Source organism: Argopecten irradians, chromosome 6 (genome assembly GCF_041381155.1).
Source record: "Argopecten irradians isolate NY chromosome 6, Ai_NY, whole genome shotgun sequence".
NCBI lineage: Eukaryota > Metazoa > Mollusca > Bivalvia > Pectinida > Pectinidae > Argopecten > Argopecten irradians.
This window is the reverse complement of record NC_091139.1, coordinates 842,292-914,380: the sequence shown is the minus strand read 5'-3', so window position 1 is coordinate 914,380 and position 72,089 is coordinate 842,292. Positions and strand designations below refer to the sequence as shown.

At 33.9% G+C, this 72,089-nt stretch overlaps 3 protein-coding genes across 3 annotated transcripts in view; all 3 read left to right on the top strand.

Annotated features, from left to right (window-relative positions):
* Positions 1-2,399, top strand: part of LOC138326142 (uncharacterized) — an 11,832-nt gene extending 9,433 nt beyond the window's left edge. Inside the window, exon 6 of the mRNA XM_069272272.1 lies at positions 2,371-2,399. Coding sequence (XP_069128373.1) covers positions 2,371-2,399 — 29 coding nt within the window. The remainder of the gene's footprint in view (positions 1-2,370) is intronic.
* Positions 2,400-2,576: 177 nt separating this feature from the next.
* On the top strand, positions 2,577-12,973 carry LOC138326141 (cell death abnormality protein 1-like). Its single transcript, XM_069272271.1, has 12 exons — positions 2,577-2,616; positions 3,102-3,140; positions 4,708-4,797; positions 4,922-5,014; positions 5,369-5,461; positions 5,582-5,674; positions 7,141-7,233; positions 8,615-8,704; positions 9,028-9,123; positions 10,589-10,690; positions 11,387-11,413; positions 12,868-12,973. The coding sequence occupies exons 1-10, from the start codon at positions 2,577-2,579 to the stop codon at positions 10,609-10,611; spliced, it is 750 nt and encodes a 249-aa protein (XP_069128372.1). The 3' UTR covers positions 10,612-10,690; positions 11,387-11,413; positions 12,868-12,973.
* Positions 12,974-19,073: 6,100 nt separating this feature from the next.
* On the top strand, positions 19,074-69,244 carry LOC138324659 (receptor-type tyrosine-protein phosphatase alpha-like). The gene is made up of 32 exons (XM_069269692.1): positions 19,074-19,347; positions 36,950-37,159; positions 38,310-38,555; positions 38,711-38,809; positions 45,169-45,264; positions 45,886-45,981; positions 46,592-46,687; positions 47,310-47,402; positions 47,967-48,059; positions 50,205-50,297; positions 50,858-50,950; positions 52,788-52,883; positions 53,166-53,255; positions 53,893-54,027; positions 54,277-54,385; positions 56,216-56,340; positions 57,078-57,265; positions 57,466-57,553; positions 58,260-58,336; positions 59,378-59,414; positions 60,049-60,146; positions 60,616-60,744; positions 61,085-61,230; positions 61,569-61,704; positions 62,052-62,198; positions 62,581-62,680; positions 63,146-63,219; positions 64,668-64,793; positions 65,581-65,697; positions 65,960-66,117; positions 66,509-66,644; positions 66,856-69,244. Exons 1-32 carry the CDS (start codon positions 19,269-19,271, stop codon positions 66,922-66,924), a joined length of 3,675 nt encoding a protein of 1,224 aa, XP_069125793.1. The 5' UTR covers positions 19,074-19,268; the 3' UTR covers positions 66,925-69,244.
* The last annotated feature ends 2,845 nt before the right edge of the window (positions 69,245-72,089 follow it).

Here is a 72,089-nt window from a genome sequence, read left to right as displayed (position 1 = left end):
CTATTGAATATTTAATAGGTAATCGGTTAGCCATCACCTCATGTATTAATCTAAATACTAAATAGAGGCACATTATATGCACAACTATTGCTATCGTACTGTTATATCAGCCGAGACGACCATATCAGCCCCGGGCCGAGGAGACTTATATTCATTGCCGTTTTATTCACACATTTGGAAAAATAAACATATACATAATTTCAGCGGTTTACAATGGAATGCATTATAAAATGTACAATTTAAAGAAACGTTAAACAAGATCCTAGTGACAGGCCAAACTAAATCCCTTGCTCAACGATGTATCCAATCCACAATTCTGGCGAAGTGAGTTCGTTTCAAAATGGTAAAGCTTTACAACGGACATGAATTAATATCCGATGACAAATAAACTATTAAGGGCCAAAACTGTCCAAATATGTTCCGGTATTCTCTATCTTGTTTGATTTTTATTCATAGCCAAATGTTTTCTTTTGTGTTATAGATATTCTCACGAATCACAATTCTTCTTTTTCCGTCATTGTGGATAAAATTTCTTCTAGTGATGACCAAACTGATGCAACCAATAATCATCATGAATAAGAACTATTTGTTAGTTGAATTGAAATTTTTCAACTCGTTTATATACCCATGGTATAGACGAGCTCTTTTGAAATTGAAACTTGTATCTGTTGTTCATCTTATTCGTCTGGCGTTCGGAAATCCGGATGACGTTTTATCAGCCCAAATTTGAATTCGATATTTGATATCAGTTCATATTATTTCAATAAGAGTTTATCATCCCAGGGAGATATGAGATATCGGGCCCGGGCCTGATCTAGCCTCAATCTGAATTTTTCACTCCCACACATTTTTGTAGTTGCCTCTACCAATTCGTTTTCAATTTTATGAATGAGGCTCCGGTACTACCGTGGTGTCACAATATCCAATATACCACTAAACCTAGTCTGTTTTTCAATAGTTCTATGTTTCCCCATCGGATTACTTGAATTCCGTTCTAAAACTTAATATTTGTCAAGACATTGATGCTAGATCAACTTCTTTTATAATCAAAGTAATAGATAGGATTAGTGTTCAATAAAATTTTCCTTGAAATTTCTTCTTGCCATCGTAATTTCACGATTTCACTTGGGTATATTAATCACTCAGGGCTAAAGTAACACAACTGTCTTTTACGCTGTTTACGCTCGTGGAAAACGCTTCTTTTACACAGAAACATGTTGTCTAGAGGAGCGTTTTTCGTGATAAATATTTACTCTGTGTTCAACTTGCGGCCAAAAAATCCAAATATACAAGTTACCCACGGCGGAACAGTAGAGTGGTTTCACCAATGCGTAGAAGCAAAATTAATGTTTTATTATATTATAATTTGGACTATATATTCGTGTACAGTATAGCGGGTATTGCATCAAAAATTTTATTACTTTTTTTTAAACGAGAAGTACATTGGGCTAACATAGGATTTTTTTCTAAAGAAACAAAAAAAAATATCTTGCGGCCGGCAAATTAACATTTTGGTGACGGAAATGACTATTTAATGACTGTTTACCGATGCGTCTATAAACCATATATTGTTTTTCCCCCAAACTTGTTCAAGTTAACACAATCATTTTGATGCCGTTAATGTATCTCCCCCAAAGACATCATACCATTTTTTCAACACACACTTGGAGTGCCATGACTGTATATATATGTGAGTGTGTGTTTCTCTCTTCTCGATAAAGACATAAAGTGAGTAAGTATGAAAGGCATATAAAATTATATTGTGCTATTAGAAGACCATGACATACAATAGCATTTTAGCCTACTACTTAATCCAACCCAGACAGTACTGTGTTATATCGGACATGTCTATCCAACAGTAGTTTCTGATGCTTGCAATACTTTCGACAAGTTACACACTGTGTACTAAACATATCATAATTGGTATTTTTCAACCACTACGAGCAATCAATGCCCACTGTCTATTACCACAATGGATACAAGTCTAGCAGCGACATTGTCAGGGTACATGTGTGAAATAAGATTGTACAACATTCTGTAACATCTGTTGAATTAATGTTATTAATGTGTTTATCCCTTTTTGTTTTTTTATTGTTTGTGTTTGTACATTAGAATGTTGTTTGTACGAAATGTCGAGAGGTAGCTTATTAGAGTTGAAACTTAGAGCCAGTCTTGACAACTCAACACTATATTATAATATAAATTGGGCATATCCGCCAGGGCACTCTAAAATGGTATGTATTATTCTCCAGATCGAACAGATTCCTTTCACCATTATCAAAATAACCATCCAATACTTCCAAACGTTATCCTAGAATGATCATTAACCCATCCCAAATATCTCGTTTAAGTTTGTGTTTGCTTTTGCAGAATGCACTGATGGAAAGCGCCGGTACTAAACGTGACATTGGATTGCCCTGCGACATGCACACAAATGTGCTACCCTCGATGCAAACTGTTATTCGGAAGTATCAATTAATTTACTGTTTTTGTTGTTACAATTGATATATCTAAGAAGAAAATCAAGTGCACAATTTGCGATGTTTATCCAATACACTCTTTTATGTAATTTACAAATGCCAGAATGTATCATTGGAAAGATACTGGAGCGCCAATGTGAACTGGACAGATCCCTGTACATTGTAACGGACACGTGCGGCACCAAAAACCACCGGAAACTGACAGGGTGAGAAATGCCTTTTTACATGGAAAATTATAAAATCCTGTTTGTTATACCCGTCTGCATACGACGTCCAACAACCTGTAATACTCCGTGAATGATGTAATTCTTTATCTTATTGAAAAAAAAGAAACACCTGTTTTTTAAAATAAAAGTTTTACTCTAGACGCAAGTTTGATTTAGGACTCATGCAGAATGGACTAGTGGTCCCTATGGATATTACCGTAACTTTCCATATTTAGACAATATCAAAATGCACGGAACCCTCGGACTTAAACACAAAAATCAAAACTCCACTTATGCACCTATTTGCAATTCCTTAAGAAAGATTAAGCTGTTTTATTTGAATTTGCATTGTAGACATGCCATTGATAGGAAGCTGGTAATCAATGGTGAAATGGATTGCCCTGCGAACTGTAAGGGAATTTTGTGATCAGGTCACTAGATGGAAACTGTCTTGGTAAGTTGAATGATTTTTTATTTTAATTTGAGATGTTTTTTAGATATAATATTTAAGAATATAACCAACCAAATATATGCAATGTGAATTGGACTGCCCTGTGAATTGTAAGGAAAGGTGGCGACAAAAGTCAATATGAAGCTGTCAAGCTTGAGTGATTTTTTATTACCATGCAGGTCTTAGTATTAATCCATGCCCCTTGTAATAAATATCGCGAATTTCGGTGGTTACGCTGTATGTCAGCCTACGACGTTAATAATTCTGAAATACTCCGAAATAAAGTTGAAAATGATGAGTGGTTTTCATCATCGCATTAAAGGGAAAAAAATACATTACCAAATGTCCATTAAAGAACAAAATCTGTAGGGTAAATACAGTCGGACTAGCTATCTATTGGAATACTTATGTGAATTTTTAGAAAATAAATAAAAATGGATCAATTTCCTACACATTCAAACATTTAGAATACCAAAATGCCTTACCATTCTAAGAAGAAACTCAGTGCAAATTTGTTGTTTTCATAACTCTAATATGTATTTACATGCCAGAATGTATCATTGGAAAGTATGGAGCGCAATGTGAAACTGGACTGTCCTGTACATTGTAAGGACACGTGCGACAAAACACACCCGGAAACTGCCAGGGTGTGAGAAATGTTTTACCATGGAAATTTTAATTCCTGTTTGTTTATAACCGTATGCCATACGACGTCAACAACCCAGTAATACTCGAAATGAAGTATTCTTTATCTTATTGAAATAAAAAAAACATGTTTTAAAATAAAAGTTTACTCTTTACGCAAGTTTTAGGACACTGAAGTAGGACTAGTGGTCCTATTGATATACAGTAAATTTAATATTTAGAAAATACAATAGCACGGCAACCTAGACTTAAAAAAAAATAAAACAAATACACCTCTATCCATTCCTTTGAAGAATATGTAGCTGTTTTATTTGAATTTGCATTGTAGAATGCATTGATAGGAAGCATGGTAATAAATGTGAACTGGATTGCCCTGCGAACTGTAAGGGAATTTGTGATCAGGTCACTGGAAACTGTCCTTGGTAAGTTTGAATGATTTTTTTTAAATTTGAATGTTTTTTAGGATATAATATTTAAGAATATAACCAACAAATATATGCAATGTGAATTGGACTGCCCTGTGAATTGTAAGGAAAGGTGCGACAAAGTCATATGAAGCTGTCAAGTTGAGTGATTTTATTACCATGCAGGTCTTAGTATTAATCCATGCCCCCTTTAATAAATATCGAATTTCGGTGGTTACGCTGTATGTCATACGACGTTAATAATTCTGAAATACTCGAAATAAAGTTAAAATGATTTTTTCATCTCGCTTAAAGGGAAAAAAATACATTACAAAATTCCATTAAGAACAAAATCTGTAGGGTAAATACAGTCGGACTAGCTATCTTATTGGAATACTTATGTGAATTTTAGAAAATAAATAAAAATGGATCAATTTCCTACACATTCAAACATTTAGAATACCAAAATGCCTTACCATTCATTTGAGAACTATTTAGTTCTGTTCGTATTTACATTTCAGAATGCAATGATGGAAAACATGGTTATAAGTGTGATTTGGATTGCTCTGAGACCTGCACAAAATGTGATCAAATTACTGCATACTGTCGTGGTAAGTCTATCTGAATTTAGTTTTTGTTTTTGTCATCCAACATTAAAAACTGTTATCAACAAATGTTTGACAAATAGATGCAAATTTGTTGATTTTATAATTCTGATATTTGTTTACATGTAAGAATGCATCATTGGAAAGTATGGAGCGCAATGTGAACTGGACTGCTCTGTATACTGTAAGGATAAGTGCGACAAAGTTACAGGAAACTGTCAGGGTGAGCAATGTTTTACCATGGAAATATCAATTAATACGTATTTGTGATACGTAGCGAATCTGCGCTTCGGCGGTGACGCAGTCTGACATACGATGTGAACAATTTAGAAATATTCGATATGAAGTTGTTTTGATTGTTCAACTCGCTAAATGAAATTTTAATCAGAACAATTTAATTTTACGACAATTTATTAATATAATTGCAACATTGGTGTAATTGATATATACTTATGCAAATAATCAGAATATCCAAGGAATCGACCATCTAGACTTTCAAACATTTATAATAACGAACCAAATAAACCTATAACCATTCCTTTGAGAAAAGTTTTTACCTGTTTTCCTTACATTCTAGAATGCATTCATGGGAGGCATGGTTATAAATGTGAACTGGATTGTCCTGCTAACTGTCACGGGAACTGTGATCAGGTTACAGGAAACTGTCTTGGTCGGTTAATAATATTAATGTTTTTGTGATATAATATTTTAGGATATAACGAATAGATATTTCAAAACAATTAGTGCGCATTTGTTGTTTTCACAATTCTGATATTGTTTTACTTGCAAGAATGTATCACTGGAAACTATGGAGCGCAATGTGAACTGAACTGCTCTGTACATTGTAAGGATAACTGCAACAAAATCACAGGAAACTGCCAGAGTGAGTAATGAGTAATATTTTATCATCATGGAAATATTAGTTCTTGCTTATTTGTATCGAATCTCCTCTTCGCTTCGGCGGTGTGCACTGGTACTGACAAACGGCGTCCAGACATACTCAAAACAGAGCTGGTATTATTCTCCAATAGGCTTAAAGAGAACGATAACATTTTGAATGAATGTTTACTTGAATAACGCTGTAGGGTATATTTTGTACTTTCTACATCGTGTAAGGAGGTTCCCGATAACTCCAAAAATAAAGAGATGTAACGTTTTGTTCAAACACCAATACATTATTGACGTTCTTTGGCGTTAAGGATATATTTACATAAACATGATCTGTGATTTCTTTAACAAATAATGACATATCACATATCCATCTGGACACCATTACACACATTATCCACATACGTTTTCTTAGCTTTTTATCGATCATATTTTTTTTCTAAATTGTCAATTAAACAGGCATGAAAATGATAGCGGAAAGTTCAATTGTGAGGGAATAAATGGTTGTGTTTTTCCTAGTATTGAAGTTATGCTTTTTCTAAACCCATAATGTAAACTTTGTACACATGCTTATTGACTGACACGGTGAACTTTGACCGAAGTACTTCTTTCTTAGTGTCACGTCATTATTATCAACGTCATCAATGACGTCATAATGTGTTGTGACTTGACGTCCAAAACTGCTGTTGGAAAGCATTTGCATCGTGGTCGTTGTGTCAAAATACATGACATTTTAATACATGTTAAATTGAACTTACGTGCTAATAACGGATAAGAATTTCACAGATGAGTTTCGTATATTTAACGTGTATGAAACTAACTTGATCTTGATGGTAATGGCTTGATGATATTCTGTGCCATGTCGTGCGGATACTTTTATATGTAAACATGAAGTCCTACATTGAATTTTACTTTATGGAAGCAACAATGAAGATTTGAACTCAATAAGACCTTAAATGAGTATTATTTAACCTAAATATATACCCAATTAAAATAATTTGATATCGTTGGATTCTTTATCAAACGATAACATTTGAGTACTAATTAGTGTCTTTTTGCTGATGAAAATACTACTACACCTTATTTTCATATTTCGGTAAATGCACGTTAACGTATCCTTGTCGTATTTCTATCGAATAAAAACGAATATGATTGTGGTAGAAACAGGTCACACTGCTCGAGGTTGTTGAATATGAATTTATTCCACACTCGTAGGTTAAAGCTAAAGCTCGTGTCTTTTGTAACTATTAAAAAATAACTCACTCGTGTGGAATAAATTCAATATTAAACAACCACTCATTGTGTAACCTCTATATCATATAAGACTAAACAGCTGTGATATTGCCCTCTGCCTTTACCACAAAATAAATGTATATACATTGCCACATTATGGAATTAATAAGTTTGTATATTTCAGTTACATGTTTTTTAATTATATTCTATATTTTTTTCGTAAATTAGAATGTGTTGCTGGAATGTATGGTCCTACATGTTGTATGAACTGTGATGACAGTTGTAAAGATAAGTGTGAAAAGGTCACGGGGGACTGTATCGGTGAGCAAATATGGTTATGAGAGGTAACTGCTGTATGTCAGAGCTGAACAAGCGTTCTGTTTGGTTTGCATTATTGGATGCAATGTTGAAGGTATGGACCGACAGAAACCGTGCATATTGTGATTGTGATACTAGTATGCAATTTGACTGTGATACTAATATGCAATTTGACACGTTGATACTATGACTTAATACAGGCTATATCAGAGCAGGATTGTTGTATAGTATTATATACAAATATTAGGGTTACCGAATGAATATTGAACAATCATTTAGTGATAGATAAAAGCTGTTGGATTTTGTTTTCAAAATGGCCGACGTAGATATGTTTGAATTGTAATATTTTGTATAGAAAGTCACTTTACTATTTCTTTAGAAAATTAACTTGTGCTATGTAAAACAACAATACAGAAACATGAATGATATCCAGACTTGATTTGTTTGGTGAAAATACTGGTGATAAAGAGCCGAGTTGAATTTGTGTTTGAAGACTAATTATTTATCCCTATTTTTCATGTTTGATTCCATATTATTTCTGGCAGTCACAGTACAATCATGATAAACATGTGTATAGCATACCTGATTCAAATCAATGATATCTCTGATTTCACATAATAACTTCGTATCAGTAGCTAAACACGTACGATATCTGACAGTCTTTATGACAAAGAAAGACTGTCAATTCATGGAAAGGCTCTTACCATGCTCCTGTTTTACATGACAAGAAAAAAATAGGTATTTCAAACATCGAACAAATAATTTCAATTTTTACAAAATCGAAATAAATATTTTATCGGACTTTTATCAATACAAAGTAATTATATAGTATTATTGTTTTGTTAGCATTTAACGCTCATCATTTACATCAAAAACAACTCAATAACTAAAATTGATTAAAATGTCGTCAATGTGAATTAAAGCATAACACAATGATTATCAATGAAGAAATTTTGTTTTAATGTTAATCTCGTGCTATATTTAATTTATTTACCAAAAAAAAAAAAAAAAAAAAAAAAAAAATTAATTGTTGAGAATTGAACTCACCAATTATTATCACGTGTGGATTTGTGAAATGTAAACTTTGAAAACACACTCACATATTGTTTTTTGTAGTTCCAATTTACATTTCCATGTATTTGGTAGGAAAAATGGTAAATACCAATACGATTGTACACCAGAAGCTGTCAAAATCAAACCCTTTTATAAAATGTTAAATGTCTATAGACATTATTTGGCCAGAATAAAAGAAATGAATAAAAAAGTGCATACATATGTAGCAGTAAGAGGACATCTGGGGAGTTATTTGTTGTTTCCACTGATGATGAAATTGGTCGCTAGTTTTTTTTCTCATATATTAACATTCGATTTCTCGTGTTTTTAGAGTGCATCGATGGAAGGTACGGTATACTTTGTGGGCAGAATTGCCCTATAAATTGTAAGATGTGTGAAAAGGAGACAGGCGCGTGCATAGGTAAGTTACATGTTATGTCTATATAGGTCTAAAGCCTCAAATATGTTCTCCAACATTTACAATGTCATCTTACTTCCGGTATATTTGATGATCAATTCTAACGTTTTAAAAGATATATTCAAGACAGGACCTTTTCCGATATATTTGAAGATCAATTTAAACATGTTTAAAAAATATGTCTATGCAAGAAATAATTAATCAAAAAGATGCGATAATCTGTAATTTACCTTTTTTTCTATTATTCAACGATGACTTAATGTATAGATGAATTCCTTCAAATATCTGAATTTGAAATTATCACAATTATACATGTTTTAATCTAGTATGCATTCCTGGAAAATTTGATACATTGTGTTCCTCGGCGTGTGCTGTCACGTGCAAAGATTTTGAGTGCGATCAACGAACTGGAAAATGTTTAGGTAAGCTGTATTCAATAATGATTATATCATATATTTACTCCAATGGTAAGGTAACGTCAGCGGAAAATAAATATGTTATCATGTTATTTTAAAATTCGGTTGAAACGTCTATTATAGTGAACATGTGCTAGTACAGTATATCTTTAAATCAAATTACAATTTTGTTTAAACTGTTGAAGATATATGGCGTATAAATATGAACTTTGTTGTGTGTAATAAAGAAACTTGGCACTAGTTAGGTATATTACCAGACAAATAGAAGATCACACACGAGTGAATTATTAATATGAACTCTGTTAAATTATTTGTTATTTCGGGACGTATCAAATTTAAAGCCCCATTATGTTTTTAATATTTTTAATCGTAGAAAATACCATATTTTGCCAAATGATGGGGTTGATACCCTTATGGCGATATTTCTTAATTAAACATGCTATAGTTAATTAGGATTGTAGTAAGGACGGTAAAATGCCATGGATTCCGTTATTTGCGCTCTGTTGGTAGCACAGTCTACACGTGGGTAAAATCACACATCAGTACCGCTTTGTATAACCTTTGACCCCGGTATATGTTTGCCAACTAATAGATGTTGACAGACGACGCTAATTCATTGTCATCTAATTTTTGTCGTTTTCATTAATGAGTCTCTATAAACATTTACTAAAATCCTACTTAAAATCTGCAAATCCTTTCAACTATTATCAGAGATAGTTCAAATGAAAACACTGAGGGAGTTAACCATGGAAAGTCAATCGAACAATCGGTTTTGCACGAGACCATAGAATGTTCTTTACACAGGTAAGGGCTAAGCAAGTACATGCGCACGATTAAGAAGCAACTGGGGGTAGTCTCTACTTAGAAACTTCGCTCTTTAATTTGTAGTTTTTGCGTACAAGTGCGTGTTTCAATTCGTAGGAATCGATTATATAGTTCTACTGAAGGATTGTGATTTTAGAAAGAAGAACCATTTTTATAAGGATGAACGTTCCAAAACATTGAATAAATCTTAACACGTTCTAAATTTCCCCATGGTGTCGCGGAGATTTACTTGGTGATCATCCGGATACGTACAGGCATATAGGCTATTTTCAGGCAACACATTTACGTGTTCTATTTACATATATTTATAATATGCATTTTTGTCGAAACTGTACATCATCTTTGAACCAAATTACGTAAAGATAAATTCATAAGGATCATCGATGTTTAGTTTGTAGAACAATCATAAAAACATAATGGTACTTTAATTAATTTCATATTCCGCAGTCACACGTTTCAGACAACCAGTATTGACATACATTCCATAATTATGGCTTTATTTTATAGGATACATTCGATATTGATTCCTATAAAATGGTTTAGTCATGATTTAGTCGTAATATGCTACATAATGATAAATATGGTTACTAACAAATAATTTTATGTATGGATGAGCTTAATCATGTCATAATCTGTTTCTATGTAGAATGTTATCCTGGGAAGTATTGAATAGTGTGTGGAGCCGATTGTCCGGAATCCTGTAAGGAGGGTATTTGTAATAAAGAAGATGGACACTGTCTCACCACGGGTATGCATACCTCATCATCTCTTTGTATATTAAGTGAATTAAAAGATGTCTTCGGATTATTAAATTATTTTACAGATCCCATCAAATATATATTGTATGTTCATTGATATTTTACTTTTAATTCATATAATTACTACATATACCATTTCAGTAACATGCATACATATACATGATTTGATAGAACTAGAAAGAATATCACATACAATATAACCAGCTTGTCATTTATATACAATTGTACGGTTATATCAGATTCAAAATGGGAGTCGGCCGTCAGACCTTCTCAATGCTATTGATGGAACAGTCAGGGCATTAACACGGGGTATCATAAAAGACATATTGTGAGTGTCATTGTTCTCATGATATCCATGATACCCCATTGCAAAACACTGTTATACATTAAGCTATACAACACAAATCGTTTTAACATGTAGCATAGGGATTATGTGCGTACGTTTATAACGTATTCATCAGCAGCATGATGTATGCAACAAGTACGACCTGTACACTTGGCACGGCTTACATGCGTTTATAATGAATACAGTCATAAATCATATGTTTACGTCGAAATAAGAAGCAGAATAATAAGCACCTATGTTTTATATCCATCAATACTTTCAATTGACCTGATAAACAAGAGTGAATGAAATTAACTCATACTTATATGTTCATTCATTAACTTCATTTGTTTCGTTTTAGATGCACCTATCGCTGAACACTCATCAGGTAAAAAACTTTTCTATTATGCGTAATTATGTTTCATTTTCTGTATTCAATGAGGTTGTATAAGACCGAGTGCCTTTGTTCCCAAGGGATTGCTTCCTTCTGCCCAAAGGTCCATTCTTGTAACCAATATTTTTTAGAAGAGAAATAGAGGTGTCTTAACAAGTGACTGTTGTTTATCATGTTTATCAAACTCGAGTTAGTTAATTTTCCATTTTTAAAAGACACGAGCTTTAGCGGGTGTCTTTTTAAAATTTGAAAATTAACTATCGAGAGTTTAGATAAACATGATAAACAACAGTCACGCGTTGGAGAGCTTATTTATCTCATAACTTTAACTCTATATTTATACCGTGGTGACCATTTTCTCGTCTTCATTAAAGGAAACTTATCACCATACAATGTGTAATGATATCTTTCCGCCATAAAATATAGTGCCTCATTAGTGAACTACTATTCTATTGTTTAATACTTTGAATACACTTCTACTTGTTATACAGTTAATAAAATGCTATTATAAAGAAAATGTGTTATGAAAAGTAGCCTGAAGTTGAAAGCTTATCGGAATCAAGAGCTCTTGGCATAGACCAATCAGAGGCGCCGTAGGTGTTTACACACTGGAGTGTGTAAACATGAACAATAACCAACTGCTATGGAATTTATCACATGGTTTTTCCATTGTGAAACATGCTTAGTTGTGGGATAAAACAATTTTGGTGTTTCCCTTTTCGTTGTGTCCATATATATTTTAAGAATTCTACATTACCTTTGTGTAGAAGTGACTGATGCTCGCATCAAAATCTAAATAGACACATAATAATTTCATTAACAGCTTGGTATTTCCTAATGTATTAGATGTGCGTTTCGGACTGATGCAAGAAAGCAATATGTCGATCCCAAAATGTTCTCTTAGTCCAATAAGTGTTTCTTGTAAATTCTTCCTTTCATGTTTTTATTTCTACATTCGCCTATCGCTGAAGACACATCATGTAAGAATCTTATGTACATGAAAGGTATTTGCGTTTTCCCACTCCCCGTTTATATCACTCGTATGTTTGGAGTTGTATAAGTTTCAGTTCGCTTAATACTCAGTATAAATTATTTATAAGATATATAAGCAGTATTGTTCTGCACATGATTTATGAATTTCCTGTTCACAAGTTTACATTACATTAACATTCACAATGAAATGAAATAAATTCATGGTTGATGAAATGGAGCGCAAATTCGAAGGAACCCATCGTTTAGATCCCACGTCGATGTTAAATATGTTTCCAATAAAATCCCAAGTTGTTCCTTGTTTTTGTTTTAACAGAATAACATTTAAACTTTTCTTTCTCTCTTTCGTTCTAAAGCAAGTTTAAATGTAAACAGAAATGTGAAGTTTGGGTTTGCGTAGCATTAAATTGTTTTTCGTATGTAAGCATTTACCGTTTTCTCGATCGTGTGTTTTACAGGCGACGCTAAAGACACCACAATAACTGTGTTGGCTGTTGTTTGTGGACTTTTGATTGTTGCGATGATCATTGTTGGGATAATCGTCGTAGTAATATATCTGCGATTGTAAGTATTTACAACATCGACCAGGCCCTAATTCGAACCCGAGACCCTCTGAACATTAGCATCAGTGCACTACCATGTCATAAACCAGTCGTTCGGTTTTTGGTTTTTACATCGATGGACCAAATTATGATCGTATTCAATCCTTAAACATGATATTTAGGAAGAAAGAGAAGCCATCAATTATCCATGTATAATTTCGACTGTGTTACATTTTGTTGTCAACATAAAAATGTTATTTTGTTATCAGCATTATTTTTTGAGGAAACGTGTATTTTACTTGCAGATATTGTTAGAGTTGTGATAATACTTATGCTTAAATAAGCGGTACTTTTCAGTTCCCAAAATCAAAATACATTTTGTATTAATTCTGCAACCTTTACAAAAGCGTCGTGAATATCAAATTTAAAAAAAGGTTGACATTATGTTAAAGCACAATGGTTGAGTTTGTTTATTATTAAATTTCTTCATTAATGATTTTTTCCGATTTACAGAAAAAAAGAAAAACAAAAGGATTCAACTGATAAGGGTAAGGTAAACGCTTTGACAAAAACAAGAAACAGTTTCACTTGTAACCACATGATAGCGTGAGCTTAATGTTTAGCGCTGCATGTCGATCTGACATGATCTGATTAAGATGATGACATTCTCACATTGTTTCAATCATTGGTATTGTCACCCAGATCATGTAACGCAAAGGATGTGATTTTCGTAAGCAGGTCATGTCAAGATCCAAATGCAGTTCTCAATTTCAATTTCATCATATGATTGCGAAAGAAAGTTTTCAGCAAATTCATTTAAATTTTTATACTAAAATAGAACCAATGTTTAACTGTGTCACTGTTTTCTGAATAGACATTACAAACTAATTACGAGCAGGCAAAAAATACAAAAACTATCATTTCTACTCTGCTATTTAAATTGAAAGCACTGATCGAAATTTTAATTTCAATTCTTAAAACGTATAATTCTTTTTAAAAAAATCCATTCTATTGACATGTATGATTCTTCATAGTTTTTACGATCATTGATATCTGATGACTCGTATACCCTATCTTTCGAGATATTAATCGGGTTCCTGTTGTCTGCGTTAAACAAGTTTTGCTATAAACGTGATATGATTTACATCCAAAACGTGATCATCATGACGTCACTAAATGTTGACATGAACACGTCAACCAATCACTGGCACAGCTGTTTCATTTTGTGGATTACACACTCACTTTCGCACTTGGAAGAGGTACTCGTACCTTCCGATCAATACAGGCATTCGAACGTCAGTATATATTTCAGTTTGTTGTGTTTTCTTTTTATATATGTATATATAATTATTCATAATAACATTAACACTATCCGGTATTATGATGTAATAATTAGTTAGTGTCTACATTGAATATATTAGTTTGAGGTTGCTCGATACCACTTGTGTAATAAAAGTACTACGATATATAGTCACATGGTAGTTTAGCTTCATTTGTACTCACTGATCTTCATATAACATCATTGGTGATAAACGTTTTTCTTAGTCTTACTTTAACAAAATTTACGTATTGACCCTTAAACTGAGTAAATAATGTAATATACAATTATGAACTGGTTGTCTGTAAATACCTGACAGCTAATAACATATAGACTATGGATTTCATAAAAAAAGATAGATTAATGCATTATCAACTTCACCATATTACCATTCATTAAAATATAAGCTATCTAGCAAGCTTTTTATAAAAGACAGTTATGTTTAGGCCGTTGGTTATCGTTATATGTATCTCTTACTTATATCCGGTACGTTACTTTTCAGACCAATCTGACCAAGACACCGGTTATACGTCCATTGACCAGCGCCAGGTCGATCCTCCACATATATACGAGATGGCCGTTACACCACACGAATGACATTTGGATTCCAAAAGAAAATGCAATAAATTTGTGTAAGCTTTACGAATTCCAAAAAAGGCAACAAATCCTATTGTTGTAAGGGTAAATAAACATGAACGGAAAACCGGACCAAGAATGGACATTTTGATAACAATGCAAACAAGATATTATAAGTTATAATTTAAAATGAGATTATAGTTTATGATGATTTGTATACATTCTGTTAGTATAAAATGGCTGTACATTTGATGCATGATCAATGAGGTTACCAAGAGACCGCAGAACCAAACGATTTCCCATGGTCGATAATGTTAACGTTTGCCACTGTCTATGTCAAATAAAATGTTCAAGTCCGGTCATTCATTACTAGTTTTGAAGAAGTTCATCTCACACTACTTTGAATAAATTGTTAAAGAAGTACCATTTTGTTAAACTTTCAGAGTCCCATCCTGTATGGAATTCCGGACTTAACATTTACCAGAATTTTCATAAATTTGCAATCTTTGTTATTCCCCTTATCAGAAACAGACTTAAAATATTTTTTATGTTTTTTTTACTCATTTTCACATCTACATGTATTGCCCAAACCACTCATTAAACAATTGAAACTGAAATACCCTGGATACCCTATCAGCAGGCTCCGAAACATTCACCTCTATATGAAATATTTTGCCCATAAGGCGATTTCCAGAAATGTATTTTCGGTTTGACTCTGCACTCCGTATAATCACTCACGTATAGATAGTATCCATAGACAGTGTATATATTTCTATATTTGCTAATTAGCTACATTGTATATTGCATTTTCCTTATTTTGTTATTTGATGACTAAATAAATAAAACAAAATAAGATCAACATACTCTTGTTTGGGTTTTCATATCTGCTTTCCAGATTCTGCAATATGCCATTTATGTAGACTAGACACACCTAAAACAAATACGGTTACAACACATATTTATATGATAAACAAAAGAAAATATAAGAAGGCAACGAAAACTAATATACTTATAAAGTTTATTGCATTCAACTGTTTTGCGAACAAGGACCGAATGTGGAATCCAGCGATGTTTAGTCATAATGTTCAAAAACACGAGTTTTGAAACTGTTGAAATGACAGGGATGTTTGGACAAAGTTCTGAAATGTTTTCTATTGTTATTTCTATATCATGTGACCGTGATTGTTTTATCTGCGTCTCCTGATACAGAGGCAGGTTATTTATATTACACGGTTAGAATTACTTTTTTGTCCCATATTTAATATTAGAAGTAATTCAACTTGGCTTCTTACCTGGCGTTACTAATGTTTTATTGTAGAAAAGACAGCGACTCACTCAAAGGATGGCATCAATTCAAAAACAACTAAACCCGCTAATAGTTCGAAATACGAAGCGCAATGACAACTGTCATCAAAAGCAACAAATTATTGCAACACCTTATTCATCTTCCAAATCAAAGTCATCTTGACTGATATAGAAATGAACAAATAAAACCTACTTTTTTACAGTTTTGAATCAGTATTATAGAGAGATGTAACATCACACCCCTATCCCTATTTATCGGCAGTGTATATAAACAATAGCAACAGTAACATGCGTTGCAAACGGTGCATTCGCCATACACAATGTTATATATTAGCAACCATAATAGTTTTTATTTTTTTATCAGAGCAATATAGTTATTCTGAAATAAATAGTTAATACCAACCAAAACAAAAACCGAGTGTCTTTATTACACCGATTTCGTGCACAAGTGAAAAGACATAGTATAATAGGTCTCTATATTTACTTGTCTCACAATATTGTAAAACATATTCTACAGGTTGTTGAGGAAGCCATATGAATAGTGTCAGGTTTTCGTGTCATTGTCGGATTTTTTTTCTTTATAGAAGTATGAGGGAAATAATCTGATAGTCAAAAAGTCAGATTTAGTATGAAAACAAATAAAGAATATCATTATAATAATGGTTGCAAAACATATTTTATAAGTTGTTTAAAAATTGTAGGACTTTCCCTACCTTGAGTCACGACTGTCTAACCCGAGGCTTGCTGAGGGTTAGATTTTCATGAATCTCCTCCCAGCGTAGATATTTCCCTGCCCTACTATCTAGGTAAGGAATGATCCTTTTTCTGCCCCTGTAATTTCCAAACCCTAATGTTGAAATCAACAATTACGCGACTTAAAAAAAAGACATTTCCGTTTCGGTAACCTATTATTATCTTCACCAGACGTAAACGACCAGTATAGTGTGTTTACACTAAGAAGGTATGTTAGTACGAAATGGTACTGACGCATTGCTCAAGCATGCCTGAAATGGTAAACCTAGTCGACAGGTGAGCCCAAGGAGTAGTGATATTGTGCAAGCAAACGGCTGTAGTCCTATAGGAGTCAACTCGGCAAACGGCTGTACTCCTACAGAAGTCAACTAGGCAAACAGCTGTACTCCTACAGAAATCAACTCGGCTACATTAATTAGCAGCCGAGTTGAATGCAGTATGTATAATTTGAAAAAAAGGCTTTAAAGCAGAATTTGGGGAAAAAACACTGGACCGAAGCTGAATTGTTCCATTTCAGAATCAGTATCGGTATTACTAGAACATAATCAAATACTGCCTTGACACGGGTGTTCACATTAATTAAGACACGTCTCCATGGTTACGGCTGATGGATTGTTATCTTCACAACGCTTACAGTAATTGTATCATCTGTACTTAATAACAAAAATATCAAAATAACCAGTACATACGTGTACATCTTTCTTTTCTATTTTCAGATACCAGCATAAAATGACCGTGAGTCAAGGCATTGAATGTTTATCTCATTACTTAATTTGAATCAGCGGATAGAAAATATAAATATAATATATATATATGGAAACAAACGAGTTATATCTGAATAAATACATAACGACCTAGTAATGTGCATCTTTTGATGGATTCATGGATACATCCGAGGTTATCTGTACTGCGTAGTAATGGCCTGGTGACAGAACCACTTCCTGATCACAATCAGCTGTTATCTGATAATTTACTGGATACACAAAATACACTTACAACACCACAACTGATGTATTACTTCACGTAAATGGAAGATATACGTTTGTGAATAAGTAAACGTGGATACCCATATTGTACCTTTATATAAACGACGTTATGACGTTCATGGAACAGAAATAATGACAACAAGGGTATAACCAGTATATACATATACGTGTACTGATTAGGGACCCTCTAGATATTTACATAAAATAATGTCATCATGTTAACCCTTTTCATAAAGAATTACTCATATATGTTCTATGTTTAGTGTTTTTATTTAAACTTTATCTAAGTATGCGTCTCGTTCATTCTTATTCAATTATATGTAATTAATTGTATTTGTTTTCATACTAAATCCGACTTTCCTATTGGCAGATTTGTATTTCATACTACTATATGAAGAGAAGGTTTCGTATTGATCTAGAAAAAAAAACAATTCAATGAATCAATGGAATCGTACATTTAGACGTATATCAAGTAGTCATGAATTAGAAGCATTGATGTAGCTATTTTTTACTTCATCAGGTTATGAAATAAATTGTGTTTGAAAACTTTTGTGAGAATCCGCTACGCTTTTGTTTGCAAACAAAATGTCTTTCATACCCGATGAAGTAAAAAATAGTGACACCAATGCTTAAATATATGTGTACGCAAGTAACAAACATATAAAACTTCTGTGAGGAACAATGGATATGACAGTTGATGGTAATTACAATGGTGAACAATCAATGAGACAGATCATTGTGATTTGTAGTGCATCATGTAATAATTGTTACTTATAGTCATAAATGAATATGAAAGAGGATGTAAAACAAACTTTTACAGTTTTATTAGATAAAGAAACTGATTACACAGAACGCTATCTCGCTACATAGTTTCGCTCCTAGTATAGTAATTAAATGCTGGTCACAATCAGAAACGAGGTTGTTTCGTCTTCCGTATTTTTTAATAACCAATCTAACCTCATTGTTTAAACTTAGAAACTTAACCAACTAATATAGGTTTTATTTGTTTTATTCTTTTTGGTAGATGATGTATATACAATAGGTGTTTTTAGTATAATATGATATGGTCCTGACTGTCTGATCTCTTTTAATCGTTAGGATTTATCTAAACTTGGGTGAAAGATGAGAATGTATATACATGTCACTGTGAGTGTAATCACAATATCACTTGTTAAAACACAGGTACATTAAAATCGCTGTCAGCTGTAGACTGACGAGTACATATTACGTCACATTATGGATTTTTTATGCGGAATGTGTAAATAAGAGCTGCACAGAAAAAACAAACAAACATGTACCCGTATTCGACTTGAGAATTTCGTTTTTTATAGAACATTTAAAATACACGATACTTCCTTGTAGATGTGAAGCCGAACAAAATGGCGACAGGACATAATGGTGTAAAAGGATGTGTGATTGTTATCATTTTCGCTGTATTGAGGTCCGGTGTATCTGAAAGTAAGTATGAATATACGACAGTATTATGGAATATCTGACGCTTGTTTATCACGGCTATAATTGTATTAGTACCTTAAGATTATAGTATGACTTGACACAAAAAAATGTTCAATAGTTGTTTCGTTGAGGGAAAATTCAGGCTAAGATAGCCTTGAAATTTGCACATACACCAGAACAGGTTGTGGTTTCTATACACTCGCTATGTATTAGTTTTGAATTTATGCTTTGAATCCCATGATCTGTAGCACATATTTACATTGACCAAGCAGTTTGGGAGATAAAAAGTTGGATTTAATTAATTTCGCCGGTTGCAATTGGCAACGTTTTATTTTATCAATGAATATACAAAATTACACTATTCGTCCCCATACTTGATAAGAAATAAATAATACACATGTTTATGGTTAATTTGTCGATAAATGAAACTTGTGGTCACTGTAAATGTGTTCTACGAGGCTCGTAGCAAATGAAACATTTCACAAATTTATCTAGCTTTTCCTTAATCTCCCCGAAATGGCGTATGTGTTAAAGTATACTTTTACGACTTTTGTGTACATTATGCACATTACACGTCTTGTGTTTACATTTTTGTGATATGTCATACTATAAGGTTACACGATACTATTACCTTATGCTATACAAGTCTTGTATATTCGGGTACATGATACTAGTGCCTTATGTTACATGATACAAGCTTTGTGGCTTTACAAGGTTATATGCTATTAGTATTTTATATCATACAAGACCTGTGGTTTTACAAGGTTAAATGATACTTGTACTTTATATAATACAAGACTTGTGGCTTTTCAAGGTTACATAATATTAATACTTTATATCATGCAGGACTTTTGACTTTACAAGGTTACATGTAACTAGTACTTTATATCATACAATCCTTGTGTTTATATGAGGATGCATGATGCCTTGTACTCTACACATGAGTTGTGTTTACATTAATGATTTCGGTTTCTAGGCAATTAATGGAAGAAAAAAGAAGGTTGATCTTGTAGTAGACAGGTAAAAACTATTGTTTCTAAAATATATGTCAGGTTGTAATGATATAAATAATTTAGTCGTATACGTGTATTTATCTCAATTTATTTACTTCCTAGTAAACAATGACAACGGTAAATTCAACACTATGATATAGCATCTTAAAATGACTTTATAAGCCTGGGCAGATAAAGCATGTATCGTCTATACTTATTAAGATAACCAGTACACATTAAGTGTATATACGTGTTCATTTTAAATATATTTTCAGATACCGTCTATCAATCAACCGTGCAAGGCATTGCATATGTATCTAGTCATTTAACCCGAATAAGCAGATAGAAAATATAAACATAAAATATATGGAAACCAACGAGTTATGGCAGAATAAATACACAACGACCTAGATATGAATATATTTTACTGCGTAGTGATGACCCGGCTACAAAACCACTTCCTGATTACAATCAGTTTGTACGCTATTTGATGATATACTGAATAACCAAAATACACTTACAACACCACAACTGATATATTACTAAAGGTACAGCACAAAAACGGATGTATAAGAAATAAACGTTTTGTACTCATATTGTACTTTTATACCGACGTCGTTATGACGTTCAGGGATCATAAATAATGATCACAAGGGTATGAAAGTCGTACTGATTACTGACCCTTTTGGTGTTCAAATAAAATAACGAATATCATCATGATATTCCCTTTTATGTAATGCTATTTGTTTTCTTGATTATTTCATAAAAAAATACTTGATAATTCATCTAAAATACACGTTTCAGATTATTTCAGTTCAGTTCATTTTTTTTCATTTATGTATGTATGTGAACGCAACTAACAAACAATATAGAATTTAAGCGAGGGACAAGGGATATGACATTTGGTACTACTTGTAATTACAATATTTAAACGAATCAACAGGTTATTGTGATTTGAAGTGCATCAGGTAATGATTGTATATTATAAAGTGACTTTTATCCAGAACATGGTACTTATAATAATAGCTATCTATAAAAGAGGATGTACTTGAAAAAGTTTAATAAATAATTAAATAAAAGGACTGTTAGCACAGACCGTTGTCTTGCTACATTGTTTCGTTCCTCGTCTATAAAATGTAGTAATTAAAATCCTGGTCACGATCAGACAAGAAGTTCTTTCGTGTTCCGTATTTGTTAAAAAAACAAACAAACAAACCAAAAAAACAATCTAACATAATTGCTTCACTTAGAAACCTTACCCGCTTACATATGTTTCATTTATTTATTCTACTTCGTAGACGATGTATACACAATAGGTGTTTTAGTATAACATGATATAGTCCTGACCGTCTGATCTCATTTAATCGTTAGGATTTATGTAAACATATGTTTATATTGAGAATTCATACGTTGAGTGTTAATACAATTTAACTTGTTAAAATACACGGACAAAGAAATCAATGTTAAATGTAGACTGGCGAGTATATATTATGTCACATTTTGGATTGTTTTATGTGGAACGTGTAGATAAGACCCGCGGAAAAAAAATATGCAACCGTATTCGACCTTAGAATTTCGTCTTTTTATAGAACATTTGAAATATACTTCCTTGGTGATGTAAATCTGACAAATCTCGCTGTATTGAGGTCTAGTGTATCTGAAATTAAGTATGAATACACTATATGATTATTGAATATTTGAGGATTTTGTATAACGACCTTCAGAAGGGCCTTAGATTATAATATGACTTTACACAAACAATGTTTTGATAGTTAATAAGGGACAATTTAAGCTAAGAGAACATTGAAATGCGCTTACACCAGAACAGGTGGTGGTGGTGGTATATATATATACTCTCTTCGTGTATAAGTGTTGAAGTCACGCTTTGGATACTATGGCCCATAGCAAATATTTACATTTACCAAGCAGTTTTGGAGATAAATCATGGTATTTAATGAATTTCGCCGATTGCAATGTCACACGTTTTATTGTATTAGATAAATATTGAAAATCACGCAATTTGTCTCCATACTTGATTAGGAATAAATAATACAGTTGTTTATGGTTAATTTGTCGGTGGATGAAACTTATGATCACTTTTAATGTGTGCTGCGATGCTCGTAGCTAATGAAATATATATCAGAAATATCTCTAGCTGTTCCCTAACACTCCTAAATAGCGTGTGTGTTAAAGTATGCTTTGTACGACTTTTGTGTACATTATGCACATTACACGTCTCGTGTTTACATTTTTTTGTGATATGTAATACTATAATGTCACATGATACTAGTGCCTTACGCTACAAAAGTCTTGCAGCTTTACAAGGTTACATGATACTGGTACTTTATATCATACACGTGGTTTTATAAAGTTTCTTGATTCTAGTACCTTATTACAAGGCTACATGATACAAGTACTTTATGATATACAAGACTTGTGGCTTTACAAGAATACATGATACTAGTACCTTATATCATACAATACTTGTGGCTTTACAAGGTTACATGATACTAGTACTTTGTATCATACAAGACTTCTGGCTTTACAAGGTTACATGATACTAGTACTTTGTATCATACAAGACTTGTGGCTTTACAAGGTTACATGCTATTAGTACTTTATATCATACAATACTTATGGCTTAACGAGGTTGCATGATACTAGTCCTTTATATCATACAAGCCTTGTGTTTATGTTAGGGTACATGATGCCGTTAACTCTACACATGGGTTATGTTTAAATTAATGATTTTGTTACATACTATAGTTGCTATAATTATATGCTAGGTAATAATATATATAGTTTAGTTACATTCATGTATTTATCTAAATTTACTTTACTTCCTAGTAAACAATTGCTGCGGTAAAATCAATACCATGATGTAATAACTTTAAAAGGACTTTATAACCTTGATAGATAAAGCATGCATTCGTATTCAGGTAGCCATGTTAGCTTGGAAGTGTATGATATTGTATTCCAATAACATTTATATCTGAATGATTATCATTTGCATGATTCGTGCATCTAAATAAATATAAGGTACGGTTAATAACTATAGTCCAAAATGTTGCAGCTTATTTGCCTCAGATGCTGTCGCCCACTGACTACAACAGTCCTAAAGTAACCTCACTTAGAGATAGTTTCTATAAAGATATAGTAAATGTTTACCCAGTTCATGTATATGTCACTTTAGAACAAGCAGAAAGAGAAGATCAAATTACCACCATACTAGGTCGTCCTTCAGACGACATTGCTCTCGCTCTTGGTGATGACAATATAATTCTGTCTTTCATACGTGACTTTCATACGTCTGTTTTTTGCTGACAAGGCCTCAGCTTGAACATTTCAATAAACATTGTTTTGTTTAAATCTAATATAATATGTAGCTGTCTATTTTTGATATTATGTTACAGTTTCTAGCGTAGCAGTCTCTCTTCAAACATTGGGTTATTTTTCTCTAAGGTTTACGTTATATTTTATCACTTAAAGTTGAGTTTTTGTCAATAGTTATTTCAACCTATTGCTACGTTACAGAGTTACATACATTCTATTTTTTTCTGAATGTGAACTAATGCTGATACATGTATATATATTTTTTGTCTTTTTTGTTGTTTTTTTCTTGTATATTTACCTTTCGCATTTACTTTTGTTTTGTTATTCTTTATCCTGTTCAATATCATTTGTGTAACTCTTCAATTTGGAGGAATACATAAAAAACGCTTTTGCATTCAAAATAGGCATACACATACCACACAAACACTTGTATATACCCTTCATACAAGAAAATAAAAGTTATGACTATGAATAATTTAGTGCTCGGGTCTACATCGCGTTCGTAGACCAATACATCCATGACAAACATCCAGTAGCTCAACGGTCAGCAGTAATATCACTTTCCTCGTTTGAAAATTAAATATGACGGTTTGTTTCACTTCAGACCGCATCATTAATTTGAAAACGATGCATAATCGTTCCGCCTCGGGTTTTTTGTTTGAAATAGACATTATTGATATATGATCACATTTTTAATTGAAAAAAAATAGAATTAATTGGAAGGTTTTATTGTTATATTTCAAACCAAACAACAGCTATAACATTCAAGAAAGGAAACTTTTGTTTGTTTGTTTGTTTTGTTGGTTGAGTTTTACGGCCAATCAACAACTAAGGTCATTTATGGCCAAACTGCAGGCATTAGTACTAGGATATAAATAAGGACTGTATTTAAAAGATGTGGATAAGAAAGCAAGCAAAACCTAAAACAAAATTGTACATGTTGACTTAATAAAAAAACAGTTACATAGGATAAAATAGTTTTGGCTAAAACACACGAGAAAACAATGTTGACGAAACGATGCGTGTTGCGTTGATATGAATATAAGATGAAATGAGATGAGAAAACGTTCAAATTTTGTTAAAAATGCCGATCTCTTTGAGATAATTGAAAATACGATTATGTGTCACGGCATGAAACAAAATGTACATGTCGGAGACATCATAGTACTTATCTCGTATGTGTTTAAAATCGATACAATGCAATAAACCATGCTCCACTGTGAGAGGAGAATCACATGCATGGCATGTAGGAGGATCATCCCCTCTCAATAGATAGGAATGTGTAAAATATGTGTGACCAATTCGGAGCCGAGAGAGAACAACTTCCTCTCTGCGGTACTCCGACTGGACAGATTAGGATTAAGTGTAGTTTGTATTTTAAGCAGTTTATTGTTTGTTTCGGTAGACCACCTTTGTTGCCAATGGTGCTTAATGGATGACTGAATGAAAGGTTTGATGTCGGTGTTAGGTAGTTTCAAATGTGTTTGTGCTAGGCGAAGAGCAGTCTTAGCTGCGTTATCGGCCTTTTCATTTCCCTTTATATCCACATGGCTGGGAATCCAGAGATAAGTAATTTAAGTTTTAGAAGACAATCGATCATGATTCCATATTGCCAAGTTGTGACGTATGCCTTTTCGAGGTAAAAGAATACGGCCACAAGATGTTCTTTCTTGGCAAATGCTTCTCGTATAAATGTTTCTAGTCTAACTGCCGTTCCCCTGCGGTTTCGAAAACCGCTTTGCAAAGGACTTAAAATATTGTTTGATTCCAGGAACCAACCTAATCTTGTATTTATCATACGTTCTAGAGTTTTACAACTACAACTCGTCAATGAAATAGGACGATAGTTATTGGCATCGGTAGCATCTTTCCCGGGCTTCGGAAGGGGTATAATAGTAGATTCCTTCCAAGAACTTTGCCAGAAGAGTTAACTTCATTAAATATAGTTAAAAGACATTTTATTGAAGAGTCTGGTAATTGCTTTAAAAACATATATTGATTTTCGTCTGGTCCAGCTGCCGAGTCCTTTGATTTCTCAAGGGACTCAAGCAATTCTGGTATCTCTAAAGGCCTATTGTAACTTTCACTATTGGAGGATTTGAAATTAAGACGTCTCTTTTCCTTTTCTTTTTTCAATTTTGGAAATTTTTTTGAATGGTTTTTGACGGATGAATTTTTAGCAATTTTTTGGCAAAGGCGTCAGCTATTTCAGATTTTGAAGAAAATATTTTATTTTTGTAAATTAGTTGGGAGGATGGTGTTGCTTTTCTTTTCCAACTAATTTTACCAATCATTTCCCAAACTTTCTTCGAAGATGTATTGTAATTATTTCTTGAGACGTACTCTTTCCAAGTACTTTGCTTGTCGGATTTGATGGACCAAATTTTACAATTGTTATAGTTTGAGACGGTTGGCGAAGCCAAGTACCGCCTCAGAGCTAAATTTCTACCAGATCTATTGATAAATGAATCATTGGAAACTTTGTAGGTTTTGGCACGGATTTTGGTATGGTTTTTGTAGCGATAGAAGTGAGCGCTTTCGTGAAAATTTTAGTGGGGTTATCAAGGTTAAAAAAATTATCCTCGATGAGCTCCTCTGCGCACAAGTTTTTTAAATAGAACCCAGTCCGCCTTATGTAGATTCCAACGAGGAATAGGCTCCTCAATTTTTGGTGATCCTATGCTTTTAAGTATAATTGGAAAGTGATCGCTCCCATAAAGATCATCGTTGACCATCCAATCATAATCCAGAAGAATTGATGGATGGCACAACGATAGCTCAATGTGGGTAAGCGAGCCAGAGGCAGGGTGTAAATATGTTGGGGCATTGGTGTTATAAAGACATAAGCTGTTTTTACTAATAAACTCTTCGATACGTCTACCTCTATCGTCAGTGCCTGTTGAGCCCCAGAGGCTATCATGATCGTTATAGTAACCCATGATGATATATGGCACTGGTGGTGATACGATGTTACTCAGTTCATCACAGCTAAATGGAGTATTTGGAGGTAAATATAATTACTTACATAATATATACTAATAATAATAAAAATACTGTTAGAGGTATCTTCATGATTCCAACTGTTCCGAAATCAGAATGATTTTTTTAGTGTTCCAGCAAAATTAATGTATTTTATTTTTCTTACTTTTTGAGAAAATCAACTTTTTATGTCCCTGTTCCCCCGATGCAAAAATTCACTTGGAAGGTCTTTATCACTACGGTGTTGATTCCGGTTGAAAACAAGCGTTCTGACGCCCTTCGAATTTGCGAATTCAAACTCAACAAAAGTAGCGGAACAATATCAATAAACCAGATATTTTCAGCACTAATATCGAGATTAATCAGGCATAGAACTCGATACCAGGTAATAAGAATTTCCTGTAACAGTTGCGATATGAAAATATTGCGATGTGAGTAAATAAATGATTAATTTCTTTATTCTGATTACCATTTCTAAATTTGACGATTTGATCCCGAACATTCCAATGACGTCACTTTTTAGTCCTCTATGAGCCCGGGTGATTCGACGTTTTGAAGGATTGAATAAGCATTCATTTGTGGTATTATGGTGGCAATTTGTTCTCATATACAGCTTAACATAGTTTAAAATAATAGTGTTACTTTATCTTGAAACATTTCATTATTTAAACGTCACATTGACAAAAAGAAACAGTAGGCCTACGTAGACTACAAAAATACAATGTAAATCTTACAGCGTTTGTGGATACAATGCTTAGTTTAGTAGATGAAATTCATGAAATATTGCACAAAAAACATCATTAACATGCTTCTGAAACATATAGTTAATTATTTGAATTGAATATGTTTGACATTGTGTGTAAAAAATCTATTTTGGTCTTTCGCCGTCGAAAACCGATGAAACCGCGGTACCACTGGGTTGCGAGCAGCTATCGTGATTTTTTCGTGGTTTTTTTCTTATTCATTAAATTGTTTAAAAGCGATCTTTGAAGACTTATAAGACTATCTCTAGTCCAAAAGGTTTCGGCAATAGCATTCATTTTTTTTATATTTGAGTTGAATGCATCAAATCGGATCTGTTCCCGACATCGACTGTGCATTGTATAACGTTAGGCCTATCTGTACCTGCAGTTATCGTGATTTTTCATGCAACTTATAATTAGTAGAATTTTACGATGCATACGCAGTAGAAAGATATAATCTAAAAAAGATTGTATTGTACGATTTCTCATTGCTTATAACTTTGATATTACATGGTATAAAATAAAAACTGTTTTTCTCCGTATCAACGTAACACGAGCCTGTGCTTCGTCTCGGCGAAATCTAACTCATTCCTCTCAGGGGGTGTCTTCACCGACGTTCGAGCATGTCAGGAAAAAAATCGATAAAATAACAAGATTATTGTATACCAGGTATATTAAAGAACAACAAAAAAACTTTGTGATTTGTGATCAATGTGTTATTATCATTTTTTTACTTTTCTTCGTGCTGAAACAACAGCTACATGCACATTACATTTACAAATTTTTATTTTTCCTATTAGGAAATACTCAATCATACATGTACATCATCAAAAAAATAACAATGTTATCTGCTTCTTATAAAAAAATCAGTGTATATAAAAAAGCAGAAATCTGGCTTAGTGTTAACATGCAGATCTTCTGATCTTACGATTCTCACCACCGGCGGCAATTTTTTTTTTCGTTTTTTATAGATATATATATATCATGCAAACATGCCTATTCAAACTATTCACAATAAAATATATATCTGGCGAGGGCTAGCTCCATGTAGCTCTATTACTACAGAATAAATAATTATATATCTGAGGATTTACATCGGATATATACACGGTCAGTATCTTACAGTAGCTAGGCCAAGGACGTGTCCTTGAATAGGCCTGTTAGTTTTATTTTGGTGTTGACACGGAAAGACGAGATGACTCCTGTCTCCTGGACATTAAAACAAATCATTTATTTCATCTAGGCAAATAATAATTTGAAAATTCCATATACCGCCTGCAAGGAGACGTCCTAAGCCTATCGCTACCCACAATACACTCGATCGTGGTCTTATACATATGTATTATGTAACTTTTCATCGATAATCTGATCCAGATATATCTGTCTTCGACAATTATATTTAGAATTATGAATATGTGGGAGGAACGTTTGTACAAGATAAAAACAACCCATCTCAACTGCTATTCCGGGACCGTGAAATGTAATATTGGTCACCTCAGCCCAAGCACAAGGGCACGCAAATTATTCATCATGTAAAGTACGTCATGTCCACATGACTGAAAATTGCGAAAAATGAATTATATATTATGTAAATATCGGTTAGCTTGTAATAATAATAATAATAATAATACTGGACGCAGGCATAATGCCTATATATCCAGATCGCTAATCATACTATACATCCCGACTATTAATAAGTTCAGTATTGTCTATCTCATGATAAAAGTAGCATTCGGGCTGCCCCCAATGCTTATCCAAGCGAGATCCAAATGTTTTTATTGATGGTGACGTAACCACGGCTTCGGGAAGAGAGTTCCAGTGATTGATGATCCGTTCCTTGAATGAATACATTCTCAAATTTAGACGACTTCGTCGTTTTAACAATGTCAAAGAGTGGCCCCTAGTTCTTTTGTTGTTATTTTGAATTAAAAATCCCTCTACGACGACTCGATCATATCCTCCATGTATCAATTTATATACTTGGATCATGTCTCATCTAAGCCTTCTGTGTTTTAGTGTAGGTAACTTCAGGATCCTCAGTCTGTTTTCATAAGTTAAATCTTTCATTCCCGGTAATTGTTTTGTTGCTCTTCTTTGTACATTTTCTATCTCGTTTATTTGTGTTTGTAAGTATGGGTTCCATATGCAGGCTCCATATTCCAAATGTGGTCTGACAAGTGCTTTATATAATAGACAGAATGTTTGATTATCTAAATAATTATAGGTTTTTCGGATAGTTCCCATTATTCTGTTTGCTTTATTGACGGCATCATGAATATGTTCACTGAAGCTTAGGCTGTTGTCTGTCGTTATCCCAAGATTCTTTTCTTTCAAGACCTCCTCTAATTGTACCTGTATTCTTCCTTCCAAAGTGTCTTCATATAAATGTAGGTCCGTTTTATTTGGGTTCTTCCCTAGATATAGTACCTTACATTTATCAGGATGAAATTTTAAAAGCCATCGATCAGACCATTTTTGGAGTTGATTAAGATCATCCTGTAGATTTGTGTTTTCGTTATATTTAAAAAGTTTAGTATCATCTGCAAACAAGTAAGTTGCTGATTTAATAGTTTCTGGAAGGTCTTTAACATAGATTACAAACAGAATCGGTCCTAAAACACTTCCCTGAGGGATACCACTTGTCACCTCCATCCATTTTGACAGTTCTCCGTTTACCGATACTTGCTGTTTCCGGTTAGTTCAAAAACTTTCTACCCATTTGATGATTTCAGGTGATAATCCGTATGATTTTAATTTGCCGATGAGCCGTAGGTGTGGGACTGTGTCGAAGGCTTTCATGAAGTCTAGATATATGGTTTGGATTGATCCTCCTTGGTCGATAACTTCTGTCCACTTATCAATAACTGTAAGTAACTGTAAAATAGTTGATCTTCCCTTGATGACTCCATATTGCTGTTTACTAAGAAGGTTATTCTTATCTAGATGATCCATTATTCTTTTCCTCACAATTTTTTCCATAGTTTTACAAACAACGCTTGTCAAACTTACTGGCCTGTAATTCCCTGGATTTTTCTTGTCTCCTTTTTTGTGGATTGCAGTTATCTGACTTTCCTTCCAGGTATTGGGGAGTTCTCCTGTTTTCAGTGACCAGTTAAATATTTCACTCGAAGGAGTCTTCAGTATGTCCGCTGTTTCTTTTAGTACTTTCGGGTGAATATTATCTGTTCCTGGTGATTTGGTTGGATTTAATGACTTCAAAATATTTAATACTTCCAGTTCTGATATATCAGTGTTAACAAATGGATTTTCTATGCTAAGTTTCTTCAATACGGGAATATCATCTTGTGGTTCTACGGTGAAAACACTTGAAAACTAGTCTGCTAATGCGTTTGCTTTATCTTGATCAGAGTGGGCGATGGTCAGTTCGTTTCCACATTTAATGTGCAACTCTGTGATTCCGGATTTCGATTTAGTTTTTGACTTTGCATATCTCCAAAACTTTTTCGGGTTCGTCTTGACATCTTTAGCGATATCCTTTTCTAAACACTTTTTAAATTTCCTTGCTGATGCTTTAACTTTGTTTCTTGCTTTCACGTATTCGTTATATTTCCGCACTTCCCTGGTCTCAAGATATCTCTGCCAGCTCCTATGTTTCCGTTTTATAGCCTGTACAGTTTGATTGTCGAGAGGATTTTGCCTTTTCTTCGTTTCTTGAATGTTCTTTGGTATATTCATATCAATAGTGGATTTTACAATCTTCTGAAATAATTCATATTTTGATTTAGCGTCCGGTGCGCGCTGTAATATTTCCTTCCAATCTAACGATAGATCTGTCCTTATTTGTTTGTAATCGCCCTGGTTGTAGTTATATTTAACTGTTTTGCTAATGTTATAATTTTTTGTACAGTTCAGCTCAAAAAATATAGTACCATGATCGCTTTTTCCTAATCCGCTTTTTATTGCAATGTTACTAATCATATCATGTTCGTTTGTGAATATTAGGTCTAAAATACTGGGTTCATTATTTGCTCTGATTCTCGTTGGATTCCTTATATGTTGAAATAAAAACGCGTCTTTGATTGATTCAATGAATTGGTATTCCAAATGTTTTGATTTTTTAAATGGAGTCAACTGATCCCAATTGATATATTTCAAATTAAAGTCTCCCATTATTAGCAAATGTGATGTTTTCATCTCTACTATATTGGTAAGTAGCGCGCACAAATCTCTGTTGTTTTCATCCTCGCTGTTTAGACTCCTGTACAGGCACCCAATAGTTAATATGTTTCCATTATCAAGATTTATCTTTACCCATAATTGTTCATCAAATGCTTTGTTGACCGATATTTCCGTGGCTCCTAGTTTGTGTGCCGTGTATATGATAATTCCTCTCGATCCAATTTTTTGCTCCATCTCTCCGGGAAAAGCTTCAAATCCATCAATATTCAACTCAGACTTGTTTATTTGGTATCTGGATTTTTTAAGGAAAGGCCTCGACAACTCCTATAATATCTAACTTTTCATGATTTATTAAAGATTTAAGTTCCTCGATTTTGTTGGTGAGAGTATCTGCATTTGTAAACAAACATCGGAATTTTTCGACATGCATTAATCTTTTCTTACTGCCAGGCGGACGATTTTCCTGTTCCACGGCGGTCCCCGTACCCGATGCATGAATTCCCCCGATTCTTTCTTTTCCCTTTCCTTCGCCTCATTTCTAAGAGCAGTTTCCGCTTCCCTTTCTTGTTTTGTGAGGTCGTTACTGATACGAATTTCTTAAATTTTGTATTTATCGCTGTTTTTCAATTCAGATATATGTCTGAATAGTGATTTCTTTCTCTCGGAGGATACAAAAGAAACCAACAGCGGCCTCGATTATATAGAACAGACTGTTATTTTTCGGTGAAGAGTTGCGCTTTCAGCTGAATGTGTCTGTGAGGGACGCTTTTATGCACCGCCACCGCCACACCAACTGATGCGCGGCCACCTGTTGTTGGAGCTTTTGTGTATAGTTTAAATTGTCTGAGATTGATGGTGTCTTTCAGCATTATTTCCTGAAGGCAGAATATGGATGGGTTCTTTGTTTGTATAAGATGTTTTAATTATTATATGTTCGCTTTAAATCCGCGTATATTCCATTGTATGATAGTGTTTGTCTCTATGTTGCTCCCTGAGGATAGTTTGTCGGATCGACAGGACAACTTGAAGTAGGTTGTTTAGAGGCGATGAATGTGTTGTCACCAAACTCGCTTTCGTCCGATAGAACATCATAGATATTCCGTCCAAGGATAGGGTCATCTAACCCCTTACTGGGTTTTGTTGTTTAGTGTAGGGAGCCTTTTTTTCGTCAATAGACGGTGAAGATAAAGCACGTCTATGACGAGCGGCGGTAACTTTTTTTCTTATGTTGGCGTTTTAGCTCCAGGAGGTCCAGCAGGTGGTTTTTGTTCTGGTTTTTGTTGTGGTTTATATTGCGGTTTAGGTTAACCCGACTGGAACCTGTCCGGGTCCCCCATGATTACTTCGCAGGCCTTAGCATCAGCCATGTCTGGGACATCATTGTCCCAGTTAGGCTTATCAACGAAGGCCTGGACCGACGCATGTTTGACGATGACACTGTCAACAGGCGTCTTTGCGCGAGTGATCTGTGCATAAGTTTCCACATTCAGGTCTGAACACTCAACTATCCCCCTAGTTTCGGGGAAAGAGACACCTCGGGTATATTTGACCCGTAATATATCCCTCTCCCGAGTCCAGGCAGGACAGGTGCGAGCAGACGCAGCATGGTCACCCCCTCAATTGACGCAGTGACGGTTGACAATGTCACATTCGTCTTTTTCGTCGTGACCTTCACGGCCACAGTACTGACATACCATCTTCCGTCTACAATTGCTCTCATGATGGTCGTACCTTTGGCAGTTACGGCACCTCAATGGATTTGGTATGTAGACGGTAACAGCATGACGCTGGTAACCAACAGTTACGCTCTGTGGTAACGTTGGTGTTCCGAACGTCAATATAAACGTGTATGTTGGGACCAAGTTCCCACTCTTTTCTGGTCATGATTATTTTAACGTACGTGACCGGAATGCACTCCTCTTGGAAGTATGACAATATATCGGCCTCATTGTCATTACGCAAGGCTGGGCACCTTATTACCCCCTTGCTACAATTTAATGACGAGTGTGGTTTTACACACAAACTGAGGCCGGCAAAACTGTTGGTTCTAAGGAGTTATTCGCTCGTTGCTTGCGGAAAACCTCTATTGGAAGATCACCCGATCCCAAAGGCTTGACAAATTTGACATCGCCAGCAATGCCTTTAATGCCTTTTCGTAATAAAAGAGGCGATAAACCTGTAGTGGTCTTGCCACTCTGTGTAGAGGACATGGCCAGAAACTGTGGGAATGCGTGTGTTTGTACCGCTTTCTGTTTGTTGATTTGTTGTTGATTTCTTTTGGGGAGATTTTGGTTGTAAATCATTTTCTTTGTTTTTGGAAGGCCATCTTTCAGAGTTTATTACAATTCGCTGGCTGTTTCCCCATCCAGCTCGGAGCCCAACAGGGGGACACTCATGATGACATGGATATCCAGTGTCAAAGTGTCAGGGATACACAGATAGTATACTCTGAAGAATATTTCGAACGAACATAATTCAAATCAAGCTTGCGACAGCACGCGCGCGAGGTTAATAATAAATATTAGTCCGGAATCGAAACTTTTTCTCCGATACTTCACAGGGATATCCCGCGGTTGCTAGGGAAAATATATCTCTATCCTACATGGGGGGTGTAAGACAGCTCACACGCGCTAGACAAGAACGTGACGTCATCGGCAGAGAGCGAACTTTGTTTGACTTGACCTTTGACCGCGTGAGAGAGTGTGACGTCACGTTTACTACTCATCCAAGTGAAATGTGTAAACAATATGGCGACATCTGAAAATCCTCGACGATTTAAGATTGGCGAAAGTGTTGCTGTTGGTAATAATGGTCAACGGGGTAAAATTGTCGACATAAATAAGCCTCTAGGAACGGATGTTAGGTATAAAGTACAATTATTCAGCGACGGGAATATTGTGCCTGCTGCTAACCATGAACTAGTAAAGGTCTAGCAGACGACGAGTTTGATTTCCTTGATTTTGATCCAGAAGTATTGCTTAAGGAAATCGAAAATGCTGAAGCACAGACTCATTATGTTAACAGTCAGTCCATAAAAAACACCCTCCTACCTCTCCAACAAGATACAATCAAACCTCCATCTACTACTACGATCACCGAGTCGAGATTTGTAGATATGAATAAAAAAGATGTCAATAAATTCGTAATTGACAAGGAAAATGAAAACACAGGGAAAAAACTCTACCGCACGTCCGTTTGTTTCAATCATTTTTAAAAAACAGAGAATGAAAAAAGAAACATTCAAAACATTTCACCCGTCGAGCTTGATAAATATTTAACGAAATTTTTAATATGTGTTCGACAAAAAGATGGTAGTGAGTATCAACCAAGTTATCTTAGAGGAATATTCGGATCGCTAGAAAGATATCTGAAACGTCACCGTTACGGTACAAGCCTAGTCACGGGCTATGAATTAGCATATTCATGCGAGGGACTCAAAAGTAAACAAAAATACCTAAAACCGAAAGGTCTTGAAAATAAACCAAGAAGAGCAGATCCAGTGACAGAGTCAGAAATCAACAAAGTATACGAGAAAGGCCAGCTGGGGAGAAAAACATCAGAATCACTTGTAAATACTGTATGGTTCAACAACATGCTTCATTTTTGGAATGAGGGGCGGCGAAGAACACAGAGCCTTGTGTGTTGGTGACCTAAAACTAGGCTTTGACACAGAGCTATGTGCCGAATTCTTGGAAATGAACGAAAGACAAACGAAAACACGTACCGGAATAGATACAAATGATGTACGAAACTCAAAACCAAGAATGTTCGCCAACCCTAAAAACAAAGACAGATGTCCGATTGAAACCTACAAGGAATACGTTCTGAAACGACCTAACAATTTCAGTAGTGAAAATGACCCATTTTACCTAGGAACTGTTACAAACGAAAGCAATCCGCATCCTAACGATCAGTGGTATCTCAGGGCATCAATGGGATGAAATAAACTTATGAATATAATGAAAAACATGGCAACTAAGAGTGGTCTCAGCGACAACATTCACAAGGAGACTAAAAAAAGACTAACAAACACGAGTGTACGTAAATACACATGCCAAAAACTGCTCGATGAGAACATTCCAGACGCACAAGCAATAACAATCACAGGACACAAAAACATTCAATCTTTGAACAATTACCGAACAGTGAATAATAAACAGAAGCAGGCAATGTCATCGATTCTCTCAAAAACAAACATAATGTCACCTACCTGTCAAATGAATCAACTGCCTCAATCAATTACACACGTGTCTACAACATCACAATCTCAGGACATCACTCTTTGTAAATCCAGGAATTCAGAGCATATTCCTTGTGTTTTTTAAGGGTCTATGATTACCGGGGGAACATTTCACATCACTATCAACAATTCCACGCATCCTCCAAAGGTAAAACGTCGCCGAGTGATTTATTCTGACAGTGATTATTCTCATTAGATTATCTCTACTGTACTGTTTACAATTTCGAAATATTTCGGACGCACCAAGTTGATAGAGGTCACTAAGTCGAACGTTCCCGTGACGTCACAATATAGTGCATTTGGACAACGGTGTGTAAAATAAAATAAGACTTCGTCTTTTTGTTAAATTTTGCTGAATATGCTTTTATATAGAATAATAATAACGTCTGTTCAATTAAAACACATAGATGATGTATATCATTGTTGCGTTATTTGTTGCTATTTATACTCAGTGTATGCATCGCAGTGCGTCAACCAATACACAGATACATATATTAGTACGCCATTGACCTGTGACCTCACGTGCTCTTCAGCGCGAAACTTCAAATGCCTGGTAAGAGTATTAGCAATTAGGGTTTTTTTTTTAACTCTCGGCGATATCTGTCGAATAGTATGAGAGAAAAATAATCAAACATGGGTCTGTGAAGTGGACAGGGATATCTCAACCCTCGTGTAAGATTTTGGCCGTCAACCTTCGGCAAGCCTCGGGTTGACCAGCCAAAATCTTACATTCGGGTTGAGATATCCCTGTCCACTTAACAGACCCATGTAAGATTCTTTCAATCTTCGGTCATCCTGGCTGGCTGTCGTAGTTACCCAACTTAGAAACCAACACCGTATTAAATTTTACGACGACGATGTAAAACTATACTTATTTATGTAACAATATATCTACACGTGCTACGTGTAGAACATGTGTTCATACCACCTTTAACGCAACCAAAACACTGTTCAATATCTATGTAATATATATGTAGAGTAGATGGTATTATATAAAGAATCCTCTACACAGATAAGAAACACAAAAGTTCTTTGTATGACACACCTATCTATACGTGTCATTATGACTGAAACATGTTAATTCCTATTTTAATTGGAGGGTATACTCTATTTTTGCATTTTAATTGAAAACCAATCTTATATTTCCTTAACGCATTATTTATTTTGTATTTGTACAGTTAATGTTGCCATTTCGGGAACTGCCCAACAGAGCAGCAATCAGGATAACGCCCGTTGGCTTGCGAAACAGGCTGTAGATGGCTGCGTAAACACTACCATTGCATCTGGTTGCTGTTCACACACGATGGCCATAGGTCCAAAAACAGTATGGTGGCGAGTGGATCTTAGAACGCTGGTCACTATTAATGCTATCACAATATACTATCGAGGTAATGTAAATACTGGTTAGTTTTCAGGCAGTGTTTATGTATCAATAAATATTGTTTTTATCCCACCATCATTAGATGTCCGTGGTCCGTTGTCCGTCCGTCCTTCTGTCTGTGAATAACTCTTGTTACCGCTATTTATCAAAAGTTACCGAAGGGATCTTCCTGAAATTTCATCTCCATGTTTCCCTAGGACCCTAGTTGTGCATAATGGATTTTGAAAGCGATCAATGAACAAGATGGCCGAAAGGATGCCATCTTGAAATTTGAAAGTTGAAGCTTGTTACCGCTATTTCTAAAAAAATTACTGAAGGTACCTGTCTTTTACTCCATCTTCCCTAGGGTCCTAGTTGTGCATAATGCATTTTGGGACCGATCAATGAACAAGATGGCCGGCAAACCGCTATCTTGAATTTTGCCAATGAATATAGTTACCGCTTTTTCTCAGAAAGTCCTGAAGGGATCTGTATCATATTTCAAATGCAGATTCCATTAGTTGTGCATATTGCATTTTTGGACTGATCGGTGAACAGGATGGCCAACAAAAGGCCATCTTGCAGTATGATACTTGAAGTTTGTTACCGCAATTTCTCAAAAAGTACTAAAGGGATCTGTCGAAAATTTAATACGCATCCCTAGGACCCTAGTTGTGTATAATGCATTTTGGCACCAATTGACGAACCAGATGGCCGCCAGGCCGCCATCTTGAGTTTTGGTTATTTCTCAGAAAGACCTGAAGGGATCTGCCTCAAATTCCATATGCACAGACCGCCATATTTGATTTTTTGATAAATAAAGTTTGGTTTTGTCAGATATAAATCTTTCTTTGGTGGGCGCCAAGATCCCTTTGGATCTCTTTTTAACTGTATATGGAGATGTAATAATAATACACATATGTGCATGGACCAAAGATTTTTTTATGTTGTTATAATTTCAAATTTAAACTTTAATTCCTTCGCTCAGAATTGTAATAAATCGTTAATATCTCTTCATCGCTATACCAATATAGAGAGATTCGTTTATTTATTTATTGTATGTAACTGGATTGTTTTTTGTGTTTTTTTTTCAATATACATGTAATTAATGCATACAGTGCATGCATATATGGAATATGGCTGTACAAGTATGCATGCTCGTTATTTTTTTATTCTAGTTAACGGGGTAAACAGATATGCCGGACATGAACTGTACGTTTCTAACACCACCATTTCACCACAAGATGGCGTCATCTGTTACACTGACATCAGTAGTACTGGGACGGCTGTACAGTTGACTATAACACACCAGTGCCCGTTTGTAGGTCAGTATGTGACCGTGTACAACTATAGAAACGACCCCAAACGGTACAGCTGGTATGATGATTACGCTGTTTTGGAATTGTGTGAGGTACAGGTGTGGGGTGAGTTACTGTTTTTGTTTTCTTTTCTTTTACTTGTACATACACGCACATGTATGTATAAATATAAGTGTGACTGTATGTGTGTATGTGGGTTTGAGGTGTATGTATATGTACTTTTGTGTGTATGCATATTTTACCATGTTAATAATTTACAGGGTGTCCCGTTGGAACTTACGGTGACGGTAACTGTAACAGAACGTGTTCCGGTAACTGTTATGGTGGTAACTGTAACGCGACGACAGGAGCTTGTTTCTGTAAGTTATCGTAATGTCAAATATAACAATCGGTAGATGCTTTTTATTTCAACTGTATTAATTTTCATTTTTCGTTATCATTAAAATAGTTTCTTTTGGATATTTCCCCTAAATCAAAATCTTTATCGATATAAGTAAATACAAAATTACGACTTTATCATGATATACTATATTCTGAATTAAATCAATATTGCTTCATAGGAAGGTAATTGTATTGTCTTTAAAAGAACAATTTATAAATTAATAAATAATTTACAGAATTAGAATTAATTGGTTTGTCATCGATATGACTACCACTTGAAATCAAATGCGCTGGCCGAGTGGTTAATACGTCCCGACATCAAAAAAAAAAAAAAAAAAAAAAAATGATAATTATCATTCGGATGCGGGTTGGAATCATGCTACAGGATGCTAAGATCAAACTGTACGCCACATGGTATACATGTTCGTTTTCTTTTTTGTTAAAAAACTTATTTTAAAGTTTAAGATATTGTTAAAAAAGTTGAAATTGAAAAATAAGCACATGGAAACAACTTACAGTCTAAGAACCAGTTATGAAATAACCCATGTTGTATCTAAAGAAAATGCAGCCATTTGAAATATATCTCTGCTTGGATACTAACGCATTCACCCCGCGAACCCTACGTGAGAATAAGCTTTCAAAACGAAACTCTTAAGAGTACCACGTGATCTAATCACAAAAGGGGCGTAGTCTTATAACTTGGGATATTTCCCTAGAAGGATTACTATTAGTATCTCTAAGTTGTCTTTAAAATGTTTGAATTGTGCAAACAAATTCTCAGTACATCCGCAACATGTTAAAGCCCCATTATGTTTTGGGATGAAAAAATATCGTCATAAAGTAAATGTACCAAACTTTGCTGAATAATAGAGCATGTATCCTTATGAAAATATCCGCTCATAAAAAATACCAAACATTTCCATGTTTAAAAAAAAAAAAAAATAGAAAACCCCTCTTCGGAGAGGGGGAAATTCGTAGTTCCGCCCCAGAGCCAAAAAAATCTAGTACGCATGCGTAGGTCGTAAAAAGTGGAATTTCCCTAACAAACTTCAACATCGTGCATGGCGAACGCACTGAAGACTCGCCAAATACGTGCCAGCGAACACACATGGGTCCGTTCTTCTCCACGTGCACGTTCCTTCAAATAACGACAATTTAGCGGTCAAGTTGCATTGCTCGATCGAGATCGACTGCACGTTACGAACCCACGCATGGACCTACAAAAAATGTACAAATACATGTTGTACATGTATGTAATTACATGTAGTTTCTAAATAAAACTAGGCTGAAACTATTCAAAAAGTTTTTTTTCTTGAATGGAAAGCAAGCAATTAACAAAATTATAGTTACAGTGGTATTTGCTGATCTTATGGAATTTTTAATAACGATTAATAGGGTCTAATCTAGCTTTATTGAAATGTACATCGAGACCGAAGACACCGAACACACGTTTGTGTACATCGAAACCGAACACACGTACGTTTGTGTTACCTGATGAGGCCTCCCATGGTGTGACTCGCCAAAATCGTAAACAACTGAAAGTAGACACAAACACGCCACGTCGTTACCTGCTATATAGATATATTAATTTTGTTTCTTTTTATAATAATACAGCGATGTATACATACATACATACGAAGTCTGGTTAGCCTACATGTTCTAATCCATCGAAGACCGAACATGTACATAAACTTAGACCAGTGTTTGAGACAACAGGGTCAACGACGATATCGGCATTATCGGATATATCCATGACAAGTGATCATGATCATGAATTACTAACTGAGTACAATCCACATTGTGGCATAATATTATTATTATGAACTTTGTAATTACTACATGCAAAAACATATATACATAATATATGTTTATGGTACATGTAAAGATACATGTATATGAACCACAGGTGTTTGGCTCTACTATAGACTTTTTTTCTCTCTCTCTATATATATATACAAATGTTTATGTAATACTGTGTCAATATATAAAGACAGAAAAATGTATATAGAGCGTGGGGTGTGTTGCTTGGTGTCTTCGGCGGCATGCTTCAGTGATATAGCACTATAAAAAGGGCAACAGTTCCACTATACAAGAAGACACAACACTAACATACCGCAGTCTCCCAAAACACGCACCTCGCACAACATACACGCAACACACCGCATGCATGGGAGGCCGTCCTTACATGACCATGGCTGTTAATAGGACGTTAATAAATCAAACAAACAAACAAACAATATAGAGCCAAACACTTTGCATGAACCAGATGTAGGCCAATGTGATTCATTTTTATCTCATATTCATTGCATGCACGGGACAGGAAAGGGAATGCATGTACAAAATGTAGAATAGTTTGGTTTGATTGAATAGACGTACTAAAAATGGATTATAAAAACAGTCCGTTAATGATTTCTATACAGTTCATCAAGTGAAGACGATCTGGTGGAAAAGTATATTAAAACAGCTAAAGAAAACCTGGATTAGTCCTTCATGAAAAGAAGAAAAGAGGGGGAAATATCCGTTTTAATAAGACTGGTAAAGTCCTAGCAGGCATTACGAACTTAATTTTTCTCACATACATTAGTTTGTTTAGCGCATAAACTTTTAGACTTGCTCCATAAATCGAACTTTTCCTATGAAAACAAATGGGCTGAATGCTAATTCACGTTCAGCGTAAAATGGAATGCACACTCGTGAAATTAGAGAAATTTCAGTTTTAATTCCCTTTTCCTTTTTACTACGTACATGTAAGAATTACGTACCGACGGCAAATGATAGTCCACCAGGAAGCATCAAGGGTAAAAATAATATATGTTGTGTCTTTTTAATGATGATACTCCATTAGTCTGACAATAATTATATCTCCTTAGTTCACTCTAATACTGACGTTTGGGGACAACCTACGTCAGCGGAAGTGATATTGGACACACAAAAACAATGAAAAAACGCCCGCTTCAAGATGAAAATCGGCTGAAATTATGACATAAAAGCAATGCATCTTCTAAACCTATCGTGCGTCAAAGACAATGTATTTTTAGAGATTCTATGAAGCTATTTAATATCGTCCAACTAGCTCTGATAATGCAAACACCTCGACACAATATTTTTCGACAGCAGGGATATCGGTCACATTTTATTCAATAAAACGTTAAGAGTCGTAAATACAAAAATGTTAATAAATTTTGTTGTCACAAAACCGTCTCGTTTACTAATATGTAACATATGAATGTTGAAAGAAAATATTTCATTCATTATATCTGCTAGTGGAGAAACATAGACGGTGCTTAATTAGAAATTACGAAAGTGATATCGGTCACACTTAGAACTTTAGGGGTAATGGTCACATCCAAAGTTACGCAAACTTAATATTACAGCATTGTACATGTAGTCGTTATTTACGCATTTATGCAATTCAAATGGATACCCCGTCAAAATACTTTTATTGAATTGATCTTTTTAACCCACCATCAGCAAATGGTTGGCGAGCTATAAAAATAACCTTTCCCCCATTGCTCGTCATCCGTCCGTCTTTTATTTCTGTTATTTCTTTGAAAGTACTGGAGGGGTTTCATATGTAGATCCAGCTATGTATAATATATTTCGGAATCAATCCGAAATCGATTTATTTCGATACCGCTACATGTATTTGCCAGAGAGTATTAAGGATCTTTTTTAAATATCATGTTTAGAAAGTCATCTTTCTTGATTCTAATAGATGGACTTGTTGCTATGGTTCAAATTCAACATGTGAGCTTAATACTTAATGAACCTTTCTGAAATTGTATAAGTACTACATGTATCTCTCTCTTTACTATTGTTGTGCATAATGCACCAATGGGAAAACCCGGTAGTCGACAACTTCAAGTTCATTACATTGTAGACATACAATTATCAAATATCTTGTTCGATATGGATATTTTGATAATCATTTTTAACATAGGATTGTATTTATTAATGCCCATTTTTGAGACAGATAAGATTACAAAATAATGAATATTTGGCTATCTTGAAATTATTTGACTACCACGGTGCTTTATAGCATTCATATACATATATTTACTTTTTCACTGCACCCTTAATATGTATACTTACCAAGCGCATTTGACATTCAGGGGTGCATGATCTGCTATCCGTTTATTTTTATGTAATGTCATAATTTTTGTGCCATCGATCACAGAAAATGGCTGTTTCGTCCTTGACAATATTGATTTTTTTCTTTATAGATACAAATATGTTGGGAGGTTATCATACAAGTGTTATCAAATGAAAGTATATTCATTAAATTGCATTCAGTTGACAATTAGGGGAGTATGAATGCCAACAGGACATCTGTTATTCAACATATTAAAGAGATTGGACCAACATGTTGAATTGACTGATTTGTAAATCCAATGGTAAACGTCACGATATCTCTTGACCCTCTTGTTATCAACTGATTTGCTTTTATAATTTGTTTGCATATAATCATTTGTGCTTTTGCTGTTAAGATATATTCTAAGTACCTTTTCAATCGTTATTGTGTGTAAAATCTGTGGAGAAATTATTAGTGAATTGACATGTAGAACTGTACTAAAGCTATCAGCTAAAAACCCTCAGTGATCCTGTCTATCATGTATTCACGTATTTCTGTAGCTTATAGATCAGTGTGCTTTTCCTTTTGTTTACATCGGATGCCTTTACATCTTTAAGTTTTATGTAGTTTTTTTATATATTGTCACTGCGAAGTTTTTAAATCATAATTACTTTAACACAGAAACGTACTTCAAAATAGTACAATGGTACTCCATGGAGATGTATTTTGTCTGCTTGTTTAGGGTTGCCTCAGTTCTACTTTGCTTGAGCAAACATTCCACGCAAAGACAATGTAAGAACAAAGGATGTGTACAAATACATGTATAGACAAAAACGAAACAATATACAGTGTACGAATTACCAAAGTATTTAGCAAAAAAAAAAAAATAGTTACGATAATAGTTAATGATGTATCATGTATCTCGGTAGTATTTCCTCTTTACCTGAATGATTAGTTAGGGAAAACAACGCTGCAATATTTCAGCAATCTTTACGAAGCGACAAACCATTTCAAAATCTTTGGATGTGTCCGTTACCATGTGAACGACATCCTTTTTAAAAACAACAAAACACCAACTAGGTTATACAGGTATGTCACTTTTGTAGCGAATAAAATGAACGATAGCTACTACTTGAAATATGAGGTATTTTATATCAGTAAATAACAGTAAAGTTAAAACAAATACACTTGACATATTTTCGGCGAATAAAATGTGACCAATAGCCACGCTGTGGAAAAAAAAGACGGACGGATGACGAGCAATAGACGAAAAGCGATTTCAATAGCTCGTTAACCATTTGCTGATATGGGGTTAAAAAAGTCGTCTTTCAAGATCAGATAAATTCAATAAAAGTATTTTGGCGTCTTATCCACTGTTTTCGTAACTTTGGATGTGACCGTTACCCCTAAAGCTCTAAGTGTGACCGATATCATTTTCATAATTTCTAATTAAGAACCGTATATGATTCTCCACTAGCAGATATAATGAATGAAATATTTTCTTTCAACAGTCATATATTACATATTAGTAAACGGGACAGTTTTGTGGCAGCAAAATTTATTTATTTGCAATTGATAACGTTTCAGTGAATAAAATGTGACCGATATCCCTGCTGTCGAAAAATATTGTGTCGAGGTGTTTGCATAATCTGAGCTAGTTTGACGATATCTAATAATTTCACAGAGTCTCTAACAATACACTGTCTTTGACGCACGATAGGTTTAGAAGATGCATTGCTTTTATGTCATAATTTCAGCCGATTTTCATCTTGAAGCGGGCGTTTTTTCATTGTTTTTGTGTGCCCGATATCACTTCCGGTGACGTAGGTTGTCCCCATTGTGTTTGTTTACTATCCGGGTATCGAACATTTACGTATACACGAGGTATTTTTAGCTATGCAAATTAAACCGTTCTATTTTAAGAATTCTTTACTAATTGATTATTGCGTAATTATCTTCATTGTAAAGAAACCAAATGAAGAACCTTTCATAAGGAATGTTAATGTATATTTTAGCAAAGTTTGGTGAAAGCATAATGGGACTTTAAAAACGGTATTTCTTGACTAACACCTTTATTGGTTATTACTTTCTAAATTTATAAACTCACTAACGATCTTCGCAGATTGTGTTAGATGTGAACATAACTGTACTATGACTATCTGAACCAGTTGTGTGAGCACAATAGCGAAAACTGCAATATCAATTATTGGATAAATGACCTGTGCAAAACGATTGCAGAATATATTTTTTTTTTATATTTGACAGATTGCATCGCTCAGAAACACGGCGTTCAATGTGAACAGGATTGTTCGATGGATTGTAAAGATAGACTGTGTGATAAAGACAACGGACATTGTTATGGTAAGGAATAAATAAACTTGTAGATTTCAGTTACACATGCTACCAATAATTCAAATTCCAAATTAAAATAATTGTTTAAGATGAAGCACTGTTTAAAATGAACGTCAAACGTAATTTAACTCCATTTGCAATGTTTTCTATACTTAAAAAATATCCAATTAATTTAATGAATATTTACTTAATGTTTGCATGTGAAAGAGTTATCTGGCCTTAAAGGTTTAACATAATCTTTTTCAGAGAAAATGTTTTGTTGGATGCTACCTATTTTGGATTAGAAATAACGAGATTTGAATGTTTGTGTGTTTTGTGTTAAAGATTATACCGGTTATTTCACCCATATTAATTGTTTAACTCTTCCATAAGTTACTTTTTCCTGTCTTAATAGTGACCGTCGGCCGTGTGAATCTGATATAACACAGTTAGATAATCGACAACCGTTTAGACCGAGCTCCCATGGTAAAGTTCTTGTGAGTACTGTTTACAAAGACATATGATAGGAAAGGGCCTATTATCTAAATAAAACAATACAATCATTATAATAGTAATTTTTACACTTTCTGGCAAAAGTGTGTTGTCTAAACCATCACGGGTTCTGGATATATTTGTTTTTACATTCGACAGATTGCATCGCTCAGAAACACGGCGTTCAGTGTGAACATGATTGTTCGATGAATTGTAAAAATAAACTGTGTGATAAAGACAACGGACATTGCTATGGTAAGGAATAAATAAACTTGTAGATTTCAGTTACACATGCTATCAATAATTCTAATTTCAAATTAAAATAATTGTTTAAGATGAAACCCTGTTTTAAATGAAAGTCAAACGTAATTTAATTTCATTTGCAATGTTTTCTATATTTAAAAATAATATCCAATCAATTTAATGTATATTCACTTATTTTTTGACGGATTGTCACAGTGACATATCATACGTCTTAACCAATGTTTGTTCTGGAATATTTATCGAAGTTGATACTATACACATTCGGTCTTTGCATGTGAAAAAGTTATCTGTCCTTGAAGGTTTAACATCATCTTTTTTTAGATAAAATATTATGTTGGATTCTACGTATTTTGGATTAGATAACGAAATGCGAATGTTTGTGTGTGTTGTGTTTATACCTGGTCATCTCATCCATATTAATTGTTTAACTCTTCCATAAGTTACTTTTTTTCTGTTTTACTAAGATATATGATAGGAAAGGGCCTATTATCTAAAAATAAAACAATACAATCATTATAATAGTACTTTTTAGACTTTCTGGCAAAAGTGTGTTGTCTAAACCATCACGGGTTCAGAATATATTTGTTTTTACATTCGACAGATTGCATCGCTCAGAAACACGGCGTTCAATGTGAACAGGATTGTTCTATCGATTGTAAAGATAGAATATGTGATAAAGAAAGTGGACATTGTTATGGTATGAAATAAAACACATGATAAAACTAATTCAGATTTCATTTTTTAAGGAAACTTTATTTATTTCAACCAGCATTATCTAAAAAATATAGTCAATTAATTGAATTTAAAATCACTTGTTTATACTCCTCTAAGGTGAGATGGGGAACGTCTTAAAAACTTGAATAAACCTTTTATTCAGACATGTGTTCATACTGTATAGAGATAACTCGCTTACAATGAATACAACGTTTAATTACGTAGTATATTAATTGCTATCAATTTTCCTATCATTATAATAATGTATAACACACGCTGCTTATAACGACACAATTGGTCAGGGGAGGTTATAAACATGTTTTATTGTATTAATGTAGATATCAAGTTCGATACCATATCCAATTTTCGTCCTCTCACTTCTTAATTGATACGTTTGCAACGTATTAAACTGTGATAACTGTCAATCAGATCAATCTTTTCATTTCGATATCCTATCTTTTTTCTTTACTTACAAGCACAACTCTGTGGGTTTCGAATACTTAACACAAAGTGAATAATATTTTGGAGTGGAAAATTGTTATATTCTCATTTAATCGTCGGTCGTTTTTGACATTATTGATGTTGACAAGTTTTCTGTGATTCAGAATGTGTCGCTGGGAGGTATGGTGCTACATGTGAGGTGAACTGTGATGGCAATTGTAAAAATAAGTGTGACAAGGTAACAGGGAACTGTATAGGTGAGTACCAATGCTGTATTATACGATGTTAATTTTACCAGTCGTAGTTGAACAATAGATGTAAGGACAGTAGGTACCAATGATATATGGTATTTTAGCTCACCTGCCAATTTATAAATAGAGTGAAACGTGCCACCATATAATGCCATAATATCTTCCTGCCATGAACATATAGTTCCTAAATAGATAGCCAATGTTCTGTAGTTTAATACTTTGAACAGGCAACGTTCTGTTTTACAGAAATTTAACACTATTTACAAGAAAATGCGATGTGAAAAGTAGTCCGAAGTTAAAAGCCAATCAGAATCAATAGATAATGGGGTTAGCCAATCAGAGGCGCCCTAGGTGTTTACACACTGGGATTTGTAAACATAAACGATAACCAACTGCTATGAAATGTTCACATGATATTACCTTTGTTAAACATGCGTAGTAAAGGTATTAATCATATTTTATAATTGCCAGGTGTGTTTAATCAACATTTACATTTAGAATAAGAAAACAAATGCATATATTAATACCCGTATGAGAACTATTTAGTTCTGTTTGGTTACATCATTTCAGAATGCATTGATGGGAGGCATGGTGCTAAATGTGAATTGGATTGTCCTGCGAACTGTAATGGAAACTGCGCCCAGGTCACGGGAAACTGTCTTGGTAAGATAATTTTGATATTTGTGTGATACAAAATTCAGACACGTGTATCTTAATACGTTTATACACAAGAATGCGTTAGTGGGCAACATGAAATAAAATGTGAAAGGAGCGGAATTGGACTGTCTTGTTTATTGTAAGGATATGTCAGGGGAAATGGTGAGCCCGAGTGTATTATGCAATCGCAATTGTCTTAACTCGTCATATACAAATATTAACATCTAATACAGTCACAATTTATAACTCTCCATCTTCATAATTTTCATAATGCACGCTAGTGCATTATGAAATGATTGTCTGCAAAGCTTTATAAGCCATATATTCTATAGGAAGATGTTTTTGATGGTGTAGGTATCGGCTATTTGTTTTAAGTTAGATAACGACGATAAACTCCAGAAGATGAAACAACCATATAAAGAGTGATCAGTTGACGTTACCATGTCAAAATTATGGCTTCATATAGGACACGTTTTTTGGTGCCATGCATTCAATCATAAACTTCACTTGCGTTAGTTTAATGTATATGGTATAGGTCACATGTGAATGTAAGTATTAATAATATTCTACATGACAAACATCGGGAAATATTGAGTTCCATATATATATAGCTGAATATGCTGGCGAAATCTATGTAACTGTTTGTAAAACACAGATAATATTAATACAATGAAATGTAAAGTGAAAATCAAAGCAGTTCTAAAACATTTGCATATCTCTCAGCTATACCAAATTACATTGTTTAAATGTACATGTATTACATTCATTAAATGTATTACTTTTATTAAATGCATTACTTATATCAAATACTTTTGTAAATATGGTCATAAATATCTTGTCACATGTATTATAGGTTGGACACTGCTACGAATACCTAGTTCATGTTATTATTGTTTTAATTTATCACAAAATCATAAAAAAAACTATGAGATTTTAGTGTCGTCAATAGTCGATGGTAACATAGTTACCTAAAATGTGTTACTTGAAAGATTTTGATTCACGTGAAGATGATTGCCCAGAAAACATGTTGTGTGGGAAAGTAGTTTGGAACTGTATTGCCGAACCATTATATGAAAGTTATTTCTTTTATCTTTAAATACATTAGCAGATACAATGATTGCATTCGCAATGTTTACATATCTTCGCCCAATACCAACTCTCCAGTTTTGAAAAAAAGGCTTTTATCAATATTTTATAATATGTGAGGTACATAATGTAAAAAAAACCCATAGCACCCCGGTACAACAATCATGATTCTTAAATTAGGAATTGGAAATTACTAATAGTTTTAAGTTAGCAGAAAACCATTTAAGGTTTGAATCTTGCTGATGTCAATTTCAGAGGGTGATGAATAGAGTTGCTCTTGAAATAAATTGAATGAGCTGCGAAACAGTTCTTGATGAATTTGTTTAAAGGGCAAAAGATCGCATCGCTCAAAAACACGGTGTTCAATGTGAAGAGGATTGTCGATCGATTGTAAAGATAGACTGTGTGATAAAGACAATGGTCTTTGTAATGGTATGAAATAAAACGAATGATAAAACTAATTCAGATTCCATTTGTTAAGGAAACTCAATTGATTTCAACCAGCATTACTTTGTTTATCTAAAAATATAGTCAATTAATTGAATTTAAAATCACTTGTTTATACTCCGTTAAGGTGAGATGGGGAACGTCTCAAAAACTTGAATGAACCTTTTATTCAGACATTTGTTCATACTGTATAGAGATAATTCGGTTACACTGAATACAACGTTCAATTACGTAGTATCTTAATTGCTATCAATTTTCCTATCATTATAATTATAATGTAAAACACACGCTGCTTATAACGACACAATTGGTCACGAGAGGTTATAACCATGTTTTATTGTATTAATGTATATATCAAGTTCGATACGATATCCATTTTTTCCCTCTCACTTCTTAATTGATACGTTTGCAACGTATTAAACTGTAATAGCTGTCAATCAGATCGATCTTTTCATTTCGATATATCATCTGTGTTCTTTACTTACAAGCACAACTCTTTGGGTTTCGAATACTTCACATAAAGGTGAATACTATTTTGGAGTGGAAAATTGTTATATTCTCATTTAATCTTTGGTCAATTTTGACATGATTGATGTTGACAAGTTTTCTGTGATTCAGAATGTGTCGCTGGGAGGTATGGTGCTACATGTGAGGTGAACTGTGATGGCAATTGTAAAGATAAGTGTGACAAAGCCACAGGGAACTGTATAGGTGAGTACCAATGCTGTATTATACGATGTTAATTTTACCAGTCGTAGTTGAACAATAGATGTAAGGACAGTAGTTACCAGTGATATACTGGTATTTTAGCGCACCTGCCAATAGATAAATAGAGTGAAACGTGCCACCATATAATGCGCCATAATATCTTCCTGCCATAAAATATAGTTCCTAAATAGATAGCCAATGTTCTGTAGATTAATACTTTGAATAGGCAACGTTCTGTTTTACAGACATTTAGCACTATTTACAAGAAAATGCGATGTGAAAAGTAGTCCGAAGTTAAAAGCCAATCAGAATCAATAGGCGATGGAATTAACCAATCAGAGGCGCCCTAGGTGTTTACACACTGGGATTTGTAAACATAAACTATAATCTGTTATGAAATGTTCACATGATATTACCTTTGTGAAACATGCGTAGTAAAGGTATTAATCATATCTTATAATTGCCAGGTTAGCTTAATCAACATTTACAATTAGAATAAGAAAACAAATGCATATCTTAATAACCTTATGAGAACTATTTAGTTCTGTTTGGTTACATTTCAGAATGCATTGATGGGAGGCATGGTACTAAATGTGAATTGGATTGTCCTGCGGACTGTAATGGAAACTGCGCCCAGGTCACGGGAAACTGTCTTGGTAAGATAATTTTGATATTTTTGTGATACAAAATTCAGACACATGTATCTTAATACGCTGATACACAGGAATGCTTTAGTGGGCATCATGAAATAAAATGTGAAAGGAGCGGAATTGGACTGTCTTGGTTATTGTAAGGATATGTCAGGGGAAATGGTGAGCCCGAGTGTATTATGCAATCGCGATTGTCTTAACTCGTCATATACAAATATTAACATCTTATATAGTCACAATTTATAATTCTCCATCTTCATAATTTCTATAATGCGCACTAGTGCATTATGAAATGATAGTCTGCAAAGCTTTATAAGCCATATATTCTATAGGAAGATGGTTTTGATGTTGTAGGTATCGGATATTTGTTTTAAGTTAGATAACGACGATATACTCTAGAAGATGAAACAACTATTTAAAGAGTGATAAGTTGACGTTACCATATCAAAATTATGACTTCATATAGGACATGCTTTTTGGTGCCATTCATTCCCTCATAAACTTCACTTGCGTTAGTTTAATGTATATGGTATATGTCACATGTGAATATAAGTATTAATAATATACACTGCTACGAATACCTAGTTCATGTTATTATTGTTTAAATTTCTCACAAAATCATAAAAAAAAATATGAGATTTTAGTGTCGTCAATATTCGATGGTAACATAGTTCCCTAAAATGTGTTGCTTGAAAGTTTTTGATTCACGTGAAGATGATTGCCCAGAAATCATGTTGGTGGGAAGGTAGTTTGAGACTGTATTGGCGAACCATTATATGAAATTTATTTCTTTTATCTTTAAATAAATTAGCAGATACAATGATTGAATTCGCAATGTTTACATATCTTCGCCCAATACCAACTCTCCAGTTTTGAAAAAAGGCTTTTATCAATATTTTATAATATGTGAGGTACATAATGTAAAAAATCCATAGCACCTCGGTACAACAGTTATGGTTCTTAAATTATGAATTGGAAATTACTAATAGTTGTGAGTTAGCAGAAAACCATTTAAGGTTTGATTCTTGCTGAGGTCAATTTCATGGATTGATGAATAGAGTTGCTCTTGAAACAAATTGAATGAGCTGCGAAGCAGTTCTTGTTGAATTTGTTTAAAGAGCAACTCATTTCATCACCCCATGGAATGAACTGAAGCAAGATTCAATCCTGATATTTCAATTTATTTATTTTTCATCAGCTTATTTATCAAAGAATTCGCAAATCTATCTAGATCCAGGCTTGTGCAAGTCTACAATGGGAGACGTAAGGAAATAGACCGTCATTAGAAAACAATTAATCAAAATAAATAGTGTAAATATTACAACTTATGATACATTTATTTAGAAATAACTAGCTAATCAATGTAATCCAAATGAATCATAAATACTTACAATATATTTAGAAATAATATCAAAAGTCGTCCACCGAAGCTGAGAAAGGCCTGCAACACATATACCCTCCACCCGTCCATCCACCTAGAAAGTATCACATCCATAATATTTGCACCTCTGTTTAGATCTAAATATGTTTAGGCCTAGTAGGAATATACGCCTACATAGGCAAAAGTAGGTATATAGTATTTTCTTGAGGGAAGACCGATGTTAAGATCATGAGTGGGACTTTTAATTGGTTGAAAATTGTAATCTATTGTTTTGAAACTGATGTCTTTATATTCATCAATTCCAAGGCATTTATTTTATCACATTAGTGACACGACACTTTCATTCATGCCGTTTAATAAATGTCATATTATCTATCCACTCATATTTAGTATGAAATATGGCAAAATACATCAAAGCTTTTTAATTTTTATCACCCATATATATGTTTAAAATACTTTTAGATTGTATTTCTCAAAAGTACGGTGTTAAATGTGAAAAGAACTGCTCTACAAGGTGTAAAGACAAGCTTTGTGAGAATGAAACCGGAAAATGCATCGGTAAGCAAACTATATTTTGGGCTTGTTTTCATGAATAGTGCAAATGTGTTTATACTATATTTGAATAATATAAATGTACTTAATAGAGTGGGTTACGTGAACACTTCAAAGCTCCATATGGTTTATTAATTTCATTAACACAACTTATTTTTTAATAAGATTGTCATTTTCAACTATCGTACGCGACCCTTTAGTGTGTTTTTTAGTTATATATATCGTTTAAAGCGGTTACGTCAGCAAGTATTGCATTATTATACGTTTTATTCCATTGATTCACTACAGGATGTACCACTGGATTATATGGTCAAAACTGTACAATGATATGTATCGCCAACTGTACCGAATGTGATCGGAGCACTGGGGAATGTAAGAGTAAGTACCATGCAAACTATTAAATACATGATATATAAAAACTATCAACCATTATATATAATTATGTAATTGTAGCGGGATTTGACTTGACAGAGCATCGGGAATCACGTAGCTCAATCGGAAGAGCATCGGAGGTCCCAGGTTCGATACACAGTCTGGTGACCGCTACACTATCAGCTCTAGGTGATCGGATGGTGTAGTGGTTAAGCCACTCGCCTTTCACCTAGCCAACCGGGGTTCGATCCCCGGCACGAACGTGAAAAGGCTAGGGGTCACCTACCGGGTCACGTGGGTTTTCTCCGGGCACTCCGGTTTCCTTCCACTTAGTCCCTTCATAAGCTATAAAAGTGATTTGTATAAGGTGTATAACTTCGAATTAAAAAAAAATATAAAAATGTTTATATTCACCTCTCTCGTTACAGTCATACGTGATATAACGGTCCCGTATGTTTTCAAATACTTTCAAATGGTATGGAGGAATGTAACTGAATTGGACTGGGTAGATCATTGGTGACCAGGTTACTTTAATCCCGCTAGTACTATGGGGTCCTGGTCTCCTCTACTGTTATATATACATTATTAATCGGAAATAATCTAAATCGTTTTCTTATTAAGTTCATCAACACTTTTTTGACAGAATGCAACAATAGATTGTACGGAAAGACATGTAACATGACATGTGGCCATTGTAGTACATGTGACATAGATTCTGGCTCCTGTGTATCGCCATGTGACGCTGATTACGAAGGAGAATTTTGTACGAAAAGTAAATGTATGTGTTTTTTATTGTCTTTTCTCAATTGCTCATTGTTGCGTTCATGCTGTTCTGTAGCAAAATTTTCGGGAATATTAAAGAACAATGAATGTTGCAAGTTTCATTTAGGTTCATCAAAAAGATGCGCCAAATATCAAACCATTAGTTATAATAACAATGATATATCGATCAAATCCCTGTCAAATCACTCGGGTTGAATACTTATATTTAAGTTTTAGTATAAGATATTTTTGTCCTCTATACAAGTCCAAGACGCCGAGACGCCCTCAGTAGATGCTGGCCCAATAGCAGGGGCGGTTGTAGCAATTCTGGTTGTTGCTGTCGTCGTCATTGTGGTAGTCATCTTTATTAGAAGGTAATACAATGTATGCATCGTCATTACTGTAACACAAAAATGTAAGAATTCTAATATTACATATTTTATGTTATTATTTTTCTGGATTTTTTGTCATTTCACATTGGTCAAAAACACGCCACGTGATCACCGATAAAAAACTATATTGCACGATTTTTCCGGAAGTAGTTTATAGAGAAAATATATTGCACGGTTATTTATAGATAACGTTATCGTCTATGTTACCAAAAAGCTTCGTGTTCTTGGCGCTTTGAAACAAACGCTTTGATGACCTGAATTTGAAGCGTAACCACCAAATGTGACAGACGATGTAGATTGTTTGGGTTTCTATCAAAGATGATGATGACTTCCAGCTAATTACTACAGTTTAATCTTATAAATTTTCAACATAAACCCGGTAGGAGAGTAGGAAATAATCGAATAACATTGATTAAGCATCTGAAGCCATTGGATAGTGAATACGTTTGATGTTTATTTTTTAAATTCCACCTAGGCTAGTTACAACATTAGGCATAGGCTAATCCTACTGTATGTATACAAATTTTATTTTACGAAATGGTGTACTATGCATAAGAGAATGAATGTATCTTAATGTGAATCTGTTAATATATATTTGACGTCGAAGTGGATTATTTCAACGGAGAACGAACTATACATTTAATCGATTGTGTCCTTAAGACATGGAGCTACAGGTGTAATGGAGTACATGTACATGTATGCATTTTACAAACACGCATGCATCGGATGCATGTAATTAAAGCATGAAGTGCATCAAATGATACTGTTTTCATATGTTGTTTTTAAATTAAACTTGTTACAAGATCATAAGATTGTAACTCATCACGAAGCAGACTTTACAATGCGATGCTTATTTGGTTTCACAGTCATTTCAAAATGTAAAAAAAAAACCAGAAAAAATAATAAAACAATTATAGCATTTTGATTTCGGTCAATACAAGGTTATATCGACCACAGAAAAAAATAGACCTCGGACTACGTCCTCGGTTCATATTTTTTTCTCTGGTCGATATAACCATGTATCGACCTCATCAAAATGCTATATTATTATAATGTTTTAATTAGCATGGTCAACTTAATAAAATAATTATGGTGACATTTTTAATAGGAACTGATATATTTATATCACAGTATAATTCATTCAGTTTTAACTACTGTGAATATAAAAGAAAAACGTAGCAAGACTAACTGTGAAAATATAAAAGGAATCAAAGCATTGTTTCAAAATGACGATTACACGAACAACCCATAAAAGGCTGGGTGGGAGTTGGCAAGCTCTGCCATCTTAAACAAGCACATACATCTGCCATGTCATGAAGACATGATTAAATATATATGGGGAAAGGTAGCGGGTTCGGAGAACACGTTTCGAAAATCTTAGATTCGTTCTAAAGTACTTTGACAATGATTTCTGCAATGTAAAAAAACACTACCAACTTCACTTTGCTACATTCCAAAGGGAGATAGTTCCATCTTATATTTTTTGAGCGATTTAACCCTTGTAATATGAAAAGCATACAATCTATTAAATGGTGCATTGTAAATATGCAAACTAGCAGACACAAAGAAAAAGCTTATCGTATGTAGGTGTCCATTATTGTTTATTACGTAATTAATTATGAGAATATGGCCTTCATTCTGATTTTGTAAAGGATCGAGTGTTTTAACTATATGTATTGGTAATGATTTGTATAATTTTGTTGATATAAGCCATTTATTTCATGTTAAGCCTTGTTCTGTTTGGCTGTAGTTTTATTTCGACATAATTAACTCTAGAATATTTTCTGCAATGTTTTAATGCACTTTCCCCAGACGACAGGCAAACGGTGGTAAACAGAAACCATACAGCGATGTTAGCCAGCAAAACATATACAGTGAACCACACGATACTGAAGACGAGGGATATCAGGGAGCTCAAAAAGGAAGAAACGCCCCAGGTGATTAATATTTTATTGATATATGTTCGTTTGTTCATTTTAATAAGGATAGGGAACCAAAAGAGCTACGCCGATTATGTGTATAATACTTTCAAAGCTATACAGTAAATTATTTATGCTCTCATTCCCCGGGCAAGATTTAACAATGCCCTTAGAACAAAATTTAGTTATTCTTCCTGCAGGCATGATTCCATAGATCATGAGGTGTACTAAACAGCGCTAGTACAAAGCAGATAATCAAATATTATTTACCCGCAGAATATCAGTGGTTTCCAGTAGAGCTCTGAAATTAAACTTCCTCTGTTTGTAATATCGAACACATTAAAAGGCTCGGAAAGAATTCTTAATAACATGACTATCGGAATACATTTCTATTATCAATATATACTAATCATATCGTAATTTTGAGAAAAAATCTTTCAAATGTGATGAACACATATTCTGCATAGCATATATTTTACTTCTCTAATGCCTTTGTACAGCAAATTGCTAAGTGTGTGGAATTACTTTTACATATATTGGACACTTTGTAAGTAAGGAACACTATTATTATTATACATTTTGATATCGAAATCATTTCCAAAAAAAGTCCAACTACAAAACTTTCGGACCACATTATTATCTGGGCACACCTTTTATCGGCTGTTTGGCACATCATTTTATCAGCTTGATATAAATTGATATTTTGCCATGTATAATACATGTTATTTTAATGAATTGTGTGATACATACTACAGATGTAGAAGAAAATCCTACGAACTCCGCCAATGTATATCTAAACATCGAGCAGGTCCCCAGAAAGTCCGGACCTAGCGATACTGACTACTATAACCACGATTCTGTGGGAAATTTCGTCTCCAGGCTCAAATCAATGGTCGAAAAGAAACTGCAAAATAAGGCCAAGGCTTTTGAGGATGAATACAAGGTACCTCAGTTTACACAACGGAAAAAAACAAATGATTTATAAACTCCTTACAAAGCGTAGAAGAAAATACATTTAAACACAAGCGCTCTTTGGAACAATTTAGTAGTTTATTTCCCATGCATTGTGATGAACACATTGTGCGCGGTCTGCACAAGTAAAGTGTTGTACAGTCCCTTATACTTATCTCTTCTCTGTTGCAGTCGTTACCGTCTGGAGCTTTACATAAACATGACATTGGAAAGATGGAAGAGAACAAGGCAAAGAATAGATTTAAGACCACATTCCCCTGTAAGTATGTCATACGTGATAAGCATCCTTCAAAATTTACCGCGTTATTATCATGATTTAGTCCAATTCAAATGTAATTAATGATGCTGTCACAACGATGGTATTGCTTAATTTACCTTGCATTACCTCATATTTCCGTGATATTTGAACTGCCGACAAGATGCTATTGAACTCTCAACATGGAAAACGGAAAAGTGAAGCACCCAAAACGGATAATTGCTTTTAAGCAATTGTGTACTTCGATCATGTCACTGGCAGTTTAATTATTGACAGATAATCATTGTTTTCCATGCTCTACTAACTTATTACGAATATACTCCTCTGATACTGCATAAAACCATTCTCTTATATAGAATTTCATATAATCACCTGTTTGACATACTATTTGCTTTTACATGAATTTTCACCCTATTATACGCATGCATAATATATATTGTCTGATATGAATAAATTACGTTTAAAAACTGACAACTATTTACAACATCACATTTAAAACAGTTTATCATATTTGCACTCAGAATAAGAATGTATGGTAAACACTAACGTAATGATTGTGAAATGAAAATACACGTTTTCGATCATTTCACCTATATATTTATGAATCTATGAACAATAAAAAAGAAACAGGAAAACATAGTAGACATAATATGTTATAGTTATCAATAATGTTTTTTAATTCGTTAATTACTTCCGAATTCTATTACAGACGACCATTCCCGTGTTATCCTGAAGACTGTTGGGAACGATTCTCACTCGGACTACATCAACGCTAATTATATAGACGTAAGTAAGCTCTATTAGATAATATTTCAATTTTCACTAAAGTAGGACTCAATGAAATTACTTAAAAAATACGGTTGCATTTGCTCATGAACTTGGGTATCAACCTGGGTATCTTAACATCGGTTTTCGCGCAAGAAAATATTTTATCTAGACCTACTTTTTTCTAAGAAGGCGTACATGCAGCTTCCTACTAGGCCTAGGCATATATCTAATTAGCGATGGTTTAAAAAAGTGCAAATATTACGGACAGATTTCTACAATTTTAACAGAATTTTATGAACTCTCGTTTTACTGACTCTTGTGTATCGATCGAGTCAGCAACATTGCCTACCGAAGAAAAATAAAATGTGCCATGTCCCTGTGTGACGTGTGTCGAAACTACGTTAGAACGTCTCAGTTACAAACAAATGATGAAGCCTAAACGGCGATAAGAAATACTATAAAAGTCAATGAGTGTTGATTTACCTTTAATCAGTTGTTTAACTTGTATCAAGGCTAAAGGCTACATAAACCACTAGAACCTTTCCGTTCCCATCACGTTACGGTGACTCTCCATTTTGAATCGAAGCGGGAGACAACCGTATCACACAGTCTAACATTATCCTTCCGCATCTTCGGCGGACCATTTTTGCAATCACTTCTAAATCTATTGTAAATGTTTTATGTTTCAGTAGGATTACATTGATAATTGAGTTGTTTCTAAATAAATGTATGACAAATTGTAGTATTTGCGCTATTTATTTTTAATAAGTTGTTAACTAATGACGCACTCTTTTCTTACGTCTTTCGTTGTAGACTTGCACAAGCCTAGAAACACGCAATTGTTTTAAAACAAAAATCAACAAAAATCTAATACGATTAAATTGCAGTTCATTCAATTTGTTTCAAGGGCAACTCAATTGTTCACTCCTTGAAATCGACCAAAGCAAGATTCAATCCTTAAATATCTTAAATATCTTAAATATCATATGTTCAATGATTTGTTTTAATTGATCATCTGTAAAAGGTTTTTATCAATATTTCTCTTGTCAATTTTTACAGAGTGTTACAAAACCTGCAGAGTACGTCGCAACACAAGGTAAACATTATTACGGCGAATTATTGAGAAAAAAAAACTTAAAAGACAAAACCCAAATTTTTCATAAAAACATATACTCCAGTGTATGAAAACTATAATATCTACGGGCACATATTATATTACCTGTAATATTGTAGCTCAAAAGACTTAAGACAGATAATGGTATCGTCTTTAGAAGCTATAGTAGGCCGGGTAGGTATATTCGTTCAAATATTATATGTATATAACATAATTCAAATTTGCATACATTTCTCATAATTATATTTTCTTAGAAATCAATCGCCATATTGTTTGTATTCTTTGTTCACATGTTGAACACATTTTGATTGGGAACTGTTTCAATTTTACCGTTAAAATGGTGTATATTAGAAACCAGGTAATGAATACAACCATTTATACTCAATTTCAAATTTATTCCTGAGGCCCTTATGCTATAACACATACCTAGTATGTACTTTATGCATTATTAGAAAGCGAGCACTCTACAATGTATATTGAGACGCGTAAGTTTATTACATGTATGACGACGAATACGAGTATCTTTATATAATTGCCTTATAAGCATGTACAGCATTGTATTTGCATAAATTGACAAATATATATTAAAAAAACACATTATAATTATATTGATAAGGACCGCGACCTGGCACTGTTAACGATTTCTGGCGGATGATCTGGCAGCTTAACACGGGGAAAATCGTCATGTTGACAAATCTTGTAGAGGGAGGACGAGTATGTACAACTGCTTATTTTACAATCAAATTTATTTTTATGTATCTATTATCTATTTTTTTAATTATGTATTTATCTGTTTATATTTATGTTGTCACAACTTATAGCTTGTATATTGTAAGTAATCATAAATATGCAAAATAAACAAAATAATTTGTATATTTAATTGAATTAATGCGCGGGGAAATACCTTGTTTATGACGGTTTATATATCTAGCCATTTTGTAATTTAAAGCAAATGTCGTTATTTTATTTTTATTTTTTTTTTGTAAATGAAACAAGTATTCTACCCACCCCATCCTACAAACCCCTAACCATTCCTAAAAACTACTTTTCATAACTTTTTTCCTCCTTCCATCAACACATCTTGTCCTAAGTCAAACTTCCTTGGCATCGGAGTTTACAACATTGGTATTGTTCACAATATATTGAACAGAGACAATTACAGTTTATCTTTGTAATTTAAAAGCCGAAATGTGACAAGTACTGGCCAGATGAAGGTCAACCATTGGTCACGACACATTACAACATCATATTGGACAGGGAACGGTCATACGCCTTCTATGTCATCAGAGACCTGAAGGTTACAGAGAAGAAGGTATTATATTAGAATAAGCACAATCATATGAGATAAAAACAAAAATAAATAGAGAAAGACCGTCGATATGTTTATCCCTTTGAAACCTGAAGAAGTTCGATATGTCAGATTTGTTGATCAGCTCAAAAAGAGAAAAACGAGTTTCATCGAATAATGTTGACAAAATATTTGTTTCAATATTGCTTCTCAAAGGATTCAGAACTGATGTTATTATATAAAGCTCAATACATATGGAGGAATAGTTTGAATAGGGTCTTTTTTATAACAATGCGAAACTGATTTGTTTGGAAATCATATGGTTACATCTGGAATACAAATGTGTGCGTTCCTGTTTCGAAAGACAAAATCAGTCCGACAAATACACCAGTTCCACTACACATCGTGGCCAGACCATGGAACTCCCGACCCAATTGAACTCGTCCTTTTTCACCGCCGCGTCAAGAACTACGAGGCCACATTGAAGGGGAAAATGGTTGTCCACTGCAGGTATAAATATACCCATTATCAAAATCGTCAATGTTCATCATAAATAAGTAATCAGTGATTTGGTTTGATTTATGACGTGTTAAAATGTATAATGACTTGATGCATTATGACGATAAATTTTGTAAAATTTAAACTTAGAAGAAAAACAACTAGTCAAAGGCACCGTATGACAATCTATAACCTGTCATATCACTGTATTCCTATGTACTTAGTGCTTCATAGAAACGTATATATATATATAACGCAAAGCCTTCTGTTCAGTCATTATGTGCTTTAATAATTGTTCAAGTATTTGATAATTACAGCGATGAATTATTGTGAAATACTGCATTTTACAGTGCTGGTATTGGTAGAACGGGAACATTCCTGGCCCTGGACGCTCTCCTGATATACGGACAAGAGACAGAACGTATTGACGTCTTGGAATATATCAAAACGATGCGAAAAGATAGAGTCAACATGGTTCAAACAGCTGTAAGTTACAAGAGACATAAATAATACAAATACTGGTCAATTATGGGCAGCAAAATAGAATTTTGAAGAATGAATCTGACGTTAAAACACAGTGGCATACCTTTTATTGTAAACCAATTGTTTTTACGGTGAATATAATTCATGATTGCGATATCTTATCCCTCTTGACATTGCATTAATCGCATACACAATACGATTGAATTACACCACATCATAAGATAATATATGGTATGCAACTTAATCACCTATCTCGACATAATTATGCGTTTTCATGTTAAATACCATTAAATATAAGTATTGCCATTGTATATGTGAGACGTTGAATGAATTCCATGTTTCTTATCCAGGAACAATACATAGCTGTGCACCAGCTGCTTGTTGAAGCTTTTGAAATGCCAGACACTCGTATTCCCAGAATGAAGTTTCACACGGAGCTGAAAGTTCTTCTGAATGGTGGCGCCGCTAACCAAACAAAGCTTAGGAAGGAGTATCAGGTAGCTGTCGGTTTGTAAACACGTAGTCAGATTATTCCAGTTTTGTAAATATAAATTTGCTGACTTAATGGATAGGAATACGGGCAACAGTAAATATATAAAGACTATTATTTGTGTAAATCGGTCTTCAAGTATAATGTGCGCCATGTCAACTCCATAGACAATGAACAAAACATTTTGTTTATAATATTTTACGATCATACCAAGCACGTGCACCTATTTAATGTCACAGAAAATGGCGAAGTATCCGCTATGCAAAATGCAAAGTCTCGTGATGTTTGATTGACAGCTGCCAAACTGAACAGAGTATTTAACAAAAATATTACCATATAATTTTACCAAAACATCACTAAATTATGTTTTTCATATATATTCTCTGTAGCTGACACAATCTTCCAAGCCATGTTACGATGAGGAAAATTACAAAGCCGCCCTCTTGACCTCCAACAAAAGGAAAAATAGGTTCATGACAGTTCTAGCAGGTAGGCCTATCGAATCCATTTAGAATCTGATATTTAATGGAAATGTTCAAGCTAGTTGTAATCCTTATTATTCATCTTTTAATGGCTTTTAAAAACACAAGTTAATATTTGCTTAACAGTAATAATACTCTTAGAACATTTATATCAGATGAGAATACAATACCAAACAAGTGCGAAATTCCCTGCGAAATCTATGTTAATAGGGAAGATAATTTCGCTGTTGTGGCGTCTGGCACACTTATAGCCAACTAACGCGCAGTAATTGGAAGACGATGGGAAACATTTGAAAATCCGCCCTATGAAAATTAACATTTTATTTATTTTAATGACATTATGCGACTCTACAAACTTATCAATCTCGTTATACGTTCTCATTTAAATAAATCATAAGTCGTTTCGGAACGGTTGTGGGCTTGCATGTAGTCTAAACTAAAAACATTGAATTTCTTCATTTAAAAATTGTAGTCGATGAATTCAGAGTATACCTACTATCGCATACGAATGGTAGAACAGACTACATTAATGCGGTGTCCGTACCTGTAAGTATACTCGTTCATCTCTTTTTTTTTTTTTTTTTTTTTTTGTAAAATTGTGTTCGATATGTTCTTGTTCAATATGACGTATGGACACAATATATCTATAGAGTATCTATATTTTCGCACAGCTGTAATTGTATGGCTAAATAGAGGTTATACAACGAGTGGTTGTTTTATATGGAATTTCTTAACCTCGAGTTAGTTATTTTTCAAAAGTTACAAAAAACACGAGCTTTAGCCGTGTTGCGCATGAAGCTTCTTAGCTTGTTAACACCAACCGGTTGGCATTTTTACCACTTGTTGGATTGTTCTGTGTTGGTATTTGTTGCTATATAAAATGGATCTTCAGTGTTACAGTAGGTGGGTGGCCGACGAGATTTATTCATTTTGTAGTTGGCGACTGGACAGTGAGTCGTGTTCTAGACATACAAAATGTAAGTTTAAAAGAAACTGACATAGTTAAACTCGTATTAAAAAAAGACGAGGACTGTGTCGTTGTGATTGACGAGTCTTGTCCAGGACACGACGGTACGACATCAAATTTGTACCTTGGCTCCGTCAATATATGACCAGAATCTAATTGAATTTGGTACCTGTCAAAACCAAACTGTTCCCCTTTTTTCGAAATTGCCTTAACGGCACCCCTTTGACCACCGACAAGCCTGATTATGTCGCCAACACTGACAACAGGGAGACCATCTTCGTCCAATTCAGCCATTGTTGTTGTTATCGAGCAGACGAGCAATGTAAACACCAGCAAGTGCTATTGAATCACGTGTTTAAAAAGTAGTTCTGGTCAAAGTTCGCCGTCTCAGCCAATCAGAATGCGTAAAGGGGTTTATACCACGCGTGGTATAAACAGATTATTAATAAACAGCTGTTTAACGAATGGCCTGAGAGTGGAATAACACGAAGTATTGTGGTAGAAATAACCATATTGGATGCTAATGATTTGTTTATACATGTATATGCTTGTTGAAATCGCGAAATTTGTTTGTAACTTTTTATTTGAAGTTGAACACAGGTAAATCAAAATATCGACTGAAGATAATTTCTCGTTAAGAGTTCATGTTCAAGTAATAAAATCTGCCTTAAGAGGTCCATATACCACTGATAAAATAAGTGAATTCAATAGATACTACGTAACGCACACATCCAATTAAAACAATAATTATTGAAAGAATATAATATGACAATTTGCATCTTTATATGTTAATAACCGCATGTGGAAAATAGTCAAATTAGTAGAAATTGACAATTATTTTCATGCTTTATATAAATTTCTATCAATATTCATTATAAACATATAAATACCTCTGGTTTTCTTTGCCCGACTATTCACTTTAATATTAATTATTGAACAAGCTAAGATCTAAACGTATTAAACTTATCTATAGAAAATGATAGATACTTCAAATATGTGTTGAGTTTTTTTTATATATCGTAACTAGTCCTACACGTCCAAGACTGGATACATCGTCACTCAGACTCCTCTGGAGGACACCGTGGTGGATCTGCTGACGATGATAATGGACCACCACTGTCACACACTTGTCATCATTGAAACGGACCCCATTGTAAGTGCATATCAACGCAAATACATAATTACAATAATGGATAGCTAAGATGTCTCACAATTGAAATGAAAGTAGTTGATTTGGTAATAAGAGTGTTGTTTATGTTCAACAAACATGCAAAATAATCTAATATTGTCAGTATTGCTGGAATCATGCATTATATATGATATAATAACCAATTAAGAGGCGTAATAATAACTAATTTAGGATCATGATAATAACCTATTTAGGAGCACAATAATAACAATTTTTTAGGAGCATAATAATAATTAATTAAGGAGCATAATAATAACTATACCAAAATTTTACTAAACGTGATAATAACCCCTTTAGGAACGTTTACTTATCAAAACGAATTTAGGCCTAATAATAACAAATTTAGGAGCGTAATATAGATAACTGTAGGACCGCAAGAATAACCAATTTAGGAGTGTAATGAGAAAAGACTAGGGAGTAAAATAAACCTTAAAGGAGGTTCCTTTTTCAGTAATAACGCACTTGATTAAATTTGTTTAGCAATGCACACTTGAAATAAAACATATTCTCCTTTATTATGAAAAATCGAAAACGTTTGATTTTGTTTCGAAATATGTTCTTTTTTATCTATATCAACATAAATAGTTTATATTTGTCACAAATATTATTGACAAAACATATATGAATATGTACAAATGCTCCTCAGAATTCCTCATAACGCTTAAATTACACATAGCTATAAATCAGTCATCACTTTGAGTTAATATAATTTAACGTAAAATTCACTCATGTGTATGGTTCGATGTTATAGGACTGGTTGCCAGGAAGTGATGAAGATATGTCCATTGGGGATTTTAGACTGGAATATAAAGGGGAGTCCTCGACGATAGCGGATGTTGACGTTTATGATATCGCAATCGAAAACGCGGTATGTGTATACTCAAGTCTTTACTTTGATATAAATTTATTTATTAACACAATAGGTAAGACATATATTTCACTTTGAGATTAATTAAGTATGAAATACGAAACTTTAATAAAAGAAAAAGACTTATGTTTTCTTGTAATTATTTGACACAGAAATTGACTTCAGTATCCAGATATACACAGCAAAAGTATAAAAAATATTAACCTAATAATGTTCAAAAACTTCCTTCAAAATAAAAGCTGTTTTACTGTGCCTCTTTTAGGTCAAGGGTTCCAATACTACAGTAAGAGTGTACCACATGACCGGTTGGGACAGAGACTCGTCAGTACCCAAGAATTCGTCAGTGTTGCTTCAGTTGATGGAGTTAGTTGACAGCCGTCGTAAATCAGATGACACCAAAACAACAGTAGTCATGTGTCGGTATGTCATGTTCATACACAAACGAGATAATTCATCACTTTGATAATGACTGTGCTTTTGTACCGACGACGGGTACCAAAGTAACTACTTCTTTGATGGTTTGTCTCTGCCATTTTCTCAAGAAACACAGTTAAAACAAGTGGCAGGTTCTGACATTAAACCTTCCAATTAATGAAAAAATAATTCCAGTTTTTCCACCACACAACTGCGTCAAAGATTTCATTTTATGTGGATTTCAACGGAAGTATGCACATTTCTAATTAATTCGATGCGTATTACAGTGTATGATTTTTTGATATAAATACCACATTTGTTTGACGTCAAGGCAATCAAGAATTTTTGTTCATTATCCTTAATGCACAATGTACAATACGTTACTATTATGTTACAGAGATGGTTATTCCCAGAGTGGACTGTTCTGCTGTATCAGCAATGCCAGAGACCAGATGAAGTGTGACGAAGAGGTGGATATCTATCAGATCTCACGCCAGCTGCTTGTACGACGTCCGGAGTTCATAACCAATTTCGTAAGTATAAATGACATAAATAAAGTTTCTAAGCAAGTTTGAAATACTATTTCCCCGTACGTATTAAATAGAGTGGGCTCCTACGATATCTTACAATGTAAATACTAGACATATTGTTTCATTTTAAAGATTCATACTTATATGTATTTTCTTTTTAGTGAGGTAATTTATATTGAGTACATTTAACATTGCCTTATGTTTTTCATTTCAGGATCAGTACCAATACTGTTACAACACAATCAAGGACTACCTAGATACCACGGATATATATGTTAACTGATTTGACTTAAACACCACCGGGGTTGATTACCTGAACAAAGCTTATGTTATTGACAACCAGTGTATAACCTCTCATTAAATATAGCATGTATATCAAATATACCAGTATGCGTAGCTACTACCGATGTTTAGTGATAAGTGGCTACCAGAAAAAAATATACAACTCATGAACGTTAATGGATTGATAACTACCTACCTGGATAAAGGTATTATGTACCTCTACTAAATGACACTTACCTGGAGACAAACTATGTTTACGACAAAGAGTTTATCACTTCCTGGATACATGTGTTTTCCGGAGTTTTCCATGTGAAACTGTGATAATATTATCTCACGAAAACAACCAGTAAATATCGTAAACTAGTTCTATAATCACAATCTGAATAAAATGCATATCTTTATGATCAATCCATTTCGCAGAGGATTTCTAACAACATCCGATTACAGGTCATGGTCCGATGACCTTTATATTTCCTGCACTTCTGTTCAAATACATTTTATCCATCTATTCAACTGGAAAAAAACTTTCGTCTCAGTATCCATATACACTGTATTCATTGCATTTTGGTCGAGATAACTAGCATGTAAACGAAAATGATCCTGTTACCTATTCAAAACAACACAAAAAAATTGGAAGTACTTTGATAAGTCAATCCGAAAGGCCATCAGAACATGACCTGTGTGATTGGATGTTGTTATATTCTCTATGAAACTTTTTGACAAAAAAAAACTTATTTCAGGTGTTCTTCCTTACGTTTATTTATGTTTAATCTTGGGTGTAAGTAAGTTTGACCATGCTAGACCATGTTCGTCATCCATGAGCCAAAGATAGTGTCTGTAGACACAAATGGGCTATTAATGTCTGACACTCTTGGTTGATGGATTAGGCCTATTTGCCAACATATATCTTATGATCTACTCGTTTAAAGCACGAGGTGAGCATTCTTTACAATGTATTTGATAATATAGTCTTTAAAACTCAATTTGTGAATTCCATGGTATAGCGACATATGAAAAATATTGCATAACCTTCAAGAGAATCAATAACCTCCCTCTGTTGTAATATACGTGTATGATTTTAATATCTTTTTTATTCTAATGATTTCTTTAAACTCATTGATTGTTTTATATATTCTATTCATGTACTACACAGTAGTTATATTGCACATCAAACAATTATCAAGGATACAAGGAATTCATATGTATATATTTCACCAATTACAATGTACCTGTCCTCTCTTTTGTTTTGTATAACTGTTGTTTTCTGTAAAATTTGATTTAGGCTATTCTTTGTAAGCATGAGTGTGTATGAATGTAGATAATTATGTATGACTTGTTTTTTATGTCCTTTTACTTCTAACTTAAAGTATTACCTTTTGGTAATTGTATTTATACTTATCATGACAGGTAACATACACATAAACCCAGGTCTATCCTCGACTCCTTTAATGAAAAATATTTCTTCAATGATCTATACTACACCGAAAAGTTAGGTCTCTAAGATCCGAATTTGTCTACTTGATGCGGAATTCGGTAAAAATGATATCATATACTTAACTGAAACGCATCTGGATACTTATATATTTAATATTTGTCACAGAGATAGACAGCTTCAACATGGTGGTGGCATTTTGATTTTCACTAAAAGTAATATTCTTCTTAATCGCAGAAATGATTTAAAAACTGAAACTTTTGAGCTTACAATTCGATCTTCGATAAAACAATACTCTTTTGTTGCTTGTATAGACCTTCCAATACAGCAGCTGGATATTGAATACATTAACTAACCTTATGAATACTACTCATAACATTATAATTAACTGGTGATATTACTGTCGACCTACTTAAGATGAAAACCTCATCTGTTTAAGTTTTTAACTAAATATCAATTTAAAATATTATATAAAACGCCGCCGTATATTACTAATACCACTGCTACATTGATAGATGTTTTTGTTACAAAAAATGTGAATATCTTTAATTCAACCCTTTGTAGTAATCACTGCCCAATTCTAGCTGATATCTGTTTTAAAACTTCAAAAAGCAAACCACACAAAAAAGAATCTTCAATTTTAATTACACAAATTGGGATAATATTAACAAGTTACTTAACATTGATTGGGATACTATTTTTAATTACAGTAATAATATTAATGAGTTATATTATATTGTCTTAGAGAAAAAAACCACTATTACTAGTACACATATACCGCATAAAACAGTTACTGTACATCCAAACGATAAGCCGTGGATGACGGGTGAAATAAGACATAAATTGAGACCAAAGAATAGGTTACATCGATTAGCTAAACAAAACAAAACAGGGAACAGGACTGGGCCAAATTTTGGAAATTTAGGAATGAAGTAAATTATTTGATTAGGAAAACTAACGATAATTAAATGAAAAGCTACAGAGCTCTCTCGCTGATAAGTCTACTAATCCTAGAAAATGATGGGAAATTGCTAAAACTTTACATTTTATAGAATTGCTAAAACTTTACATTTTATAGTCCCGGAATAGCAGTTGAGATAGGTTGTTTTTTATCTTCTATACATGTTCCTTCCACATATTCATAGAAATATAACTGTCGAAGACAGGAATATCTAGATCAGATAATCGATGAAAAGTTACATTATATATAAGACCACGATCGAGTGCATTGTGGGAAGCGATATGCTTAGGACGTTTCCTTGCAGGCGATGTATGGAATTTGCAAATTATTATTAATCTAGAAGAAGAAATAAATGATTTCTTTTGATTACTTGTTTATGTAAATATTGAATGTACAAAACCATATTTCCAACGTTAGACAATTTTATATTGCTGTAATCAATATCGATGCTAGTATAATTTGTACGATCAGATGGACATTTTATACTTGTAATATATATGTGATAATTCATTTATCCATAGCTGTTCATTTACCCTGCTGTAAAGATGTGCGACACTCTAATTAATAAAATATTGTATTTTATTGTAATTTTCATACAAGTACATGATATACATAAATGATACCCTTATGGAATAAGTACAATGACACAGGTGAAATTCACAGGTAAAACACAGGTTGACTTCTCTGAAATAGACTATAATCCTTGTTACAACATTCTGATAATTATCAGATTATAAAAAGTGGGCAAATGGAGATATAGCTTTCCCTACATACGTTTATCTTTCAAAAAAACAGATAAAGGAAACTCAGATATCCTTCCTCATTATCTATGTAAAACAATGCCTCTTCGACTAGTATTGATTACACAGTGTCTCGCAGCTGATACGAAAATATATAGAGTTAGGAAAAATATTATATTGGGCAACGTGTGGCAGATTCTATCCAAATGATAGCGTTTTTGACTTACAAAAGCCTTACACTGCTTTTAAAGTTCAGTCGATTACTTTAACATTCCAACGTTTCAATCAATACCATTATAAGCTAAAACTCGCTGTCACTTTATCACATTTCCAATATTCGAAGTGGTAATATTATACGGAACGCTATCCAGTACAAGACCATGTCGTATCCTAATTAACAACCCATCCAATGCCTAGTAATTTGACGGAGGTAATATAATATAATTTGTTAACTGCCGGAGACTGAAGGTAACAGTTTGGTTCTAGAGTTCAACATAACACATATTTATCATATAAATAAATACGAAATAATCTCCTTCATTGCAAGTATATAATTATAATGCATGGTAGCAAATGAAATGAATGCAGTCATTTTATTTTTGAATTAAATATTACAAAGAATGAATTCATAAATGATATTGTGATCAATCAATGATAATTTTTTTGGCAGAACACAGAACGAGAGAGCATTGATAAAATCTAAGTGATTTTTTATATAGCTCCGTCCGTGTTTTCAACACATACATACATATACCGAGAAGTAATGATTGCCGCGATTGGTTTACGCACTTCGACGGTAGTTGCAGAGTAGTGCCGAACACAAATGATTTGCAACGTCATTACCGTCACGATGACGTAATGACGATGTCAACCGGTCAACATTTTACGGGTGAAAACATCTGAAATATTGGACTTGTTTTACTATAGAATAGTATACGAAATACAAAGTAAAGGTATAACAATTTATTCTTTGTAATGATTTATTTCAAAACAAAAAGGACGCATTCGTTTTATTTTCTACCATATATGATCATTATACATTGTGTAATGATGGAGATTTTTCGTAATTATATACATGATAGAAGATATACCAAAACATTACAAGACGGGAGTTTTCGGTCAGCATGTATTATGTTGAACTCTCGAACCGAACTTTTGCCATCAGCCTCCGGCCTCACGCAATAGCAACAATTTGGTCCTCTTATTCAGCATATACATTGTTGACCTCAAGCTCAAACAGCTGCTGCCGTCATCATGACTTCACAATTCATATGTATTCGGCATTACTCGGCAACTTCCGCCGAAGTGCGTAAACCAATTGTTGCACAAGGCACTCCTCGGCATCTGTCTGTATATGGAGAGAAACATAAAAGCGTGTGTATGTAACCCTGGTGAATACTAGCTGCAATATACTGCTCGGCCAGAGAGAAATTCTCTTTAGCTCGATCGCTTGAGCGTCAGACTAGTAACCCAGAGGTCCCGAGTTTGAATATATCAAAATAATGTGCTCTGTTACATGTAAAACCGCATATTTGTGTTAACCATTTCTCATGAATCATGTAAAGTAATGATTCTGAAGAAACTTTCAGTAAGCAGCACGTTCCATTTTTTTTCCATATCGTTTTGTATAACTAGTAAATATATAAAAGAAAAAAAAACAGAAAAAGGATGACAACTGAGCGTAATTATACATCACAAAAGTCGATATTTAGAAATAGTAGAAAGGTAATTTTTAACGTATGCGTTTGTGTTTAAAAGTTAAAAAAGTAAAAGTTTTTTTATCAAAAACAGTTTGAAGGACAAAACGATAGCGTGGCATATCTGACAGCGGTGTTCACAGTTTACTAAACAACAGTGGATACACATGTACATAAACAAAAATGATAATCGAGCTGTCACCTATGAACCATTGAACAGTTTATAACACATATCAATATATCATACTGTAATATTTAGAGAAAACTGTTAGCAATCATCATAATCTTCATCATGTGCCGATATTTCTTGATAGTACATTGATCTGTTTTTCATGT

Bases quoted from the DNA above. Each gene is read 5' to 3' on its own strand.
- LOC138326141 (XM_069272271.1), top strand. From the start codon at position 2,577: ATGCCAGAATGTATCATTGGAAAGATACTGGAGCGCCAAT. The intron at 2,617-3,101 runs GTGAACTGGACA...GCGAACTGTAAG, and splicing joins AAAGATACTGGAGCGCCAAT to GGAATTTTGTGATCAGGTCA. The intron at 5,675-7,140 runs GTGAGTAATGAG...TTCGTAAATTAG, and splicing joins AATCACAGGAAACTGCCAGA to AATGTGTTGCTGGAATGTAT.
- LOC138324659 (XM_069269692.1), top strand. From the start codon at position 19,269: ATGGCGACAGGACATAATGGTGTAAAAGGATGTGTGATTGTTATCATT. The intron at 38,810-45,168 runs GTAAGTTATCGT...TATATTTGACAG, and splicing joins GACGACAGGAGCTTGTTTCT to ATTGCATCGCTCAGAAACAC. The intron at 63,220-64,667 runs GTAAGTATACTC...TATCGTAACTAG, and splicing joins TTAATGCGGTGTCCGTACCT to TCCTACACGTCCAAGACTGG.